Genomic DNA, 72,089 nt, shown 5'->3' with positions numbered 1-72,089 from the left:
CTTGATTTGATGATAATCAAACTGTAATACATAAACCCGACTTGTCACACGAAAGAAAGGATGCTAACATTGGCCCTGGCGAAGACAACTAGATTTTTTTTCAGAATTTCTTTCTACTTTTGCAATTAGACCCTAGTAAAGAACTGGTCGTAGTTAGTAAAACTTGATTAGCAGAAGACGGTTCAAAGGTCAATCTAAACAACAGTTTAGTGGTCTCTTGACCACGACTGTGAATATGTCTTTCCCTGAACACAATTGAAGACACTTATTGTTTGTCTACAAATACTGTGGATATATGTCAATCTCAAAAGGAATAGTTCTACATCCTAGAGGTCAATTGGAGTGTTGGTATCGGGTTCTCTCTACAATAGAAAGCTCGAACATGAATAGGTATCAGAATCAAAATAGAAATAAAGGATGTGGTGTCCACATGAAAGATGATATATTAAATGAGAAATTTTATATCGCAATTAAAGTATATCTCTAATCAGTTTTTTTTATAAACCGAATATTTACCCGATGCACATTTAGGCATGTTCACATTATTCCTGAGGAATTTGAATTTAACACATCTTCCTATTAAATCGTCAGTGCCTGCTTCAATATACAATGTGATATAAGTTATGCCACACGATTTAGGTGTTTGTTATAAGTTTGCTGGAGTTGATCTCATAGGGACTTGAAACGAAACCATGGTCAATATCAATGCAGTTTATATATATATATGGACCATGGGCTAGGAATGGGTATACACATGTATATAATATAAAAACGAAATAATAACATGGCAACTGAAATTTCTGTAATGTAGAGAATTTCAGTTGCCATATAAATATTTCGTTTCTTTTATTTGAACTACACATACATATATATTTATATGGACCATGGGTTAGGAAGTCCTATATACATATGAATATGGACTGTAGGTTGGGAATTCTTGCTAAGTCCTCGTGGTTGTTCTGGACTCGGTTTCATTGAAGTTCTTACTTTCGGGAACTGCCTTCGCTAAAACTCATCCTTACAGAATATCAGGAAAGTTCTTACTAAGATTCCACCCTTTTAATCCAAAATTACTTTGCTCTGAAGTTTTTAAGTGCAGGGATTTGCTTAAGTTAAGGAACGTTGATGAAATCGAGACCAGAGTACTCTAAAAGAGGACACGAATGGCCTTACCCCATTACTGCAGTGCCACTAGGAAGGCAGTAAAACACCAACTCATACAAGAGTCTCCTTACAGACGTCACCCTTAACCAGGAGGATACAGATTATAATGACTTTCAACCTCTCTCTACTTGGTGACAATGTACTGCCTCACTAATGCATGGCTAGATCGACACTTAATAGCGCGTGATTATCTTGATGTAGGTTTATAAGATTTTACGTTACGTAATTGATAATTCTGAAGTTGAAAACCAGTTGATGACAATTTTGGCAGTGATTAGAAAATGAGATTGCATCTTATATCAAAATCCTGATTCTACGTTTTGCATGGATTAGAAAACAAGATTACCGCTTACATCAACAGTCAGTTGATGAGGTTTGAGTGGATTAGAAAACACCATATCAATTATCCCTGTGTATGATAACAACTATGTGTAGAAGGCAATTAACTATCGCCAGAAACAAAAGAGACATTGCCAAAGGAAACGCGTCGTCACTACAAACCAAGAGTCATGTCCAGATGATGTGGACATTTTATCTCTCTGTTGGCAAGCGTACAGGAAATAGTGATATGAGGAAAAAGTCCAGCCACATAACCTAATACTATATTCCCGTACCAGTAATAACTCATTCATGTTAATAATCTTGGGACGTTGACCTTGAAAGTTTAAGGGGTCATCACTCCAAGGATACAATGGCAATATTTAGGTTATATTACAGAAAGTTTAAACATTACCGAAACATAATAATGTTATGTTTATAAAACATCCATTTGGTTTATACATTTGTACTGTGGTATAATGACCATCAGGCGGTTACATTACAGAAGCATTGTAGCTAACAAAACATAATATTCTGTTTGTATAACGTCGCTTGGTTCATAACAGCGTCACACTCGTGTGGAGAGATGGGTACAATGCACTCTCGTGGAGCCATGGATGAAAAATAAATGAGTTATAATTGTATTTGTATATGAAACAGTGGTAACATAGCACTGACTCAATAGTATAGGGAAATAGGTTGATTATCTTAATTGTGTGTTGTCATTCGTCATATCACGGTCGGTTGATCGCTCGCTATTGTTAAAGAAATTGCCACAGCAAGGAAGTACTCCGAGTTACACAGGTAAACATTGAGCTGTTATCTTTCCAATGTTGAATTCTTCCAAAGCTACCTATTGAGGAAATAAAGATATAGATAATAAAGATATATATGGGATAACGTTAAGCCAACGCTATTCATACCGTGTCTTTGACACCTGAATGTAAATCAATTATTTCAAAAATTACACAGGATTCACTCCGTTAACCAAGCACTGAAAACAAAAATCACAATTAAATATTTCAATTAACTTTTAGGAGTAATTAAATTAGAACAGGTGTAGCACTGCGGAAACCGACCCAATGATAATACTTTCCCATAGTCGTTGAACATCTCTCTCTCTCTCTCTCTCTCTCTCTCTCTCTCTCTCTCTCTCTCTCTCTCTCTCTCTCTCTCTCTCTCTCTCTCTCTCTCTCATGTGGACTCTTAGTGGAGTATAAGCTTTATCGTCAGCTATACATATATAGTGTTTGACATGCGATCGAAGACGACTTCTTGCAGACAACCTAGCCCGTCTTCGATGCCGCACCCATGTTCGTTCCAGGGAGGTGCTTGGCCCTCAATCACAGCGTGCCGAATGGACAGGGTACCAGACTCACCAGGGGGATACAGGCTCCGTTGGCCTCGTCTACTGACCTCCTCATGTAGCCTTAACACGGTAACCGCCGTACTGACAGGAGACGGAAAACCTGTAATAAAGAATTACAAATTACCTTATATCGTTTTGTTCTCACTCTCGAAATCGTACTTTATGATATATTGACGAGTGTTTTACGCCAACTCATCATTATCTTACCGACCAATTTTCAGCTTTCAAAAATCTCAGATCACTTTCAAGTTAAAAAGAAACTTTCATATGATTTTTTCATGATAGAGTTTTTCAATGTTTCGATAAGAAGAAAATCTTTAACGATGTGTTTGCCTTTAAAATTGAAGAAAGCGACAGATGAGAAAGAGTCCAATGTCCTTGAGGTTATCTCTGTGGCGTTTGGCATACCTCCATCTTAGACTTGATGTTTATAACCTACTGTTTATCTTAACACTTTAGATATGTAACAATGTATGTAAAATGTATACATGTGTATGTACATTGATATCCTTACGTCGTTTAATAAAACGGCCATATTTCAATTCAATTTTAGTGTTTGTTAATTCTTTATGTTTGACAAGTCTAACAAGCTTGCCATGGGAATAGAGGAATCATCTATAAATAGTACATAAGTACGACATGTTGAGCACCAAAGAAGCAAAATTTACTATAACTACTGTCCAGGTCACGGTAATCTAATTTTCCACGTCAAACAATCTAATATTGCGAAAGCTGGCCAAGCGGGTAATGGTAATTCACCGATAATTCTATATGTTGGCTACCTCGTCAAAATTGACACATTTAAAGTAAAAAGTAAATCTGATATTGTGATTACGATCAATGCGTAACCTTGTTTATCCCAGGATACAACCAATATAGATTGGTGTTTAATATTAGCTCGCCGTGGCAACACAATCAACGGAGGATTTATGTAATATGATGTAAATTGTATTCCATCAATTACTGCCATCAATTCAGTGTATCGGATGTAGCATGTTTCAGTAGAACTTGATTGATCCCATTACTGGTCGATCCGTCACAAACTGTGCTCTCCATCGACAAAGTACTGAAACAGTACGTAATTGACACCCGGTCGTGTATATGTACATGATAATACACGTGTTTCCTGTCTGAAATCCATGTAAACTTAGTGACATGCGATCATCAATCATTAATTATGTATTACATTAACATTGTACCGCGCATCTCCCTGAACACTATTGATACGGCAGTCATGCGTGAAGGAAGGTTTTACAAGGAAATCCTAAAGGACTATCTCGTGTGGCGCAGTAATGATCACAAATGGAACTTACCCGGTACAAAAATCTAAGCCAGTGGACGCCAAACAATCAACAGATCTAGCGTTATTTCCCAACAAGATATGATATTTATTAATGCTATTATATATGTGGTACAAATTGATAATATTTTAAATAACTAACGCACAGTAAACACCGATCATACAGGATACAACCTAGTTAGGCTGAATAGCAATAGACGTGACACAAAAATTAAAGGGAAACATCAAGATATTGTCGGTCACTTCTAACACATAGGACCACGTAATGACGTCACTATACACTGCGTGATAAAAAAACGTATGAAACTTTTAGTTTGAATGTAAACACGAGAAATACGATTTTTGTATCTGTAATAATTATCTGTGTGATAATTATAAGTTGGCGGAAAACAGTCGTCAATATGCCCTTAAGTACGGTTATGAGAGTGAAAACAAACCAATCTCAGTTAATTCAATTTCATTTATCCACCTCGGGAGTCGTTTTGCAGGCAGCAATGGCAATACTTGTTGCATAATAGAATCATGATAATTAAATAAAAAATTGCACAAATTTGTTAGGACATGAGATAAACATTGTAATTCAAATTAATTCAGATGGGAAATTGAGATGTAAATCCGTTATATAGTAAATTAATTCGACGGCAGTAACAAGATTGTATCGATAATTTACAATTAAGTAGACTTTGGCTGACGAAACAGTGAATCAATCACTGAATTAGGTTGATAACAAAACTAGACTTCTTAATTTTGTTACATGTTATGTAAAATTATTTTTGAATGTGTCAACGGCAGCACAGTTTCATTCTAATATCTTAACGACAAAGACGTGTTAATCTTAATTACGAAAGGAAACAGCTGAAGTATTTCAGATCTCGTGGAGGATGGAATTGATTGGACAGAGATTAACGTGTACCTTGTAAACAGGGAAGTTTAACACGCTGTATATCATAATGTATAATGATACTTCGTCTAGAGAAAGATATTAAGTAGACTTTGAACCTTTCCAATTGAATAAACACTTCAATTTAGCTGTTCAGAAACATCAATGGAATACAATCCGTCTTAATAATTCCGTCTTAAAATTGATCAAGATAAGAACAAAATATTAAATAACACTATGGCAATAGAAAAAGTATCGGATATTTTCTAGATTATCGATGATTCAAGTCAAAATCTATTTGATGATATATTATAAAAATGGAAGCTAGGATGGTGGTGACAATGGAACCATAAGGCATATCAAAAGAACAAAACATATTTGATTTCATGTCGCACAAAGAAGCACAATAATTACCGACGAGATCACGTTGTCGATTACATGGTGTCCTCATCAACCTGTATCTCCCGAATCCCGCTAATGTTACTTTTTAACAAGCAGTCAATGACATTTTCATATTCAGAACGCCCATTGAATAGCGAATCAATTATGATTTAAAAACATTATCGATTACGGAAGCAGAAATGTTACTATCCGTAGAAATGGGAAAAAAAAAAAAAAAAAAAAAGCACATGGATATTGATAACTGGTACAGCACAGCTTGTACAGTAGAGCTATATACATATATCGACGATAACACAAAACATGCTTACAGATATGTATGGGTATCGTCAGTACAGTACAGAAGTAGTATACATAGTATCGTCAACGTGCAGTTCTTTTTGAGGAGGTGTAAGGATATTACCCAAAGTGAAATGTCGCTCATTAGTATGCAAAACAATATTAGGAAATGTGTGAAAAGATCACAATGTATTGCTTATCCTCGAGAATAACTAGCAAATTTACTAGTTTTCAAAGCCAAAACTGGATAGAAATCTATATAAAACTTATCTATATAAAAAACTACTTTTTGTGTGTCATCATTTCCGCGACTCAGTGAAGCGACCCTCAAGTGTTAGCCAATCAAAACGCATTCAGACTTTATTCCCTATTGTTATGATAATGTCATGCCTTGGGGATTGAATAACCTCCAGCTATTGTGGTAGAAAGGACTATAAATACATTTGGTCGCCAGAACAAAGTAGAACTATCGCCAATATGTTAGTTACATATGCGTGTATCGCCGGTACATAATTATATACTGTACATGTATCGGCAGTATGGTTAAGAAGTACATACGTGTATCGCCACTATAGTTCAAAGTATGTACATTTTATACGTGTAGGTGCATTACTGTTAGCCTTTCTTAGAATCGAATAGTTCAAACTGTTAAAAACGTTGACATTTATTCTGCAAAAGGACATTATTACGTGACGCATAAAACATTATATGGATCAAGTTTCAAAACACATGTTACAAAGTCGTATAAAATCATTGAAGTACACGTACATTTCTATTAATCAGATTCCTTTATCAAATACTATTGATCGTCAGAACTTTCATTTTAAATGGAGTAAGGTCGGTAACTCTAGTTGATGTTTGGAATCACGACCACTGTAAGATTATATTTTGAGATAGGAGTTATTTATAGTGTTAAATACATCCATACTTTTTAGCACCAGGGTTCTTGTTCATGAATCCATCCCCATGCTTATGCATGGACTTTGTGCTCAACCAAACATCCTTAAATTCACTTAAATCACGAGAAAACCATTTAAAAGCAAGTTCAACACCGAAAATAAATCCTTCCAAATTGCCTTCAAATCATTAAATAATAATAAAAAAAATTGCTATCAGTTAGTACGGTTTCATCTATACGGGGTCTAAATTGAAGGAAAAGACACGTGTTGATTTTAATTACTGACAAAATCAATTTTGACAAACCTCATTGGTTGTTTGGCTAATTCCTGATTTGGTGTTTTATGTTACATGAGTATACAAAATATTGTTTTGGATTAGTAATCCGAAAAAAATATCGCAAAAACTTTTAATACAGACTTTTCTTAGTAGAAATGATGTCACTTCTGTTAAAGTGCAATAAAAATCAATATTTATTTGATAACATGACAAAAGTCGTAAAAGAGAGAGGAGGCACGATCGACTTACGTATTTATGTATGTGTAATTGTTTTCTTGATTTCTCATCACAACCGGGTAGGTTTTCTAGGTGGTTACGTGACATCATCAAGATATATTAAATAGTTGTAATTTTTTTGTACAATACGTCTTTAACTTATCAAAATAAAGATTTTTTAAAGTCGATCCCGGTTTTCGAAAATGCTCTGAAACATTAATATGTGGGTTCAGTGTTATTTCACAGCTGAACATGAGCAAAGCGGGATAACTCTATCGGTATCTATTACCCCGGAAGTAAACATTTGATAGGAAACTGTGGCATGAGCCGCTTGTATGACAACAAACCCCTGGCTAATTTGCCCGTGGGTAACGTCCGTGTGGCAAAGGTGTGGTCGGAGGCAGATCTAGCGAGGTAAGTCTAGATTGGCACTGATGTGTGACGTTGTATCTCCGCTACATCACATTGTATCTGATATCGACTCACCAGCTCACAGATAAGGTACCAATATTATCATCATGACCACCATATATCTTTGTCATTATAGCGGAGATGGTGTGATAATTGAAGGCGTAATCAAGGGACGTGGCAGGGTAGCTGTCACAGACTGCCAGGACTCCAAGGTATTTACTTCCCTTTGTACTGTCTTGGTTGCTGAAGATAATTTCTGATTTTGGGAAACATACATGGTACAGGCATAGAGCAATCTCAACAAGTACCGGAATAACATTGAAATCAAATTCAGTCTGTCTTGCTGCTAGCATTAAGACCGAAATAAATGTATGAAATTAATAGAGTGCATAGTCCTGTCAGAGGGACACACACATGTAGTTTATATGTTAAAAAGCAGGTTTGAAAATCAGTTTTTTTTCAATTAGATCAAGTAGAATGAAAATCGACAATTAAATAACACCAATGTCATGTGCAACCACAACGGAAGTGAGGAATTTTCCAAATAAGGAATGCTCAATGGAAAATGTGAAGTTTATAGATATTTAGACAAGTGGCCAAGACGCAAATAATATGCTCATTAGAAGACCGACTACAGCTATTACTATTCACGGCTATGTAACAATGTTTGGTTCATATGTGTTTTGTGCACTCTTCTAAAATGTGGTTTATTTACATATATATAGGTTTAGGGCATTGTGAGGTAGCTCAGTGAGATAGATATTACTATGATCAGGTTCTGTAAGTAGAGATTATGCTTTATCCTCCAGCACAGATACTACCTGTTGTACGTTAGCCCCGACAGGGTACACAGACGGAAGTTTGATAGCAGTGGGAAAGAGGTGGAGCCGAACTTTAGTGAAACCCAGAAAGTGAGAACGGGCTATCTCAATTCCTCCTACAGTAAGTAAATTAAATTCCGTATTAAAAGTAAATCATAGATTAGTGAGAACTGTCTCCGCTAAATCTTCATGTAGAACTTAAACATTTTTAACACCAGGTAGATAATTTTCATAATTATAATGTTAAAGTTCGATAATATATTCGTGTTCTAGTGTGAAACTTCTGTTAAGATAAAAATACATGTTTATGTTCAGAGGTGGAGGCTAAGGGACAGACTGATCGTCTGACCAATCAGCAAACTGCAGAGCTGCTAGCCAATCAGGAGTTGTTGGCACTGACCACTAAACAACAACCTTCCGGATGTGACAAATGTCTGTCACTATGGTTACCAGAGGGTGAAGCTGAAAAACTGGAACTGGCAGAAGGAGAGGCCATAAGATTGAAAACAAGAGGAAATGGGCCATTAATATGTAAATATAACATTGACTTATCATTTTAACACAACATATATCATTTCCAGATAGGAAAGTGAAGTCTTGGAATCAGAGCAATAAGGAACAGACAAGAATGGTGATTCGAAACAATTTGCCTTCTTATTGAAATAAAACAATAATAATAAAACAAACAAAAAACAAAAACAAAAACAAAAAACGATAGATGAAAAAAACAAATCACACTTTGGATATATCATCATGTTTTTGTCCGTTTTTCAGTTAGCATTGCCAAGATGGATGTTCAGTCAGCCAGCGTGTCTAATTTTGCGGGCGGAGAACAGGTGGGCGGGTCGTGGACCGACAAAATCATTGGGCTTAAGTCAGATGCTCCTGAGGAGGAGGAGGATGATGATCAGGATTGGGTATGTAAAACATTCCTCATCAGTTGGCACTTACCTTGTAAAATGTTCCAATGCTGTTAATACATCATCATTATATCTCTGTGGTGGTATAGTATCATGTTGACACGCACCATCTGAAAGTGACAACATCAGGAATGTATGTAATTGATAGATACAATGGCTTGTGTTTGTGACATGATCAGGTTAGTTCTACTGTATTGATACACTTTTTATATATATATTCCCAGGATTAACGACGGCAAGCACTTCTGACTTATACACCTTATCTAGCCCCCATGGGACAGTCACTGGAGGAAAGGCCAGATCGTAGATGGAAGTAAAGATCTGTTTGGTTTATCTAGGAAGATCTGACAGAAGAAATGATGTGCACGATTTGTTCTAAAACTTTCTACTGTACACAATGTGTTCCTTAATGATATTTCATTTTATATTATACATCATAATTATAGATGTAGTGAACCTTACACAATGTCAAAGCTATATATGTTTTATTAAAGAGATAAATAACTCGATAGACCTTGGCGTTACACTTTTGATACCCAGATATTCGCTTGACAAAGGATATCTAACCTGACTTGACAGAAGTTATCTAATACGCGACTTTTGATACATGGTATAAATCATGTCACGTGACATAGCATAACTGACACGTGACTATTGATAGAGGATATCCAACACATGACCTAATATAATTTACTTGCATAACTATTCAAGGCAGAAACATGTATATAATTCTGATTGAAGATATATATCACATGCGTACTTGCAGGAATGGAAATCTAACAAGTAAGAATTACAATTTTTAATCCGTCAGTTACTTGGATTTAAGCTAGGCCTGTTCTTGAGTACTTCAGGTTTTCCAATACCGATCTGCGATTTATCCCTACAATCATATACACATGCATATTTGTAAGAGGAAGTAACAAACATTATACTTGCACTTATCAAATCACACAAATCTTTGGTGTACTAAGTGAAATAAGAATGAATTATCTTTATTATACTTTTGTGATAGGGCTCAAAGAAGTAACATGAACGGTAATTCTAACAGTGAGGATAATGGAAATCGCCCCTTTAACGGGACACAAAGAACACCAACACAATCACATGATATATAAACAGCATCAGAAATACAATATGATAAAACAAGTAATGTAATATTTCAAGTAATAGTTTTGGTAGCTGAAAAAAACATTTATGAACCCTTCGGGTGGCGTTGGCAGGGCTGTAGTGAACAACGATGTCTACGGACGATAGGCCAGTTTGTACCATGGATGATGTTGCAACTCTGAAAGATGCATTGAACATTGTGTAACAATGAGGCAGAAGAAATAGAGGATATCTAACAGTGTCTTCAGTAATACCAAGTATATTTCACGAGTGGGGCTAATATTTTGATATTTTTCACGAGTGCGGAACATTTTTTATCAACGAAAAACCTACCCCGTATGCTAACTAGGCCTACAGCGATAATTTGTAAACAAAAAAAGTAGTTTCCCCTGTCCAGGTGCTGACATATATGTCGGGCTTTCTGATTGGTCAATTATTTTGGTATTTTCTAATCATTAATTTGATTGGTCAAATCAGAAAAAGTGATATTTTTCACTAGTGAAAAATATCACTTTTATAGAATGAATAATTTTTGATATTTCACTGGTAAAAATGTAATAAATAAATGATATATGTTAAAGGCATCTATGATACATCCATGTGTCCCTAGTGTACGGTTTCCTATAAAGCAGATACACAATGGCACATAGGCCTCTTCCGTCCTAACGACAAATGTAAGTTGTAGACACTGTTGGTGGACTTAGTATCCAACATTGAAAATTAGGAAATCAATTGAATTTTGGGTCTGTTGCACCTCCCAACCTTGATTTTAGCTTTTTTCTATTACAGTCGCCTGCTAGGTGCCAAACACTTTAGGTCCGTGGCATCACTGACTAGTTCTAGAAGGACGAAATAGCTGCATTGTGCAAACATTTTGTTTTGGTTCAACCTTATCTACCTCTCAATTTGTATTGAATGGTGTGTTCTTTCACAATCCTTGAAGCAGTTTGACAACCGTAAATATTTCAATTTCTGTACTGTAATGTTCCATTTTTAGATAGTAACATACCTGCTTTCTCAGTCCATTTCTTAGTCAAAGGCTGGCTCCAGATATCCCGTTTATTGTGATAGAGGCTGTTTGTTGACAGGGTTTCGAGAGATGCAGATTCATGAACATCATAGGGAAGTTTTATTGACGACGTCATAATCAAATTGATTTCCAATCGGATGATTGCTCTGTTCTGTAACGGATACAGCGGTAATTATTTATTCGGGCACTACCCTGGCTATCTTTTTGAGAACGTAATATCACATGCGTTTGACCTCAATTTCTATGGTGGGTGTCAATAATGAATCGGGTGATGTTTATCCTTACGTTATACCAGATCTTCTACCTGCTGATATGTCTTCATGTCAATCTATATTCATTTTTTGACATTTCACGTTTGTTTTTGCGACTTTGAGTAAAAATAACGATTTTGTATGTACCCGGTCATGTCTTTGGGGTTGAGGATTGGGTATGATTGACAGGGTAAGTAGCTTTCTTGTTATGTCAGGGGAATGTACAAAATACACAGAAGATTATATTACCTTACGAATCAAATTGGGACTTAGATGCAGTGGGACAAAAGAGAATTAAACTGCATAATACAGCTGTTCCGCCTTTCTAGGCCTAGTCAGTGATGTTAAGGTCCTTAATTATTGATCAAAGGAGGCACAAAAATACTACTCGAAATAGATCAAAATTTGGATGTCGATATTTCTGAAGGTAAAATTTAATGACTTATTTTTTTTATTAAGCTGCCCCTGTGTGTATCTGGGCCACTTTGTGGTAGATAATGCCACTGCTAATCCCGATGATAGGCCAACTGGATAACACTGTCATCTAATTGACAAAGAAAACAAGACTATCGCATGAAAAGCGATCAAACGAGTAAAATAACACGAAGAAAGATATTGATTTGCCAGGAGACCATGGCGGGGGTACAGGGAAAATAAAAACACGTGTAAGCGTCGTGTGAACCATTGTCGACACCTACCTTTCCTATCTATATCAAATCTGGCACAAATGATACTTAGGTGGGTGACAAATGAAGCACTGGGCATCGCATTCTAGGATCGCACAGACAGGATATTGCCAACTGAGATTACGATGTCGACCATGTTTCACATGTTCGTCATCAACCTGAATATCGATGAATGGAAAATATACAATTGAGATTTTTTTAGTGATTATCTTGAATATTATATTTTTCATGTTATATAATGTACTCTCTAATAAACCATTTCGCGATTTATTTACAGTACAGTTGGTGTTTTGTGTCATATCTCCATAACATAAAATATATTCAAAGTAGTCTTTAAATATATAAACAATTTTTTTGACTTCTCACAATATCTCAACTATTTAAGTATTCAGTCTTGGAAAATGTTCTGTACTATGTAATATATAGCATATGTTGTTCATTCGTTCATCACATTAAACCTGTACTGTGGGTAGGGCTTAAGCATTTTAATCGCTCTCCCCATTGCCTATTCGAAGGAGGCACGGACATTTGAGATATATTTTCTATTCTTAATGAAAAAAAAACAACAAAAAAACTTTCGTTTTCCCAATGTCTTGCTTGATATTGCCTCATTTTCGGTCTTTTATTTGAGTGCTAGGCCCTGTGACGAAGACTTTGGGTTCTTTCCCTGGCTGAGACATAGCCCACACATCCAAAATGGTAGTTGGTACTCTGGTTCGCCAGTTGTCAGTACAATGTGACTGTAGCCTCCCTAACATACACACATTCACCACACGCATGCACCTCGCACACAAGGGAGGCTGTCCTTACATGACTTTAACTGCCGATTGAACGTTAAACGATATACAGCCAAACCGAATCTCGTTTAACGAAAAATAAAGCTTCCATGATAAAAAAAACACGAAGCTATTATCGTGTTTATTTATAGTCACAAAACATGTTCTGATAGGAGAAACTGTGTTAGGAAAGTATATTGAAGGATCAAGAGAATCTATTGTTTTCCAAAATCCCATTGAAGTCTCGGAATCAAATACAACTGATAATTGTATTCTCATCATGAAATGTATGATGTCTTGTTAAAGTCTGATGAAAAAGAGGGTTTCATATCAAGCAAGTCATCCGAGTTCATTTTGTATGCAGAGAACTGAATATCGACAAGAAGTTATTAATTTTAGCCTTGACAGTTGTCACGGAAGTTTTTTTTTCTGTTATGCTGAAAATTTGATTCAGTTTTTCGATCTGAATTTACTTTACTCATGGTATATTAATATATTACAACCTGTTACAGGTGGAGTCTGTAGTTGTGTATCGGGGATTGTTATCCTAACTGGTAGATATAGTTATATATCAAGTTATAGCAACATCATTAGCGAATCTGTTAAAAAATGGTTTCCTTAATCGGTTTAAAACAAGATTTAACCTTAAACCGGCTTTTTCTGTTTGTTACTGATAAACTAAAAAAGAAAAAAAAAAAAAAAAACTAATCAAACTATACCATTGTTTTGGATGGTTTCTATTCACAAAATGGCGGATGTTACACTACTGCGAGATGTTCTCCGTCGGCGTGATGGATATTCTCATTAAATACAATTACTCCATGCTATGTATTATCCAGTGGACTGCTGTTTTGATATAAGTATTTATTTATTTGGTATTGCACCTTTGGTTTCCTCTTTGTGTTTTTATAATATGCTCATCAGAGCATCAAACGTGTCCTAACTCATCCAGAATATTGTCCGTAAATCTCCCTCTCTATACTAAACTGTGCTAAATATACCAAGTAACATTGAAAGCAATGGGTTTCCTTATGCTGAGGGGACAACAGGGCGTCTATATCTAAATGTGCTCTTTAATCTCATTGTCTCTTCAATGAGGCCCATTTCTTAAAATATCCATTTGTTCCTGAAGAAGAAACCAATTTTAGTTTAAGAACCAGTTCGCACTAGTCCGAAACTGTAACCATAATCCTAATTCAAAACCAATTTTATATTTGCAGTTTTTTCGCCCTTTACATGTTTATTTATCATAACCCGTTCATGTAACAAGTAAAATAGTATATTAATAAAAAAAAGTTATCAAGTTTAATCTATTGCCTTATAAAGTCAATTATAGATTTTACCTAACGAATAGCCGCTTACGTTATAACACATGTAATACAACCGTACACCACACCTTTAGATCATAATTAGGCAATAATCATGACGTCATCAAATTAGCGGTAAATTTGTATCACTGACTAATGAGGTAAATTGTGGCAATGGTGATGTTCTAGTTATTTTGATATTATATTACCTTGAACATGACAGAGAATCGCTTAAGGGAAAACATTTGTAAACTCGTACATGTATTTCCGAGGTTACATCTAGTTCAGTGTCGTTGACGCAATAATCATCTTTCTCACAATTACAGTTAGAGGTATGGTTTTTCTCGCCTGTTTTGTTAATGAGATCGATTTGCGCTACCCAAAGGAGCACTTATTGTGAGTTGTGTATAGCGTGGTACTGACTCCTAACTGACCTGGCCACCACCTCATATACTGGATATTATTGATTCTTATGTACCATCCCTTGTCCTCGGAAAAAATTTGTAAATCAAATTTATAGATATTTTGAAATAATGCGATTTCCTATCTTTATCGAACTCTGTCTGTCCCGGACGTCTTCGTGTTGTCCTCCCTGTCGTAAACCATCTTCCCTCAGTGGAAGTTCCACTAGCTACGCTCGGTATCAAGCTTATAACTATGCATTGCAGTATACGGGCAGATAAAATGACGTGAAAAGTGTCACATGGGACTAAATGATGCGTTAATATATTAGAAATATTCATACTTTATCCAATTCAGACCAAACAGAAAACAAACTCTTTCGAAAATTACATTAAAACCAGATTGTTATCTCATTGTTTTGCAATGATCGCTGTTAGTACAGCGATTTTATTTGTTTATTGGCACATTAAAATGCTCATTCCAATGTAAACTTCCAAAGATATGACCCTTCCTTCCCACCAGAAACACAAGTTTAATGGACTTACTGAACTTAACTAGAGTAGTAGATGCCCCGTTATTCATTATTGTCTAACATTCATACCTGTTTACTGCACCCGTATTTTGAAAATAATATTTGTATTCAACCAGGTAGCTTTTGTGGATAGGTGTAAAAAGGGCTACAGGTAGATGAACTTAAGATTAGAGAAACCGAACACTTCCGTTTGTAATCCTAGTCTTCACTGCTGTTAGGAGTGTGGTTACCTTACCATCGGGTCGACACAAACCGGGCAGGGCGACGTGTACTGCCCTGACATGTAGAACATACAACCTTAGCCTTCCATTGTCTTCCCCTGTATTGATATTGTAGATAACGAAAACAATTGAAAATAAAACGTGTTTCTTATAAAAGTGTACTTTATAGAATGAGGTTAGTGAAATGTATATAATATTTATTGTAACTTGTCAGAGAGTCAGTTCAACATATACAAGATGAACCCGTTTGCACCGTCTTTTGAGAAGGGATCACATTTAAAACGTTCTTAGAGATAAACACCTTGATAAAAACATTATTTTTTTAACAACATTTGACAACGGGAACAGCTTGGCGGTCGAAATCAGTAAGATAACCAACCGAGATTCCCTTGTTAAGAGAATAAGTATTCCGGGTTTCGGGTACACGTCATACCAATCTCCATGGTAATGCTAATTCCGCCTTTGATGTCTCCGGCCATCCTGCACGGGTTAGCATGTAAACGGATGACAGTAAAAATTAAACGCGCTAGATTTAGCTCGGTCTGGCATAATTACATTGGGAGCTGTCACCTGTTAGTTTATTACGGGGCGCTAGCTAGGAAGCTGGTCCTGTAGGTTACCACATTTTATTGCGGACTAACGAGTGTAGATATGCTCTCGGATCCGATGTGGTCATCACTAATTTCGCTTTTATTGGAAGTTAATTGATTTTTAGATTTTGGGAACAAATGGCAGAAATGCGCAGGATTATTTAACATTGTATGGATATATAAGGACTTCCGCTAAGGTTCATTAGCGTGGTAGAAGTATGTTATGACGTCACATCGATTGTTACCATCGAACCAATGAGGTAACTCTGTACTAAAGAAGACTGTACAGAGCCTGACAAAGACAACTTATATAAACAGGGACAGCTACAGCCGTGGATCAAATCACACACACTAAAGAATGAAAAACTCGGTAAGTAGATTTTTTTTCTCATTGTCACCATTTTATGGAGTGTCAAAGAAATAATACAAATAACTTTTGTAAGATTCAAGATAATTTTGCCATTTATTTTACCAGTTATTGTTACGTTATATTTTTGCCTTGTAAAATATGGAACTTTGATCAGCTTGATTAAAACAATAATGTTATTGTGCTTTTTAAGTGATATCTGAGCATGTACTTATTTTCATACTTAATCTTTAGTACTAATCTTTATAGACAACTAATTGTTGGGCGGATGTTTGATCATTTTTTGCCTTTTGTCATTATGTTGATAAGATTGTCCCCCTTAAGTGATACTGAACATCCGTATACGGCTCGTAATTAACTATATGTAATGATTAGTATCGCACACATTCGTTTGGTCTGTGATTGTATATCACGTGGTACACATATTTTACTTTGACGTGTTTAGTTTAAACATATGTTATTGGCATGCAAAATGACAAAATGATTTCACGTATAATAGTCAATAACGGGGTAATGTCATAGATTTATGAATGGCACATGGTATTGTTACTGCATGAGCATTGACTTTGGATCACGTAATATTGTAATTGACCTGGATTTAGGATCACGTAATATTGTAATTGACCTGTGATTTAGGATCACGTGATATTGTAATTAACCTGTGATTTAGGATCACGTAGTATTGTAATTGACCTGTGATTTAGGATCACGTGATATTGTAATTGACCTGTGATTTAGGATCACGTGGTATTGTAATTGACCTGTGATTTAGGATCACGTGATATTGTAATTGACCTTTGATTTGAGTTCCCTTTTATATGACATTAAATAATTAATATTCCGGAACACGATGGTATGCCTGGATGTTTCGGACATGTTGATATGTCTGGATGCACAAGTCAAGCTCATGCTAGAATTAACAATGCTACATTGCCCTTTAAACTAAGATTTACATAACGAGAGGGTCGAAGGAGCAGAAAACGCTTCCTCATGTGGGACACATGGTTATTTCATTCTTTTACTCTTGCCACCTTTGTATCGATTTTGAATCGGTTTGGTTTCAAAAATTCTCCTCAGTGAATATTTGTTATGACAGATGAGGTATTACTGAAATTCGTTCTGCATTTGTACACGTTTGACCTGTAGCACCACAGCAAAATCTGAGAAGCTGTATGTGTAGTATTTATTGCTAAATGCATATTCAAAATGTGCTCTTAACATGTTTTCATGATATTCTCTATCTGAATTCTATGAATACATCATACTCGTATTCTCACAACTGTTGCTATTTCTTAATATCTATCTCTATGGAAGTGGTTGTGATATGTTAATATTTAAATAATATAGAAGTTGCATCGATATGCAGATTAACATTGACAATGATCACATTTGTTACTATTCCACAATTCCTTGATTGATATTAAGTCAGCCGTGTTAAATACATTGTATATGTCTAGTGGTTCATTGCGAACATACTTGGACTATTTAGAGAATGTGACGACCCAAATTCGACCTAGATATGTATGGCGGGTGTCGTCGATAAACCAAAAGAAACTAGCCTTCCGGACCACATTTTATTATAGTAATCTGTTGTCATATATTCGAAGTAAGCTCGTGTAACAACACTTTATACTAAAAACGGAACATTTAATTTGTTGTCTATTATTATCATGTCAGAATTATATTAATGAGTTTCTCATTATAAGGGATATGTTAGTGATATCGTATTTTAACTTGTTTGATCCTGTGTGCCACTTCATGGTCAGTCAATAATTTGTAGCTGGACCTTATTTGTCCTAGTCTAAGAAAGCCCAATGTAGGAATATACGTTGTAAAATGAACGCTAAAATTAGAAATCTATGTTTTACAATCGCTATAATGAATTGCGATAAGCTCTGTCTCTAGAATTTTGACGTGAGCAATTGGTATTAAGTTACGTTACAACAGATGCCAATAATCTGAATGGTTCTTCTCAATATTAACTTATTGATCAAACTAATGGCGCCATTCACTGGTATTTTACATCTGATTATGATTGTTACCCTTGCTTATAAACATTACTTATGTCGATGTAAGTATCATAATGTAGCAAAAATAGAATAGTGTTGTCCTAAAAAACCTCAAAGTCAAATCAACGAGGTCACAATGTGAAGATTGTGTAAAATTTATATGAGAGTAAGACCATCCGCCCCAGAAAGGTTAATCCTTTTTAAAAACGTTTAATGTTTTATACGTAAGGCCAATATCTACAGGTTAAGTGACATTTTTGGTATCTTAAGGTCCACCATTTACTTTAATCTGATGGTGAGACACTGATTTATTCCATGGGGGTTTAAAAGGTTGTGGAGTAAAACTGGAAACCAATACACAAAATTTGGACTAAACCGTTTTGGTAAAAAGAGCAGGTTGAAATTTTCTGAAGATTTCTGACGGTTCACTATTAACTTTATGATAAAGCTACGACTCAATGGTTTTAGAATTTGTCGTGGTTTTTACAATTTATTGTTATTAAAGGTATACATTTTAACAATTTTTCAGCCGATTTTATTCGAACAAAGCCAATAGGGTCATACCTTGGGTCTCTAAAACCGTTCAAATTTCGATACTGGCTACAATTAATGTATCTGTTTAAAATCCCCCGAAACCCTAGACAGGGGTAAGATTTTCCTTTGCGAGTCAAGTCTGGTCAGGCCAGGACGTGTCTTAAAAAGGGTTAGGCTAGGGGCCAAAGATTTTATTGACTAAAAAGTATATAAATTTGCTCAGAATCTTTATTATGAACATTGCCCCTTGTTATCATCTGATTGCTATATATGTTTGGAGGTATTGGCAAGCGATTAATTCTGATTAAAAGAATACTCCTAGAAATAATATTTTCATATTTTCTTTAACAATTTATTTGAATATGGTGATTATTTCATTTGATACTTTAATCAGTGAAATGTTTTTATTTATTTCTATACACTTAATAATCAATTTATTTTACAAGAAAACCCAATAAGCACAAAGACCCGGTGTCCAGGAAGGATGATCGCCTTCAGCTTTATCTCTCGATACATTCAATTACACCAAATAAGAACCATGGCAGATTAAGCTGAACCACAAGATATCTCACTTGGACATATACTTATTTGAGATAATGACGACTAACACAAAGCTTGTCTATTCCTCAGACGGCACTAACTTGATTTGACCTAGAATATCTCGCTAGTACTTTCTCCAAAGATCTCCGTGTCAACCTATACTTTGCTCTAAATTCCGCTTCGTGTTATCGTTTTTTTTTTGTTTTTTTGTTTTAATTTCTTCTTCTGTGCGTGTACATAGTTTCTAAGGCCCACACTGGTGCAAAAAAAGTAAAAAAATGTATCGATGGTATTTCTTACAAATAGCAATGGTTGAAGTTTCAACCCGAGTACATTTATCTGTGACGGATCAATATATATCCTGCTATACAAACATACTCTAAATGTTACTTTTGATATGAAGCCCGATGTTGTTTATCGTGTCCTTATTACCTATCTGATGACCTTTTATTCCAGGTGAGTTGGCTATGTGTCGGGGTGTGGTGTATGACGATGATGGTGAGTGATGCGCAAGCGCGGCCTAATCTCGCGCTGTCATGTGACCACCGTGAGGTGCGCGAGTCGTGCCTATACGGCTGTCTTGGTTGTCTGGAGGTATTTGGAGTACAGCTGTATGACATGGCTGCCTGTTGCCATGATTGTAAAGTTACCAGGGCGGTACTTGTCGATGACGGTCCTGTCAGATGTTCAGACAAATACATACACGACTCCTGGATCAAACGTTTCGGGAAAAGGAGAAGTAGGGTCCGGAGTTACCGCACGGGCCCGCTTCCATGGTAACAGATACAACCCACTTGAAGAAAAGTGTATGAATCGGCGCTAGAGGGGATCAACAGCTGATTTGCATGGTATGGTTGTACAACAAGACGTGGACATCCAAAACAAACCTGTTAACTGCTGGGAAGTGAAAATGTGTCCCATAGGATTCCCGGAACATTTTGGTGTGTACAATGGGACTGATATCGGTGTTAGGAGACAACATTTGTTCCCCATATTGTGAGCAGAATTATTTGAACTTTTCAGTTTTTAGAGAGCTGCACCGTCCAGAACTGATTTATAACTGTCAAAAGATAGTTCGCAAGGGTAAACTTATTTGTATATAACTTATTGATTTTATTCTACGTCGTTTTTTAGCTGTAACGTCCAATAAAATATATTTTATCGATTATTAATTTTAGTTATATGATCACTTACAAAGATTATATGCTTTACTTATACGATATGTATGATGACTAGGGTTTTCAGTTAAATACAAGTGTTCATAATGACAATGAAAATCTGTCTGGTGTTCTAGTGTTCAGTGTGCGCATGGCTGCCGTGCACATGCTGTGTGGACATGCATGAACTTTTATTCCATTTTCGCAGAGAAAGATGAGGTGAACATATAAGTGACCGATGATTGACAACCACAGGTATGTCCTACGCCTCGCGTATTGTCCCCAAATTGTGACACCTATGTAGCCGATTATATCATTACGCGCACCCTTTTAAATGATTGCTCAATGGTAGAAATTCAATTTATCAAACTTGAAATATTTCAATTCAATTATTGCAGCGTTACACGTGTTAAATTTAGTAATTCAATGTTAATTATCTCCGAAGCTTCCCCGTATGAGGAACTTATTATTCAACGGAATTAAAATGAGAGGACAAACATATAGACAATTGCCAAATGATGGAGTTTAATATAGTGTCGATATTTGGAATGGACCGCAATTTTTATAAACATATGTCACACAGGCGTTACAGAACACTGTATGCCATACAGGTGTTACAGAACACTTCCATGTCATACAGGTGTGTGTTACATAACACTTGTATGTCATACAGGTGTTACAGAACACTTGTATGTCATACAGGTGTGTGTTACATAACACTTGTATGTCATACAGGTGTTACATAACACTTGTATGTCACACAGGTGTGTGTTACATAACACTTGTATCTCATACAGGTGTTACAGAACACTTGTGTGTCACACAGACGTTACAGAACACGTGTATGTTATACAGGTGTTGCATAACACTTGTATGTCATACAGGTGTTACATAACACTTATATGTCATACAGGTGTTACAAAACACTTGTGTGTCACACAAACGTTACAGAACACGTGTACATGTATGTCAGACAGGCGTTAGAAAACACTTGTATGTCACACAGGTGTTACATAACACTTGTTTGTCACACAGGCGTTAGACAATATTTGTATGTCACACAGGTGTTTCGGAACACTTGTATGTCACACAGGCGTTACAAAAGTCAAATTAAGACTTTATAATAGTGTCATATATACATATGGTAATGTAGCAAAGTGTAAACAAATTACAGGATATACACTGGAGCCAGAAATTGAAAACAGAGAGATAATGTATATTGTAAAAATTGGTGATCTTTATAAATAATGGAGCTCAAGTCTAAAATAAGACAGATAGCACTGACTGTATAGTACCGAAGCATATCCGAAAAGAAAATGGCAAATTGTTTTGCAAAAAGAAGGAAAGAAAGTAAGTTGCAAAACCCTGGTTTTGTAGAAGTAAATGTTGATTCCAAAGGGGGACAACTGTTTGGTGTGTGTTGATGGCACATTGAACAGACCTTTGATGGTTCAGGTGTGAAGCAGCCCACGAAACGTTCTGTAGTTTTCAGCAGACCGAAGTTAATTTGGTACGTTCTCTTACCATATGTGATGGGATCTCCTTAGGAATCTCTTCTAGGTTGTCTTGTCTATACTTGTAAAAACAATTTCTTTCCTCACAACAAATTCTGCAAAACTGATGATGAAATGACATTCAGAATTTCAAAAACCTCAGATGCCATAGTTTTTATATGTTAAAAACAAGCAAAAAATTCATGACTTCTAAAAATTCCAATGTAGAACCTCAATAGAACTGAGTGTTCGCTCTTATGCTTCTTATATTATCACCGAAACATTAATGTTCATACTATCTTCACAAATAACATCATGGCTATCAAAAGATATGATGGAACTACTTATCTTAATTGCTATGGATTGGCCCTCCCACAATGCAAGTTAACCCATTCTATAAGAACGTTGCTTTGTTTTTTAAAAATAAAATAAAAACAACTATCAAAAATCTTAGAGAGTGAACAAAATACATCATATAAAGGTAGACATACCATCTATAAAGATATTAAAAACTTGAGTTCCTGTTTTAGAACTCCTTTGCATGATTCACTGTACAGATAAAGTATTAATGTTTACACTCTAATCGTCCCAAAATTAGACACGCCCTCTTGATATCACTATCGTCAACAACTGTACAGAAAAAAAAACCATTTAAAACATAACACACTTTATTCTGTTTGGACAATCTTTTTGCTTCTAAAATTATGTTCTGGTCATCTGTCTTTTTTGTTAGATTAACTGGCGAATCGGTTTAACAGTTAGCTAAGAAAAATCAAGAGGCTTGACGTTTATCACATACATTGTTCTTGCCAGTGCAGCCTTACAGAATGTCTACGGAGTTTTTCTATATGATTTCTCTCACAATCCCTTATCACAGATTGAAAGCCGTTGTACTTATTGCATAACATAGTTTTCTTAAAAGCAGCTCTTCTAAGATTATTGTTTAACTTACAAGATATTCTTTAACAGGTAAATGTACATCGTCGCTTATTATCTATCCTGAGCCAGCAATATATCCTGATTGTCCTCAAACATTAAAAGGTTCAGTTTTCAAATCTAAGGAGCGGTGCTGTGCTCCAATAAAATTGTTACAGTCACTTAAACCATAGTTAAATTGATAGGCTTAAAACAAAAACTCGGGCAATTTGTAGGGATGACATCAACTAATGAAAGGATGCAGACTTCTAAAACGTGTAGCTTCTTCTGTTATTTTAAGTGAGGTCAAAGACACATAAAAAATCATGTAGTTCTGATTGTAGAAACACAAGATCAATAGATAAATTTACATCGATCATATAAATATATTGATTGAGTCTAAACGTGCCAATGAAAGCTAGTTCCCTCCTCTGTATGGATCTTTTTATAACAATGGATTCCACAGCTCCGATCTGTACATCATCACTCTGTGTGAAGGAAGATCAGCACGGTCGTAGGCCATGGCCCCTAACACAGAAAACCCGGGCACATCAAAATACGATTATTACTGAAGGTGTCATCTACATGTATACAGTTTAGACCCGACAAAAACTAAAACTAGAACTGATTTTGCGCGTTTCCTCTTGTTCTTTATATGATCAACAGAACTCGGCTCCGAGCAGGAAGAGCCCGGTAGAGAAGAGCGATCTGTGTGTCATCTTGTGTGCTACATGTACATCAAAGTCATCTGCACCGCTGTCGTTAAAATGTGTCTGTCAAATGGGCAACAAACACTTGGAACAGTATTTGTCTTTGAATAATTATTCGGAATAATTTATTCACGCCCTTTCATGTCTAATATGTAAAAATGACATTGCTGGTTTTTTCTCATTGCTGCAGGATTAGCAGAGAGTAAAATGGACATTATCAGGAATGTTTTTGCTCCGCGAATGATTTGTTTTGGTTGGAGTTTGACGTGGTGATGACAAAGATGTATCGTACTCAAGTTAGACTCTGAATATAGTGCCGGTCTTTCACCTCCGAGGGTGAAGGTTTCCCGCTATTACTTAACAGTACGTTCAGAGATGTTCACAGGATGTATACCCTTTATGTGATTTTGTGAATAAAAACGCATAAAAAGAACTAGAAATAGCAGAATCATCGCAGCCATTGTCTCGTGAGAACTGGTCCCGAATCTTTATGGATAAGGAAAGTATTTTTTTTCTGTCTAATTTACTGAATGTAGTAGCTCTCCCTTTTTTTCGGCTGCAGACTAAAGTCATCGGCAGCATATATCCTGTTACCCAAAAGATATTTTGATGATGCATTTGCCACAGTTTCAAATGATTCTGGTTTAACTTCACGACGTTAAGGGGAACAGTGTGTGATGCATTTTGGAAATCGAGATACATTTTTTCGGCATAGCCGTATAATATTCTTTTGGACCCGAATATGACGCGACAGATGGCGTTACTAGTCAAGATGTAGTATGTGATTGGTCAATGTAGCGGAAAATGCAAAATGCAGATATGCCGTTAAAAACGAAACAAAGTTAAGATTGAATGCAAACTGAATAAGTGGATGTACATGTATCTTTTGAAATGACACACTAATAAAATTATATTCCTGATTCAAATGCAGTCTTATTATCACCAAGCATGATTCAAACTCAGAGACTTATATACTAAATATTAGTATATAGATCTCAAACTGATATAATTTTGTTATCAATTTATTTCACCAGCAGTTTTTACATTATAAATACCACCAGCAATAAAACTATGCCGTTTATCTTTTTAAAGATATTTCTGGTTACTTTTTTTATTTATTCTGATATGATAATTTATTGTTTGTTTCTGTGTAATTCATGATTTCCTCGCTCTATTGGCAATAATTTAAGAATTCAGTTCGATATCAAAAGATACCTTCGTTATTTTGATGACTAGGCCACGTAGTGGATGTTCGTTTCCTTGGCGATAGGAAGATGTCATTGAGGCAATCCTTCTATAACGCTAGGTTAGTCTTATGAAATTATTGTTGATTCTAGTTGTCAATTAATATTTTGGTATTTAATTAAGCATTGATGTCATTTTTTTTAGTTTCATCGGCGTAGTGGATTCTTACAGTTTGCAAACAAAATTTGTTTCATACCCCGATGAAACTAAAAAAAAATTGACATCAACGCTCATAATTAATTTTTGAAAATGATTTTCTAATTTAAAACATGTTTTATGTACAATTTTACTGGTTTTAAATGGGATTCTTTTTCTCAAATCAATACGCAACGTCAATTGTCGTATTGTGACGTCACAGTTTTCGCGCCATTCTCGGAATTTCTTTCATAGAAGAATGAAAAGAATTTTTCGACCAATCACATTTGAGTATTTACCATGAAAACAAAGAAAAAATAATTATAGTTAATTATAATAAATTAGAAGATGATTTGATTTCTCTATCCCTCTGCATTGAGTGTCGGTTCCTGGAGTTCCCTCCAGACTTGATATAGATTACCGTAAGTTAGTACACACAAACTTATTGGCTTCAATTGCAGGTCCTACTTCTGTCTTTCTTTTGTTTTATATATTTTTCGGCATAGCCGTATAATTTTCTTTTGGCCCCGGATATTACGGGACAGGTGGCGTTACTGGTCAAGATGAAGTATATGATTGGTCAATGTAACGGTAAATGCAAAATGCAGATATGCAGTTAAAGATTGAATGATAGCTGAATAAGTAGATGTATCTATTCAAATGACATATTAATAAAATTATACTCCTGATTCAAATGCAGTCTTATTATCACCAAAAATGATGCAAACTGATATAATTTTGTTATCCGTGCTGAAACGCATTTATTGATTAGTTCGTTACTTTATTTCATCAGCAGTTTTACATTATAGCCACCAGCATTAAAACTCTGCCGTTTATCTTTTTTCGGCATAGCCGTCTAATTTTCTTTTGGCCCCGGATATGACGCGACAGGTGGCGTTCTGGTCAAGATGAAGTATGTGATTGGTCAATGTAGCGGTCAATGCAAAATGCAGATATACAGTTAAAAACGAAACAAAGTTAAAGGGACCTCACGGTAAACCAATATTTATTTTGTATTTTTTTATCATATTATTGGGTATATCTTTAAAAAAATAACCTTCTGAACAATGACCATTCGAATTCGATGATGTATGTACATAAAAACATCAATTATCAATTATTAAAATGTTATCACTCTGAATATGCAAATTTTGTGACATATACGATAAAAGCATGCGCACAATAAACTAAAACACATGGAAACAAAAATGGCTTCCAATGTGAATCGACTGGGGTTGAAAACGATAACAGCTTCCGCAATGAAGAGAATAATAGGAAAATTGGTCAAACACAATCCTAGAATTAAACTTGGGAAGCAGTACAATAGATTGTAACAGTTCAAACATGAAAACAACAGTAATACGGACGCCGCTCGTATTCTGCTTGATTGTTTGATAGTAGGTCATGATAATCTCGGTAATATTTACACAAACTCGGTAATTTTCACACAAACTCAGTAATATTAACACAAACTCGGTAGTAGCTCCACAAACTCTGTACTATTTATACAGTCTGTACCAGTACATCGCTACTGTCACTATACTATATATGAACAGTGTTTACACTTATTTACACATAAATATGTGTGCCGTAATATTTATTACAGAACGTGTTATTTAACATTTAAACCACTGTGTATAATATCGTTATCCAACTAACCCAGAAGGAATATAGATATCGCCTTGTAAACTATCGTGTGTTTGTGTTGCCACGATTTCAAAACAGTCACGTAATGATCTAAAAATAATTTCCGCGCTAAATTTAGAGGGGGATTCCCAACTAAATCGAGTGGTCAAGCTGGACATAGGGATTGACTGTGAACCTTGGAACAGCACAGAAACATAACTGGAAAGGAACAAAACGCGTACATTCAGTGAAAATTGCAACGTTTTTACCGTGATGTCCCTTTTAAATTGAATGCAAGCTGAATGCATTTTGTAAGTGGATGCATCTATTCAAATGACACATTTGCAGTCTTATTATCACCAAAATGATTCAAACTGATATAATTTTGTTATCCGTGCTGAAACTGCGCAATTATTAATTACATCGTAGTTCGTTAATTTATTTCACCAGTAGTTTTACATTATAACCACCAGCATTAAAACTATGCCGTTTTATCTTTTTTAAAGATATTTCTTGTTTTATCCTGCGTTGTAGAGTTTATAAAACATTAAAACCTTCCAAATCGAATACGATTGTGTCGAGGTTAAGTGTATTGTTTTAGGAAGGGCTTATTTTAATGATAAAATTGACGGGATTTCTTCTTTAATTGACGCTCATTCCATTTATTTACCGAAGTATCTGAGGTGATATAGAAGGTATTATATCTATATGGACATTTAATGCTGGTCAAACGTCCATACCCTGCAGTTCTCCTAAGAATTTCATGTTCACACAGCAGCTAAAAGTCATTTAAACCAGAACAAATGTAGTCTTACATCATGTCTATTTTACAAGAAGACGACATAGTACTTACTCATCACGGAGTCTGTGAAGCTTATAAGAGTTATTCCCCCTTAAACGTCTGGGTCACGCTCACATGACCCCCACAGCTGTAAACAATCTATTACGCTGATCGACACATATAGATTTGATTCAGATTTAAATAAAGGCAAAAACGCGAATTTTGGAATAAGAAAGAATCAGACGGTATTGCGTAATTGCTTGATATAGAGATAGTATACCTATTTATTCCGGAACCTTCTGGAATCGGCCGGTAACTGATGAAGTCATAGTCATGTGTACTTTGCTCACTAACAAAATTCCGAATGTAGTCGTTGCCCACGTTCATTCAAGATGTCTTTTCAGTAGGTGTTTTGTTTGGCAGTCAGTAAATCGGCGATCATGTTTATCTATATTCTCACCATTGAATAACGTTGTGTAATAGAATATAACTTATCTAAATAGACTACGAACGTGCCTGTAGACATATGCGCGTAAGGGTATTACCTTTTCTATAAATAGAAACGGGATTGACCGATATATAAATAGCAAGAGAAAAATTCGAACTCATTTTTGTGAATACCATTGACCAGGAACATACGTGAGTGTATCCAATATCTACTTGAATGTTTTTGGAATATTTGACACTACTCATCGATAGGCGTCCATTGTTCTAAGTGATTTAATTTAACTTAATTAATTAATACTGTTCATCAGTGAGAGGATACTATACACGGGCTAGGATGACTAAGGAATTTGAAAACGAACAGGTCTTTGTAGACGACGAGAGGCTGGTCGAAGCACAGAGAGTAGCGATGGAAACCGGAATTCTTACCCCTCTGGTTAAGGAAGAGCTCAAATATACGATATTGTCTCGGAGGGAGGCGGACGGTAAAGATCGGCTAGACGTAACGTTTGATGACCCACAGCAATACCAGGTATGTATTTAATGTTGGCTTACCCTGAAAACAAATTAATGTGTATCATACACAGTATTTATTGATTAATTCATGATTTCATTCCCACCTGATATGGACTGTTAGCCTTGATTTGCCAGAGGTATTACATATAGGCAGTCAAACATATATATAGTCCTATGTACCGAAAATTCCATGATATTAACTATAGCGAAGAAAATCTAACAAAATATTATTAAGAATGTATTTCTATGTAGCGGTTGATACTTCGATAGATAACATTTTATAACGAAATAATATAACGGAATAGTAAAAAAACAAAACAAAAAACAACCCACACGCATGCTTTGAAAAAGACATGTAAATACAAAGGAATGTGTACTGACCACTCCCTCTATTTATCGAATATCAGATTGCATATATTGGGTGGATTTTAAAGAGCAGGGTGGTAAGTGTGTTCTGGAATGCAACGCACGGGACAGAACGAAGAATATTAGTGATCTATTATTATACATCTAATAAATCTATTTTCCTTTAATGTTCGATAAGTCAGAAGTATTGATTATAACCCTAAATTAACTTAGTCTATCTTAGGTTAATATTGTAATATGTAAAAGTATTTCGTCATTAAGTATCGACATTGCGTGTCCAGATCTTTACTGTATACATATTTTATAGAAATCAGTTTTATTTCGTTATTTTATTAATTACAAACTTTGTTTATATTTATGAAACGGTGAATAAGATATCTATGATATCACAATAGTGGTGCTGTTTGTCGGTAGAAATGTCAATGATATCAGTAAAGAGTTTTGTTTATTTTGTTGTCAATAATAAAATCGTCTATAACATTAGTATTGGGTTGTTTTCGATAGAATCTCCTTTGTTTGTCCGTAGAATTGGCTATGATATCAGAAAAGAATTGTTTGTTTGCCCGTAGAATTGTCTATCAGTACACAATTATTTTTTTGACGATAAATTGTCTATATTATCAGTATACGTTTTTTTTGTCGATAAAATTGTCTATAATATCCGTATAGAGATTGTTTGATTGTCGATAAAATTGTCTATATCATCATTTAACATATTATCTATATGTATTTAATCAGTTAACTCGAGAGGAGGTGGAGAAAGTGGCGAGACGGCGACAGCAAAACAGACATGCTGCCAGGCGATTTCGTCAGAAACAGAAGCAAACGTCGCACGAATTCATTAAGGTTGGGTTATATTAAACATTGTCCAACATACATGTTATCTTTGTCTTCACAATTACACCATACAGTTTTTGTAAAATTCTTGGAAATGTAATTTAAAGATGTTAAATATCTGTCATTGATGTCCTCTTAAGCTGTCTTATTTAACACAATACAAGCCTACATGTATTATGAAAAATGTCATGAAAAATATCTTCCCGTAATATTAAAGCATTGTCATGTCCTTTTCTTTCAAATGAGCTTAGGCTACTTGAGCCTTTCAATGAAACCCAATCACCACAAGAATATCAACTGTGTCCGATCACAGCCTTATCAAGAAGGCACTATTTGGAAAAGCACGATAATTCAAATAACATTATTTTCTTCTTCAGAAAATCCAGTTCCTGGAGTCTGACAATACGACATTACGGTCTGAGCTTGACAAACTAAAGCGAGAGAAGGACGAGTTGCAGAAAGAACTTCACGCTCATCTTCTCCACTGTCCCACCCTCGGGCTAGACGACGCCCAGATCTGGCAGAGGCGTCACTGCCTCGAACAATAGTAGATCGTACACAGCTTTGTCAGACGACCACATACACATTTGTGGTGCTTTATTGTATGATATATCGCCTTCACCCTACCAAGTGGTGCTCCACTCTACCAAGTGGTGCTTCACCCCACTAAGTGGTGCTTCACCCTTCCAAGTGGTGCTTCACCCTACCGAGTGGTGCTTCACCCTACCAAGTTGTGCCCCACCCTACCAAGTGGTGCTTCACCCTACCGAGTGGTGCTTCACCCTACCGAGTGGTGCTCCACTCTACCAAGTGGTGCTTCACCCTACCAAGTGGTGCTTCACCCTACCAAGTTGTGCCCCACCCTACCAAGTGGTGCTTCACCCTACCGAGTGGTGCTTCACCCTTCCGAGTGGTGCTTCACCCTACCGAGTGGTGCTCCACTCTACCAAGTGGTGCTTCACCCTACCAAGTGGTGCTTCACCCTACCAAGTTGTGCCCCACCCTACCAAGTGGTGCTTCACCCTACCGAGTGGTGCTTCACCCTACCGAGTGGTGCTTCACCCTACCGAGTGGTGCTCCACTCTACCAAGTGGTGCTTCACCCTACCGAGTGGTGCTTCACCCTACCGAGTGGTGCTTCACCCTACCGAGTGGTGCTCCACTCTACCAAGTGGTGCTTCACTCTACCAAGTGGTGCTTCACCCTACCGAGTGGTGCTTCACCCTACCAAGTGGTGCTTCACCCTACCAAGTGGTGCTTCACCCTACCGAGTGGTGCTTCACCCTACCAAGTGGTGCTTCACCCTACCGAGTGGTGCTTCACCCTACCGAGTGGTGCTCCACTCTACCAAGTGGTGCTTCACCCTACCGAGTGGTGCTTCACCCTACCGAGTGGTGCTTCACCCTACCGAGTGGTGCTCCACCCTACCAAGTGGTGCTTCACCCTACCGAGTGGTGCTTCACCCTACCGAGTGGTGCTCCACTCTACCAAGTGGTGCTTCACCCTACCGAGTGGTGCTTCACCCTACCGAGTGGTGCTTCGCTCTACCTACTGGTGATCCACTCTACCAAGTGGTGCTCCACTCTACCAGGTGGTTCTACATCGAAACAGCTAAAGCGACAATTATATATGTAACGTGACAAAGCCTGTCTAAATCAAAAACTGTGTTCAACGTTACAAAATATGTCTACATTGTCTGGAACTATGTCTTAAGTGACAAACTATGTCTACATCGACAAAAAACTATGTCTAGCGTGTCAAAAATATGTCTACATCGCCAAAATTATGTCTTACGTGTCAAAAATATGTCTACATCGACAAAAAGCTATGTTTAGCGTGTCAAAACTATGTCTATAATGTCAGGAACTCGTCAAACGTATCAAATTATGTCTACTTCGACAAAAAACTACAAGTTAAATGTCTAGCGTGTCAAAAAGTGTGTACATTGTCAAGAACTATGTCAAACATAGCTTATTATGTCTACTGCGACAAAAATCTGTCTTGCGTGACAAACTATGTCTACATCGACAAAAACTATGTCTTGCGTGACAAACTATGTCTACATCGACAAAAACTATGTCTTACGTGACAGAACTATGTCTACATCGACAAAATCTATGTCTTACGTGACAGAAATGTATCTACATTGTCAAGAGTTATGTCTAGCGGAAAATATGTCTACACAGATATATCCTTTGTCTAAAATGACAACGTCCAAATATCGAGAGACAAAAACATTGTCTAAAGTAACAAAATCATTGGACATGGTTATTAACTATGGCTAGCTTGACAATATCTGTATTGACAAACTATAATCAATATAATAATCTAATTATCAGACTCTATCTGCAGTATCATAATTGACAAATATCTCCAAATGTGTCTACATTGAAAAAGGTCTACATGGACCACACAATGTCTACATTACTGTATGAACAACCACAGTAAATGTAGTACAATGTATAACCAACTTTGTTGATATTTTTATGTTTAAATGTTTTACATGTATATACACTCTAGCGTTTATATTTCCGATGTCTAAGATGTGTTTGTTATGGTAGTGATTCCCGGTGTGTTAATGGATTGCTGTCACATAGTGTTGTAAAATGTATGAAGTGCAAACCTGTTATATATATATATCATACGGCACGCATGTATATAGTTTATATGGAGGGTATTATATAGATATGTATACAGTTATATAGTTAGGATATTATACATAGTAATATATAGATACATGTACATTGTATTACAAAGTTGCTTATACTGTTATACTTCATACAAGTACGGTGTATTATATTGATAAAAATAGAAATGTTTTTAATCATGTTTAATCATGTTAGGACAGTTATACAGAACTTATATAAATATGTATATTATCATGTTATGATATCATAAAAATATATATAAATATGTATATCATGTTATTATAGCATTAAAAGACATATACATATTATCATTATGTTAGGATAGCATAAAATGATACTATACAGAAATTTTACAGAAATTATATAAATATTTATATCATTATTTTAGGATAGTGTTTAGAATTTTTATATTTGTATAATTGTAAATATGTGCATGTATATAATTACTATGTTAGGATAGTATACAAAATGTATATAGATATGTATATAATTATTTTAGAATAGTGTTCAGAATGTTATACTTGTATAATTGTAAATATGTATACATGCATATCATTACCATGCTTGGATATAGACAGTGGTATAAATAATTATACAGATGCATTCCATTGAAGTATTTACCCTATACAGTATTGTAATATAATACTGATTATTAAACGTTCATGCGACAGGTCTATTTTATATTTATATATGACATTACTGAATACATATCACTACATTTCCCGCGATGGATTAATGCCCAATGATTCCGTTGTCACCACCCTAGTCCGCATTTGAGATGGCGGCTTAACCCAGATATATCTATAAACATGTGTATGGTTGGTGTCGTCGTGACCTAGATTTGTATGCCGGGTGTCGTCAATGAAGTAGAAAACGCTTACTCTTCCGGAACACCTGGTCTTATTATCGTTGTTTTTACTTGAGTCTTCATAGAAATATATATATATATTTATATGCATTTTTCATCTTTTAATCGAGTTTCGATTATGACTTCATTATTTGTATTCATGTAAGTCATACTACAAGTTCATGCGATGTATTGAATTAGTATTGCAATATTAGGATTATATACATGTCATCACCTGTTAATAAATAAATGATTTAATTATCTACACGGTTACGGTATTAACATTATATCGTACATTACGGGTTAAGCTGTAGCACTTACTGAGAAGCTTTGGTGATTCTGTCGTTTTTATATATGTGTAACTATACCTAGAATCATTTTGATTTCATCTACTGTGATATTTCTGCCTTTTTACAATAAAATATATCCCTGATACTACCGTTGTTCGGTCCTTAATAACACGTGTTTATGTCATTTGATGTAATCCGAAAACAAACACCAGGGACGGCACACCACTGGTCCCCATACCAGTATTCTGACGTCATAACCAAACTCGGTTAAAGTGTTGTCGGCCAAAATATCTGCCATACAGAAAACTTCATGGGATAAAAATGGTCTTTTCTCGATAACTGTTTTAATCGTTATATAATGCATAACCTTAACGAGCGGTCCGGTGATACACGATTACAGTTATTATTTGTACCAATGGTACGAAAGAGCAACAAAAACACGAATCAAGGGTTATGTATTGATTAATTAAATTTACTCGGCGAAACCCATCTGTTTCATAACATTGGTTGTGACTGAGTAAATACTATAACATTTGTTGTGACAGAGTTAATACTTTAACATTGGTTGTGACAGAGTAAATACTATAACATTGGTTGTGACGGAGTAAATACTATAACATTGGTTGTGACTGAGTAAATACTATAACATCGGTTGTGACTGAGTAAATACTATAACATTGGTTGTGACTGAGTAAATACTATAACATTGGTTGTGACGGGGTCAATACTATAACATTGGTTGTGACTGAGTAAATACTATAACATTGGTTGTGACTGAGTAAATACTATAACATTGGTTGTGACGGAGTAAATACTGTAACATTGGTTGTGACGGAGTAAATACTTTAACATTGGTTGTGACAGAGTAAATACTTTAGCCTTGGTTATTTAGGATTGTCTACAAATATGCATTTTGCAGTTATGTCTACTTAAACTATTTGAGAATGAATCACAAATAACAATACTCGGCAATATCATACAATAGATTCACTGTGTTATTGCTTCAAACAACTAGCAAATATGGAAATTTCCATTCTTCGACTCAGGTTATAAATATTATGACTTCGACTTAGATTTCGTCATGGATATAAATAAACTCATCTACGTGTTGAATATCATACAATACTGCGTAAAATAAAAAATACCAGGAAGTTAAACAATTTATATCTTGGGAGACGTCGCATATATGTAATATGTACGTCTCTGATATTTTGTCATTCTTGTATAACAAACATATTCGCTATATCAGTGTGCATTTGTTACAGTTTGACACATAATCAGCCGTAGTTTTAAACCGTAGCGGTGTTTATTTATAGACTTTCTGTCTATAAGAAGGGGGATAACTCCCATCATAGATTTAGGTGTGTCTTTATTGATCAAACTTATTAACCGGCTTTAACCGGTTCAAACCAGCCACAACAATGCGGTAATTCTAAAAACAGATATTTATGCTTACGATAGCAAATTACCCTGTATGTAAATATTATATAAGAAAAAAAAAAAAAATGAATTACACCTTCATGCAGAGAACTAAAATTATTAAAACAGATAATTATGCTTACAAATAGCAAATGTCGCTGTATGTAAAAAAAAAAAAACCTAAAAAAACCCCAAAAAACATCGTATTACACGTTGATGCAGAAAACTAAATTTTTTAAAACATATATTTATGCTTACGATAGCAAATATCCCTGTATGTAAATATTATAAAACCCATTGTAGAACACGTTCATGTAGAGAACTAAAACTCTAAAAACAGATATTTAGGTTTATGCTTACGATAGCAAATTTGCCTGTATGTGAATATTAATATTATATAAAAAAAAATCGTAGTACACGTTCTTGCAGATAATTAATAAAAAAGAATCATCAAATAGAGCTGAGAATTAAAGCTGGAAATGAGTTGAATTGAGACTATTATTTCTATCTGAACTTAATTGGTGTACTCATTAATTGAGTAGTTTTATAAAATATGAAATTAAATTACGGCTTTTGGTAACAAAACACAATGTCATCGCCACATATTTTATTGTAGAAAACACAGAAATATTACAATTAATTAACGTTTTAAAACTACTGAAAACTTCTACGTATTAAGTGATAATTTGGATATAATTCCCTTTAGTATAGTGGTTGACAACATTCCATCATGTTAATATTTCAAACTATTTATGTAAGAACTTTATCTTGAACGATATCTAACACAGGCATGATAACTAGAAATACGCAAAAAACAGTACAGGAAGATAGTCTGTCCACAAATTAATATGTCATAAATTAATGTCGTATATGGACCAATGCTGTCGAGCGAAGATAAGAAATACCGGTTTAATACTGGGGTTATCCATACATACATGTAGGTATATACATAGACTGTGTAATGTAGGTCAATTTGTATGCTGTATAATGCTAGTAGTTAACTATTTACAGGTAGGCGGTACGTGTGCTGCAGGCCTACTGATTGACCTCTCTAATACTGGTAGGAACCGGTGTATACCGGTCACTGTAATGGAACCTGTTTAATAGGATAATTTCTAAAAATAGATATTTCTGCTGACGAAACAAAATTACCTCCCTTGATATTAATGTAGTGTTAGTCCGTGTCATGATTTCAGAAAGTGGACAGACATTCTCTTGTTCTTGGAATTGAATGAATTCTACATGTATTCTCTTGGTCTTGGAATTGGATGAATTCTGGATTTACGTCTGAGAGGGAATTATTTGATTCAATGTAAGTAAAATGTATATATATCATGCTATGAAAAATGTTTATTTTATCTTCGAGAGAATGTTATGTGTATGTACATTTGTATATCAACTATGTTTTTGATATCGATATCGTCAACATCGTCAACCAGAATAATATTATTAGCCAGCGGAAGTACTATGTTCGGTGTACAGGTAGAGAATCCTTTTGTTAAACATACCAGTTTAGGGAGTAAGAACATTCAGAGCGAAAATTTCATTGAAACAAATACATTTTACAAGTGTGGGGCCTCAAAAGAAGATTACCGCATATATATTTGTATTTAGAGATCTATTTAAAACCAAGGCAAGGTAAACATACAAGTAACAAGAGTACACCAGACAAATAATTCCCTGTGTTGTCCCTAGATGGCGCTGTTCAGGGTGAAGGACAGTTTATCACACGGAAGAAGTTAAGGAATTAGTTAAAGACGAATACCCCGTTGTCAAGGGTTACCAATTAAAATAAAGTTGCCTTTCACTTTGCGGAACAAAACCAAATTCCAAAAGACTTTCAACCAAATGAATTATCCAAATCTTCATAAAGACATTTTTATACATTCACATACCCATTCAGAACATGGTAAATGCCAAAATTGCCTTTCGCAAGCTATATATAGACCGATAATGACGTCAGCAGAATAGTTGCGGTAAATGAGGATACCCGGATGTACCCGTGTCATATAAATCCACGTAGTCTAAGCATCTCTTCTATAGTTGTTAAATCATAGGTCAAGACCGGACACTAAAGGATCCGTATCTACATTATACGTAAGTGCTTTTTTCATCATAATTTTCTCTTTGATAGTTACTAAAATTATATTCAATTTTGATTATAATTGATCATGATTTGAACGGTTGCCTTTTTGTCTATTTGTTTAACGTCATATTTGTAAAGAACAATATATAATTATATATTCTTAGGATAGGGAAACCGGCTTGCTATCAGAGGATCACCTACCGTATTTACAACGAAATGTATGATTTAATGTATTTCACTCAGAATGAAATATTTCAAATAAGGAGAAATGCTTACTTGTATTCAGTTACGAGTAGGATTCGGAAATTTGTACAAGATGATCAGCTAAAAACTTCTACAAAAGTTTACAATAACTGTAATACTTGAGGCTTGAAATATAAAGCTTTGTGTGATATTGTATTAAAGGAATATCGTTAGATAATAAACTATATACTGAGAATAAATACACCACTGAAAAATCTCACTATATAGAAAATACACCTATGAAAATTTCCTTAATGTGCTGAGTACACAATTCTCCATAAATAAACCTTACGAACTTTAGTCAAGTGCGCATGACCATAAACTTACTATATTGAGCAAACTAATACGTCGACGTGACGTAAGGAGCACGTGATAAGATTGTGCAAACCCACAAATTATATGAATGGCGAAATTCAATTGACTATCAATTAAAAGTGTCTGATTGAATTGCATAGTAAAATTAAAACCTACAACCTAAACTGCAACCGTAGTCTCTACTGACCGTCGGTAACTATGATATGCTTTATCATAAATCTACAATTAACATAAAGTTCTACCGACAACAGGTAATTACGGTATGTTTCGTCATTAATCAACAATTAACATAAAGTTCTACTGACAATAGGTAATTATGGTATGTTTCGTCATTAATCAACAATTAACATAAAGTTCTACTGACAATAGGTAATTATGGTATGTTTCGTCATTAATCAACAATTAACATAAAGTTCTACCAACAATAGGTAATTACGGTATGTTCCTTCATTAATCTCAAATTAACATAAAGTTCTACCGCCTGATGGTCGTTACGGTATGTTTCGTCATTAATCAATTATTTACATAAAGTTCTACCTACAAAAGCATTATAGTGTGTTTTGTTTGGCCTCGATATGAAAGTGGTGCATCTATATTTAAGACAAAAAAACCCAACTAAAGTATCAATCCGTCTGGTGAATCAAACACTGTTTTATTTGAGTATGTATATTATTCGTTAAGCCCATCGTGATTACATACAGTTATTGCAAATGATCTGCTAATTAATAAGATAATACATGTTTTCATAATATCACCCTTTTCCTTAATGAATAAAATAGATAGAATTATACTTCAGTCATATAAGTGAAAGCTTCAGTAATAGTAAATATGATTTGATGATAGAATAACTCCGGCTTTTCAGACCTGAAAGTTCAAGTATCGAATATGTCATATAAGACAAAATGTCAACTAGCAAACAAACTCTCATAAAGGGCTACAACTATGTCAAAACTATCACAAATGTCATAACAAGGTCACACTGACACAAAGTGAAAAACATTATCATATAAACATGGTCACAACAAAAGACCATAACAATGATACCCCGAAACTATCAAAACCTATTGAATATTGAGTTAATCTTGTGCTCTGTTATATAAAATAACACTATAGATGACGGAGATGGTTGTTATAAAAGACAATAAGACAATCTTGTTTAGGTTAGGTGGATGAGACAATCTCGTTTAGGATAGATGGATAAGACAATCTAGTTTAGGCTAGGTGGATAAGACAAACTGGTTAAGGCTAGGTGGATAAGACAAACTGGTTAAGGCTAGATGGATAAGACTAACTGGTTAAGGCTAGGTGGATAAGACAAACTGGTTAAGGCTAGATGGATAAGACAAACTAGTTTAGATGAGGTGGATAAGACAATCTGGTTTAGGCTAGATGGATAAGACAATCTCGCGCTAAGGCTAGGTGGATAAAACAATCTAGTTTAGACGAGCAGGATAAGACAAAGTGGTTAAAACTAGATGGATAAGACAAACTGGTTAAAACTAGATGGATAAGACAATCTCGTTAAGGCTAGGTGGATAAGACAAACTGGTTAAGGCTAGGTGGATAAGACAAACTGGTTAAGGCTAGATGGATAAGACTAACTGGTTAAGGCTAGATGGATAAGATAAACTGGTTAAGGCTAGGTGGATAAGACAATCTAGTTTAGGCTAGGTGGATAAGACAATCTAGTTTAGACGAGCAGGATAAGACAAAGTGGTTAAGGCTAGGTGGATAAGACAAACTGGTTAAGGCTAGGAGGATACATCTTTATTTTGTAGCTATGATCATGCCGCTTCTATTCCTATAGAGTTAACAATGAGTCGAATATGGCGACCGTTTGCTTCTAAACGACGATCCCAAACTGAGATTAACAAGGAATCACTATTGAGGTTTTGGATTGTGGACAAAACATGGCAATTGGGACTATATGACCAATTCGAAAAAGTCTGCAATACTGTGTTACGAATCCAACCAACCATGTTACCTCCTCCTGAAATGGTGTCATACGCACAGACAAATCCAATGCAAATTGATCGTTCAGAATACCCTCGTATTACCAGGAATGTTTTTGGAGACGGTAACTGTTTTTTCCGGTGTATAAGTTACCTGTTGTGTGGTTCCGAGGAGCTGCATGCGGCTGTGAGGCACTGGGTAGTGTCCAGTATGTCCGCTCCGGACGTTGGAATGTCACTAGCCCGATATGTCCATAGTACTAAAATGAATAGAAGAGGAGTATGGGCCACTGACCACGAAATTATCGCTACAGCAAAACTTCTCAAAACTGATATCTTTGTGTTTTCTAAGTATGCTCGTGACTGGAAATGGATGGAATTTAGATGCAATCGAAGACGGCGAAACATTCCCAAAAGGTCAATATATCTACATCATTATCGTCAATGTCATTTCAAAGTAGTGTTTGCTGTAAGGCGGGCCGAACAACAGGCAACTGTGATAAAATCAGATCGTTAGTAAGGACAATTTTGTTCTGTAACGTTTCATTACTGCGATATACATACTGTATGGCTGTGACGTACACTTTCACCATTGTGGGCAATGTAATTATGTTATAAACACACAGAACAAAAGAATCCTGAGCATCACAATAGTCCGTAAGCTAGAATCTTGTTTAATTAGTTTTCTGTCATGCAGGTGAAATATACATTGTATAAGCTATATGAAGGTTCAAGGATTTTGAATGCCTGGCATTTTTTGTCTTTTCCTTAATGATTTTTTAAGGAACTTTCCGTGTATTTTTCGAATTTATCCTAGATGTGTTTCATCTCTAACTAATGAGTGTAATGAAATCGAAATCTTTATTCGAAAGTTATCTTAGCGAAACCAAAATGAGATATTCTTTAATGCATCATTATGTTAGTTTTGAATGATAGAATGATATTAATAAATCAGTTTAGTTGTGTAATCCACGACTAACATACAATAATTACTATCATTCATTAAATTTTTTTTAATTATTGTACAAATATATACAATAGGATCAAATAACAGGCTTAACCTATATAAATCTTCTCCAGGTATAAAAAGATAATTCAAAATATAGATAAATATGAAAAATTGAGCAGATCAATATGATATAGTTTGGTCAATATAGGGATGTCATATTTGTACTGATAAGTTGTTACTGGTTAAAGGGAGGTAATAACCTCATTTAGATTTGTAGTATGTATATATAAAAGTTGATACCATTATATCTATTATAAAACAAATCAAAGAAATATTACATGTAGCTGTTGTTGGGGGTGTTTGAATGACATCAAATCTCGAATCTATCAGCACAAGAGTCTCTGGCTTAACTGTCCATTAACTCCTCCACTAGCCCTCCACCCAGGTGTGCTAGATTCAGACTGCTTGCCTAACACCTCGACACAGCTTTCGTGAATGTACATTAACAAAATGAAAATGTATAAATAAATATTATCAGGTACAAATAGTACAAAAGTGAATTGATTAAATGTAGAAATACATAAATCAATTAATCTACGAATTAATCTGAGAACTAATCGATGAAGTAAGTTGTTGGTACAATGTCTATACACTACAAAAATGATATTTAAAACAATAGAATATTTAAAAAACATACTATACCGTATATATTTTGATTTAATGAGTCATAGCGTCTAATGAGTAAAATTTCGTGCCTATATTAACTACAGCGTACTGATATTATTTGTTACAATGTACATTTATTTTTTTCTGAAAAGTCCAGAATGAGAACAACTATTGTAGCTTATACATACATCTATATTGACTGAAGTGTTATAGTGAAAACATATATATTGTCATGTCCGCTTTACTGTGTATTTATTCTACAGGAGTTGTGACATCACTCAGTTTAATTTTTCAATTGTATAAATATTTATATTTTTAAATGAATTGTTTAAATTTTTCGTCCACTCTTATTAAAAAACCTACCAGAGTATATTTATTCATTTATTTATTTCCCCCAATGTTCAACACCCTAACAAAATTTATGGTTTCTTCGTAAAAGAGGTGCCATGTTTATTTTTATGAGTATGAAAAAATGCTTACATTCTTTCCAATTGTAGATCCTATTTTACTGTAAAATGCGATTGGCGCCCTACGAATCTAGAGCCCGAACAATTATTTTCAAAGTAAATTAAAATATAGGAACCTAAACTTTAGCCTTTCATGCATACATCTTTAACGTAAAAAGGTAGCAGAGTTAATTGATTTTGAATTGCTTATTCCATTCTTTATGTAATAAAGTCATGCTGCATGTTTTCACATACCAATAATCATTGTAGCGCGTGATGTGGATCAACTGCAAAGTGATATGAAATAAAGTTGTTAAAAAAGTATTGAAATATTATGTTTTGTTAACGAAATAGGACATGCAATCATCTTCATATTCAACGAGTAAGCTCGTATGTGATGCGAACAAAAGCAGATATTTAGCTAAGCAATGGTTGCAATGAAGTATGTAACCGTTAAAACAAAATGTATATAAATTTGATAATGTGGTTCTTTTTGTAATCGGTAAAGGAATGATCATCGTTGTAGATAGATAAATTTCAAACTGAAATGTGTATATTATTTTAAGGCTTATGAAGATAAATTCAACCCCGATAATATGTAAACGGTTATGAAATTATTATACAGAAGAAATCATAAATATTAATTATGTACAAAGTAAGAAAATTGTTATATATAAATACATTGAATAGAAATTACATGTAAAGAGTAATTAGATCATTATGTACACAATGCTATTTAGTAATATATAAACGGCTATGGAATTATTATTGTTGTTCGAAGAAGTAACAGAAAATTAAATGTACACAGTTGTTATTAAGTAATATATAAACGGCTATGGAATTATTATTGTTGTTCGAACAAGTAACAGAAAATGATAAAATAATAAGCATCAAAACATACTCAATAATTAAGAGACCTTAACACCATGAAATATATCAAATGTTAACAAAATAAGAAAGTTCTATACACACATAAATATCTCATAAAATAATAAGGTATTGTGTCAAATCTATAATGTGGAATAAATAATGAATAACGTTTACATTGTAAACAATCTCTAGGTTGGCGAACCTGATTAATACACACATACAGATTTTTATAATGACATGCAATGCAAAATTACCTTTTTAACGCCTTATTCTGTTAACCGAGGTGCATCAGATTGCAAAGCTTACATTTGCCTACAATGTCTATGGGAAACAAAGTGTAAAACGAATTCTTAAATAGCTAGAACCACATTGCCAGACACAAAAAGAACTTACCGAATGGACGCCTGGTGATAAAAAAAGCTAAGCATAACCAAAAATACAGAAATAAATCAATTAGTATCAGATAAATGCATGGGCATTACTTTAACAGTTTGATGAATGGCTGAAATCGTCAACTCACTTTAAACCTGAAAGTAAAACTAATTGTTACGAAAAGAAAATCGCGATTACAATTAATGACGTCGGAATAGATAGATTGCACGGTATCATTAACGACGGTTGAATAGTTTGTTAACGGGATCATAAACGACGGTTGAACAGTTTGTTTACGGTATCATTAACGACGTTTGAATAGTTTGTTAACGGTATCATTAACGACGGTTGAACAGTTTGTTAACGGTATCATTGACGATGGTTGAACAGTTTGTTTACGGGATCATAAACGACGGTTGAACAGTTTGTTTACGGTATCATTAACGATGTTTGAACAGTTTGTTTACGGTATCATTAACGACGGTTGAACAGTTTGTTTACGGTATCATTAACGACATTTAAACAGTTTGTTTACGGTATTCTTAACGACGGCTAAACAGTTTGTTTATGGTATCATTCACGACGCCTTATAGTTGGACTGATCGGTTTACGTACATGTACAATGTACCGACGCCTGATATTGGAATTTGGCGGTGTCATTAACGACGACTAGATGATTAATTTTAACAGTAGAATTAGCGACTCTTTTAAAGATGGATTAAAACCTAGGTACAAATGTAATTAGATTTGATAGTGTATTGAGGGACGCCCAGGAAAACAAATTTGACCTACAGTGTAATTATATTTCAGTGTCATATTGTCTAATACCTAGAAAACATAATCACATGTAAACTTTGACACAGTGTGATTGACCACATGACTAGTAATTTCCTTCCATGTATATTGACGATGATTATTATCTTTATATTTTACAGATGAAAATGGCAGTGACAACTACAAATATATGCGAAGATTATGAGAATGCAAAAATTCTCGAGGCCGCTTGTGTTGCCATGGAAACTGGAAGTATGACACCTATAATTAAACAGGAATTACGGTTTATAATACAGTCGAGACGTTTGGCAGAAGGCAAATCTGAACTGTCTGAATTAGATGTCAAATTCGTACCCCCGGTGACAACAGAGGTAAGCGTCACTACGACGGAAACATGACATTGACAACAACGTGATATTACGATGGCGGATTTGTGCCATTTCGACTTTTTGCCCCGAAAAGACGAAAAGTATCAAACCTTAAATACTACTTTTCGTCTTTTCACGCTGAAAACATTAAATTTCGTCTTTTCAGTTAAATTAAATATCATATAGTGTTTTGAAATGTGACATCATCACAACAGGTGGATACTCTTTTACTCTTGGTTATTGTTGGAAAGGACTTAAATAGGTTTTACCTGATGTCCGATTCTTTCGTCATCAGTTTTATGTCAATGAAATTTAAATTGAAAATTGAGAAATTGAACATTAATTAAAACCTGTACTGTTATGCAACAGTGTTCAATTTCTGTATTCCCTATATCTACATTTAATCTATATATTTAAAATATACACTGTATCTACTGCCAATACTTTTTATGTACAATATTGTATATGTAGAGTATTTCATAAAACCTTGAATGTTTGATAATATATATACAGAATGTACAAAATAGTATATGTTTGATTCTTATAAACAATTTTATTTTTATATTTACTAGTATATTAATTTGCACGTACTTTTCTTATAGCTTACACCCGAGGAGCACATTAAAAAAGAAAACAGACGAGAACAAAACAGAATAGCAGCTAGAAAATTCCGGAAAAAACAGACAGCCTCCCTACATAAATTCAAGAAGGTGATGCATCCACGTTACATACATATATACGTATATACGTGTTGTAATCATGTTCAATGATTGATAGAGGAAAACCTATACCTTTATTTTTTGTGAACTTTACTATCAATATGTTAATGTAAGATAAAATAATTCTGCAACATAATCTACCAGGTAATGACGTCATTTATATTTACATCCGAGATATATAGCCTATAGCATACAATGTACATATTGCTGATCAGTGTATCAAATATGATTGTATCAGTTCTGTTTATTGGTACAGAGAATACAGAATCTGGAATCAGAAAACACACGGCTATCATCAGAGCTGACAACACTGGCTCGAGAAAAGCGCAGCTTGCAAGGGAAGCTGCAGTCACATCTAGATATGTGTGGCTGTGTTATTTCCACCGAACTGTTAGTCTGATATTACTCTACATAAAAGGTCCGAAAGCCATGGCAAACTGGACAGATGGATCAGAGTATACATGAAAGGTATAAAAGGTCCATCATGTCACGAGGAAATGGAAGACACTATATATAAAAGGTTCATGAATTCATGAGGACAGACGGTCCGTAAACCCAGCAGAATTGTAGCGGATGGACAATAAACGCATTATTCTCGTTTCGTGTCGCCCTAATCATCAATGAACAATGTAGTGTTATATAAAGTTTATCTTTGAGACCAAAATGTTAGACCGATACGATTTCAAATGTAAAATTGAGAAATGTAATGGTTTCTGGATCCAATTGTAGCTAGCTAGCTTTGACATACATTTAGAGGGAAAGTGCCGATGTAATATTCATTTGTTAGCGGCGAACAACCAGTGAACGCTGCTTATACAGATCAATCAATAAGATCACATTAACTGTATTAGTATGCTGCATCAAGGTCTTTATATACAGTCCTGTTGCAAAGTGCCCACACTTTTGTTTGTTGATTTGCGAAATCATACTCAGTGAATGTTAAAATTTCTGGTCAACGTTATAACGGTGTCATCTTCTGCACACATGAATTCAAGATGGTTTCCCTAACGTCTGGCTTTGCACACGATTGGGAATGGCTGTTGATCATCATTCGTCATATCCTCTATCCATTACTCAATCATATTCAATTCATTTCAATTTTTATTTTGAAGGTGCTATTTACTTGCGTTGTAAATGTGATGTAAACTTATTCCCTACGATGGCATTATTAAGATGGTTGTTTGTACCTTATGACAAGTGTTATATTATTGTCTTTATTAAGTTTGTCTGCACGAAGGCATTGAAAGTAAATAACTCCGGTAAATATACATGAATAGGAAATCTTTCAAGCTGATATTACATTGTTGTAGTTAAGAATAACAAGGTTACATCAGCATTTATATTAATAAAGATGGTCACGCGTTTTACTATAGAGAATGATGTGTCCTCAGCTGACTTTGTCTTCTGACTGTGAGTGCACATTTATATCTTGATGTTGTCGACTTTTCTTTATTCAAATATGTCAGGGTTTTGATAAACTAAAAACCCATTAAACACAGAAAGGATCAGATGTATTTTATAACAGTTTAGCATTTACAGAGAGATAAACTTTGCATAATTATTTTAATCTGCAAATGTTTTTTTTTTTTTTATGTGACACTATTATGTAAACAATTTTTAAGTGTAACATACACATTGTATTGACCCCCCCCCCCCCCCCCCCCCAACCCCGCCTTAATCGCTGTTTATCGGGCGAGTCATTCACGTGTTGGTATGGGACCATTATTTTATCTTTATTGTACAGGAAACCCAGTTGTTGTAACTTTACATACATCTATATCGACTGAAGTAATATAGAGAATTGTATCAATATAATAAATAACTATTTTGTTATTCATGTTTTACTTATCATTTTATTTATCATTTGTTTTTAATCAATTTAATTACAGTATTTAACGGAGTTTCCTGTGACGCATTGATCATACGAATATTATCATGTGAGAGTCTATGATGCATTAGATTATCTTCTTTTTTTTGGTGATATCATGGATCGTAATTTTATTCCAGTGCCCTGACCAGACAGACAATTTAGTACGTGTAGAAATGTATGTTTTTTATGTGATACATGGTTCAGGGAGGAAACCATTGTAGCTAAGTAGGAATTTAAGCACTTGATTAAAGGACAAACGCTATTTACTGTTTGATCTAAGATGTACCTGCTCACTTTTTTTTGTATTAGTTTGAGTAATGTATCAGACTTTTATATGTATAATATAGTGTGGTATTGGAATATAGAACTATTTTTGGCATTTATTACTCGAGGAGATATTTATTTTGATCATGTATAGCCTGGTTCTGTCATGATGATATGAATGCAATAAGTGATAACTGTTTACCTAATAACTCCTAGCATAAACTGTAAGAAATATGTATTGACATCGCGATTATTTAAATATCAAAGTGATTCTAGTGTAAAAGTTTTACAAATTTCATTAACAATGGTACAAAATGTTACATGTGTTGTAAAAAATATATATGTTAAAACATTGCGTTTGTTTTATACATCAAAGTTAAATTACAGGTATTTAGTGGTATACTAGACATTGAGAATGCTAAAATAGGACTATACCAAAATGACATTTGCAAGAGTTTGTGGAAACCCATTGTAGAAGGTTTGGAATAGCATGATATGCACGCGAGTAACACATTTGGTATGTACAAATATTTTGTGAGACTCGCACAGGAACGTACATGGGTGTATGTAGGAATGGCGTTTTTAAACATTTTCATTTTACTGCATGTAACAGTCACACGTTTCTTTTATTATGCATGTAATGCATTTTCTAAACTATTTCATCTGAATTATTATCAATTCCTTTTGAAGATATAAAAAGTTAAACTTTCATAATGTAAATATATATTTCAATTGCATAGTCACTGATAAATAAATAATATATGAAAAATACGTCCGTTCAATTTTAAGTGTTTTAAAGCCACTATAGAAGTAAGTCATATATACAATATGGTCATGAGGTCGACTATGCTATTTCGGTCCAGAAAGGAACTTTCCAGTCAACGTGTCCCAAATCACATCTAAGTGATGCAAACTATCAAGATTCCTTTAAGTATCACACAAATCGCAACTCAGGAAGTGTCATAACACGTGGTGTCAGGCCATTCTTAGTCATGTCCATAAGGCACGTGTTCGTATTTTTGATAGATGTACTTGTAACCAATTATGATAAGTTCATATATACTTTTATTTACGTATTTCTGTCTAATTTTAGACTGTATAGCAACACATATAGACGAATAATCGAGTGTTGTATCAGAGAGTCGAAGTTTCACTCTAATCATCGTCAAGATCAAAATATGAGGTCAATAGTGCGTCAGATGTATTATATTAACATACATACCTGTCCCAGGATAACAAATCAGGACAAATTACAAAATAGCTATAAAGTAGATGTTCAAATCCGAATTATCAGAAATATCTATATCTGTAACATACACATACATTTTTTGTATATATTACATTAGCATTCAGTGTTTCTGAGTTGTTATATGATGCCTCATAAATACGAAAATCATCAGTTTTGACAGCAGTGAGTGACATATCATATCCCTCTTTTCGTATGCCCACCCTTTCCCTTATGACCTGATAAACATATAAACACTGTATGCTACCTACCATATATTGTATTTATTTTAAAATGCTGACAGGACAATTTTAGAACGGTGGATCAGTTCAGAGACTCAAGTTGTATCTTATTGTTTTCTTATTTTTATCATTCACACAGAATAAAATTCCAAATTTCCTATTTTTCATAAAAACACACATTAATATATGACATCTATAGATTATGAATAAAATGCTATTTTATGTCAGTATCAACAATGCGGTTGTTTTATTTTTTAATCATGCTTCCAGCATACACAATACAGTATAACGCACTTGTGTATAAAGAATTACGCCGAGTATTGTACGGCTTGTTTTAACATATTTATAGACATTTTAGGTTATTCCAATATCCTATTTTAAGAAAACATCTCTACATTTTGTACTTTTCGTGTTGAATCATGTACTCCAATGAACGACCAAAAGATGTTCCGAATAATCACAAATCTATTTATATTGCTGACGAAACTGTCGACATCGGGAGGGGACACGCCAAGCTGATAATTCATACTTGTAACTACCTCTTTCTGAAATGTTGCAGATGCTTTAGAAGATACAGGTAATACTCAGGTACGAATGTAATAACATGCACATGTAACTGGGGACTGATTGTTTGTATTTATACACACGTGGGTTATTTAGACACAACTACCTGTGTATTTTATCAATGGACGTAACACTGTAATACGCTGACCTAGTTGGCTGAGAGAGCTCGCTGTATGTGTATAAGTAGTTTGTCAGCAGACAGCAAATTGCTGCCTACAGAGAAGGTAAACATCACTGAAGTGTCTCGTACTTCATAACCTGGAGGTGTTTATAACATCGTAAAGATTTATTTTGTTGTTGTGTGCTGAGTATAGTATGTATACTATATCGAATTATCATTTAATGTGATTTCATATTCTTCTTTATATCTGAATAAATATAAAATAAATAAGCATTTACGAAGATATGCATGAACAAAACAATAATTTACTTCACTCGATCTGCTTTCTCTCGCATATGTATCAGTTAATCTCTTAACTTGATTAAGATATTTCATACCGCTCGCTAGGTATTATACTATCAAACCTTTTTAATGACTGGCTCTGTTTCTCTTATTTTTCGTTTGCACATAGTAATGACTCTTCAAAGGTTGAGAATAATGATAAGCAGTATCAGAAATTCACCGACACTGACATCATGTTACCTTTTGGCTTTGAAATTTCTAACCCTATTTTTGGTGAATCAAACTCCGATATATTATAAACGTTTCACAACGTCTAAGTGGAAAACAATTGTTTTATAATACATTCAAAAGCAGCGGTTAAATTTCACTTTGTTAGATACAGTGATGGATGCTAACCTAACAGATCCCAGTGAGGACGAGGAATGTAGGCTGGCAGAGGCTGCAATAGCCTGTTTACAGTCCGGACGACTCACTCCACTGATCAAGGAAGAGCTAAAGTATAAAATACAGGCCAAGCGGATGGAGCAAGGCAAAAAAGAACTACAGGTCCAGTTTACAACCCCCAATACATACGAGGTACGTTTTAAACTGTGTAGCAACTAGGAAAACACAAACAGAAAATGAAACCTATGCCTATTAATCAGAGACAAAAAAAAAAACAAAACAAAACAAAACAAAAAAACCCCCCAACAAACAATACACATAAACGTAGAGATAGGCCAATGAAACCATGCAAACATACAGAAAACCTAAACGTAGGGAAACGCCAATTTGTAAACATTATTTCTATTGTCAATTCTTTTTATTTTAAAAGCGATTTTCGCCGAAGTCATTGAATAGATATTATGCAAATGACCATATTAATATACAAGATATCAATCATATATATCAAGGTCAATGTTTGGGATTCATTGTTTTCAGGTGAACACTTTATTAAAGTTAAAATATTGCGCAATAAGTAGCTTTATCACCATAACTAAAGGTGTCTTCAGTCGTCGTTAACTTTATCGTCAGTAAATAACCATTTTAATTTTAAAGCTCACAAATGAGGAAGCGATGAAATCGGACAGGAGGCGTCAACAAAACCGGCTCGCGGCTAAAAAGTTTCGAAAACGGCAGACAACAGTGGCAGTTGCTCTCGAGAAGGTTTGTTACTACGGATAAATGCAATGACTATGCTGTAACTGGATCGATATTGACGTAAAATCATGGTCGAGGGTTTTTCGATGACTTGTATTTCTTAGCTCAACAGGACTAATGGCTACTGTTTTAAATACGAGTCGTTAAAGAAACATATTATATCTTATAAAAACACGTGCATACATATTACAGTTTATTTCTGTTTCTTACAGACGTTGCAGAAATTACAGAATGAAAACGGTCATCTTAACTCTGAGGTTGAACGACTAACCATGGAAAAGTGCTTCTGGCAAGAAAAACTCAACACACTCCTACTCAGTAAAATAGATGGACAGTCAGATCCGTCAGATAACTTCTGAAGATTATTTAAAACAAGTAGAAGAGTAGACATGTTCGCCGATACTTATGTCTGTAGATCAGTTCAGTCCTGATGTAGAACATCATCAAAGTATTCTGTACATGTTGAATTTACATACCATTGTAAGCAATTTATTTTGTTAACAAAGTTTGCATCAACCTGTTTGACCGGATTGAATGAAGTGTCAGGTGATATCAATTCAGGTCTAATGCCAAACCAGTATGTTTACACGGATGTGTTTATCCTTGAATAATAAGGCGAAACCATTACATTGGTACTGTTCTAATTACACAGCTGCTACCCTGCCGACGTCAGAAGGTGTCCATCCTTTTTACAACGTTGTTTTATATGCATTTACAAAAGGTCAAACGGTGAGTGCTGTAGTGGTTTATAAACGGACAAAAGTGGTGCATGTGTGAATGGACGGTCGCTATACGATATGGAGTTTCCTGCTGTGCGTGTGTTTCGCAAGATGTTGAAGTTGTTTTTATGTCATAAATTTATTTTTTCTGTTATAACTTTTATGTATAAACTCTTGAACGAACTTTTTTCTTTGTTGAATATTTAATGCGTTCATTTTTTTAATCAAGAAAATCATAATGACCGGTATCTAAATGTTAAATATAGACCGTAGTGCTATTCATGGGATTTTAATAAAATTATCCAATACCGCGTTTAAAGCTGAGATGCATGCCAATGCAAAATAGCCAGTCAGATAATGGAAGGGGGTCGGTCACTAGAGATTTAAAGATACATACCACCGTAGATCGCAATGTACAAATACTAAAATTGTACTGGAAATGTAACGTTTAATTTAAAACTGTTGACCTACATTATCTATTATATATCTTTTTAAACTGTATATCGTCAGACGTGAATTCTCGGAAACGGTGTATATATTCTGTTAGTAAACATGTGGTAAGTATGTAACGGTTCCGGACACTTGTTATATACGTAAGTGTGTCGTCTACACCGTCAGCATATCCAGTAGTAGACAGAAACATAAGTGTATATTCTCAGAAACATTGCTTTTTTTTGTAAATAACTATAAAGGTGTTTGTTTCACACAAAGAGCACTGCCAAAACACAATTAGTAAGACGAATTCAATGTGTTTTTATCAGTAAATCGGCAGCTGATGTAAAGATAGTATTTCCTGTGGACGAGTTTTAACCGAATGCTATCAAAAATACTTATTTATTAATTAAAGTTATAACAAATTGCGCCGAGTTTCATGGTTGCAGTTTTTTTTAAGATTAAGGTAGAAACATGTACGAAGAAAGATTATATTTGCATATGGTTCCGAATGATCCGATAAAAAACACTTTGAATTCTTTTTATTGCATATTGCGTGGTAACAGAGCATCATACTGATTGCATTGCTTCTATTCCAAACGTATTATGCAATGATTCTATCAAAACTGTATCCATGCTATATACATGGATAGCTATAAACAGATAAATTATCACTCTGACAAACTTTTTTTTGTGTGTGATATTACGATAAATATAAATAGTCTGCACTTCATTTATTAATCTATTTTAGTAAATAAAGATATAATAAGATTTGATTATAGATATCACTACCACGTCTAACCGTGAGATATCCCGAATGTCTAACAGTAATCACATCCATGATATTAAAAATATTATTTATTTTTATAACAATTTTGAAGCAACGTATCAACGTATAGTAATCACTCTTGTTGGTCTGGATGGAAGCGCGCCAGTGGTCTTCATGTGGCAAGAAACCAAAGTACCCGGAGACAACCCATGTTGTTAGACAGGTGACTCCATACCTTTTCACGTCCAATCGGGAAATCGAACCCCGGCCACCTTGGTGGAAGGCAAGTGTACGACCACTGTGTCACCCGACCATCAATAGTTATATTTGTGATAAGTGTCCCAAGTTTCTAGTATAGTAGTTACACCATCAGCGAAATGTTAATGAAATATGTTACCTGTATCAGAATCGAGATTATATTTAACCAAGGGTATGTTTCGGGGGACAGGTTTAGAATATATAATAAACAAATAGGAACAAGTACCACAACAATACCTTTCATCTGCAGTGGTAGCATACTAATGCATATTGTAACACGTAATCAGTATGTTGTCCTGAGGTGTGCTTTATCTTTAGACGCTTGCAAATTTTCAAACCTGATGTAAGCTATTCGGACAATCCAGATTAACATAGAACTGACGAAACACTCTTGGATTTTTTTCCGAGACAGACTTACGTAGAGTTCCGTGTTGATATGGATTTTTATAGCAAAGGTCAGAGGCACGTGATCAGTTTATCGATCAGGTTTAAGCTGCCTTTCGTTTTCATTCGGTGATAAAAGTAAGTGTTGGTTTTCGTTTTCGTTTGCCGGAAGGTAAGTAATTCGGTTCGAGGATTATTAAAAACCTAAATGTTCAATACTATGTATTTGTCGATTGGTACTCAATTGCTACCCGATAGGCTGCCTCCTTGATGTTGCTGTATCACCAAGTCGTGGTGACTAAATACGGGTCAATTAGGAATACACAGCCGACTTCATACACACGCGAGCACCACAGTAAACGTCACACGACCCTCTATTTGCAAGTATACCACTTTCATAAACAGTTTATCACATTCAGAGTGTTTGTCTAGCCGTCGCATCGATGAACGGGACTTGAGCAAGATGATAATGGCAGGTAAGCAAGGCTATTGTTTATTCAGTTGATGATGGTTATTAATTGATAAACATATACTTACTTAATGATTTAAAACAATTAGCCAAGTTAAACTCTCTAAGCTTCAAAGTACCATCTCTATAAACCACTCGCACTTTATAAAGGATCTATAGGACGTTACGTGTTAATGAGCAATGATTAAACGTCATGTGTTTTTTAAAAATAAAACTTAGCGTTTTACTAGTCGCCAATGAAAGTACTATTACCTAACGTCACTTCCCGAGTAATTGACAAATTATTCGAACTAACAATATTGGGGAAATTTCTAAATGATTTAAGGAAGTAAGTGAATCCAACGTCGCTATATGAGTTAAAAGGAATCCAATGTGGAAGTGTTTTTGTGTCATCGCATAGAAAGAGCCTTGGAATGTTTACACGATAACTTAAAGACATTTAACACCACTCATTGTTGTAATGGGGGTAAGTCATCTGTATCTATTGATAAGCAGTGTTAACATGAATCGGACTTAATGTGAGAAATGTGTTACCTTCAAGGTGAGTTAGGACATACCATATCATTAAGGGAATAAAGACACTGATTCCTGCCCATTTGTGTAGACGCCGTTCAAAACCAGCGCTATATTGATATTAATCATAACATTTTGTAAAGTCTTATATCATATACAATATTACAAAAATAATAACAATACATGTTGTCCTCATTTCATCTTAGCATTTAAATTTTATTTCATTCAGCATTTCTCGCTTGTTTCTAGAGCTGCCGAGTGTAAAGCTGTGCTAATTTATCAAGTGAATATAAACACTCTTTCCCTTAACGGCATTTATTTTGTGCCAACCCAATAGAGGAAAGAAAATCGAAATTATTTTAATCTCTTGTCGCTCCCTCGGATTATCAGAATCATGTTCATCCACACATACCATTATACACATATGCATGCCAGTTTCAAAATAGATTCATTTTTATCCGAATTTTACAATACAATTTAATTTTTGTGTTTATGCCAGTTTCACAATATAACTCTACTTTTGTTTTCATGCCAGTTTCTCAACACAATCTTGTTTTTAGTTTTGCGTCATTTTCACAATACAACTTAGTATCATGTATGCCAGTTTAAAAATACAACTAAAGTTTTGTTTTTATGCCAGTTTCACAATATAACTTATTTTGGGTTTTGAGCCAGTTTCACGATATAACTTAATAGTTTTATGCCTGTTTCACTGTACAACTTAGTTTTTGGTTTTTACGCAACTTTCATAAATACAGCTTATTTTATTTTATACCAGTTTCACAATACAACTTGATTTTCTAGTTTTATGCCTTTTTCCCGATAAAACTTTGTTTTTGTTTTATGCCAGTTTGACAATACAATTTCATTTTTGTTTAATGCGAATTACACAATTCAATATTGATTTAGTTTTATGTCAGTTTCACAATACAATCAATCTTGTTTTTATGCCAGTTTCAAAATACAAATGTCTACACAGAACGTAGATGATTAATACGGATTTCTGCACCCATTATATCCCTTTTTGTACCATTTTAATGATTTTATTCCATAAAATAATTTATTGCACATTAATATATTATTATATACAAGTTTTATATCCTGTTTAATAATAAACCAAAAAGTATCAACTGCTTATGGATCATTATCATTGGTGTATAGTACCCTGATATTCTGATATAACCCAACCTTACAATTCATTAAAATATCACATATAGTATCCTCGTTATAGTAACTAATCGACCGAATAAGCATTTTGATATACATATAATAAAATAGCTTTTCCTTTATCTATATGGAAATATTATCATATTCATCTTAATTGACATGGGTCAAATTGGTGATAGATTGTTATTTTGTCTATTTGATGTACATAATATTTATCATCGATATAACGTACTAAATGATTATTAGTTAAACATTAATTATACTGTGCAAAACTGTTGTGCATGAATTGAATATATTGACAGAGGTCATCAATTGTTAAAAATTAGAAAATAGTAATCCGTTATCTTATTGATATCCATAATGTATACAAGAAACTAATGATATACAATAAGTTACAACAATGTGAAATTCTTCAGTATGCATTTTTCATAGGAAATTTTTGCTCTGAGTAATGTCAAATTTATTGTTGTTGTTTTTAAAAAAATTTTTTTTCTAACTGTTTCATGGTGTTAATTACAATAAGCTTTCATGCGATTCAACAGCTTTACTCTTAACTCCTCTATTTTGATAAGTTACTGGTTTATCGCCTATATGATTCCACCTGTTGCCAGGTTTCGTTTCCTAAATATATATTCGACTATAGTCTTTGATCTGTCTGCTATAGTTAGTTACACTAACTTAAATATTTCTTTATCATGTTGTGTATTCTGTGATACTTGTTTTACTCTCCATCAATATGGACGTATGGACGATTTTTTCTATTAAGTGTTTTCCTTGCGAGCATCTAGCTGCTTTAATCAATACAGACAGCAAATCATATACAACAATAGTTAACTACGGTTGCACGACAAAAATGACAAAAATGACAAAAATTCGATAAACATCACACAGTCACCTTATATGAATCCTGTTATTTATTCTCTAATTATGACAAAGGAATGTTCGCCGAGTAACCATTTCCATTGTTAACGTTAGGGTTTGCGGTCATGAAAGAAAGAAAAATATCCATGGCACTTTGTCTTGCGAGACAGGTAGCAGTAATATATTAATATTCACTTCGATGGCCATGTGTTCAAATCAAATAATTTATCAGAGTTGCTTCCCTTAGGTCATATCAACTTGCTGCTCCAAAGTATCTATCATCTGTTTGTAACAATAACTTTGATTATCATTTAAAAAACTGATATCGTCCTCTTATAGGTTATTTCAAGACTTTCATATTAAAATCTCGCTATATCAATGTTCCATGTATAGCTTAAAGTTGTTTCTGATTGGTTGTTTTAGCAGAAAAGTCATATCTATTTATATGTGACATAGAGTTTTTGTGACAAAAGTTATTTTGATAGTAGTTTCATCATTTCTAAAAATAGATAAAGTGCTTACGTTTCTTTTTATATTGTTGAAAACACCATCGATTCGAAGGTGCTTGGAAGACAGTAGAAAGTAAAACCGTTCAAACACAAGTGTTACGCACAGGTCTATTCAATACTATATAATTTACCATCTACATGTCAACAAGGTTAGTTTTGGCCAAATCCAGGGAGCTATCATCGACAATTAACATGTTTTAATTACTACCTCTAGACGTTTTGCCTGCAGGTTGGAATTCTTAAACTGAGATGTGAATTATTTTAGTGAAAACAATAAACTGTTAATATATTTATAACATATGCCCTTCACCTTTCCAGCCATAATGAATACTGCCCATAGTTGTGGTCCAGTGGACGAGGAGCTGGCTAAAGCCGTACGTGCTTGTGAGGATACAGACAGCATACTGCCTATACTTAAGGAAGAACTTAAATGTACCATACAAAAAAGACGACTAGCTGAGGGCAAGACAGAACTGACCGTACAATTCACACCCCCAACCAAACAGGAGGTGGGCCAGTTCAAATCTTAATGTCACAATTAATTTACCCCATTTTTTTTCTTTTTATGTTGTCCCACAATGTTGATGATGTAGCTTAGTTCCTACTGCCTGTTTGTGGATAAACTTTAGGACATTTATTCTGCTTTACATTTTTTTCATTGAATCATTAAATTAAATTATTTCATCGATAAAGTATCCAAAAGACTATCTGTGGATAATAACGTGTTGTGGTAATCAATTAATTGCTACTATTTTACAGCTTAGTCCCGAAGAAATTATAAAGAAAGAAAATAGAAGAGAACAGAACCGAAGGGCTGCTCGGAAATTCCGCCGGAAACAAGCGGAATTAGCACGTGGTTTTCAACAGGTACATCTACATTATAGTTAAAGAAACATCTAACGTGGCGTAATAGGAAATCTCAAACCCCATAAATATATGATTTCGAAACAATGATATCTTATTCATAGATTCCAATATTTAGTTAACCGGTTACAAGTTTACTACTTCACAATTCGTCATAAAATTATTTTTGTGATATACCATATCAAAATTATACTGCGAACTGCTAATGAAAGTAATGAATAGGTATTCAGCAAAAAATATTTTATATTGAGTTGTATTTTGCCGCTTAAATGCTGCTATAAGCAGAATGTATATGTTTCAAAGCATTCAGGCCTCCGCCCCCAAAGGAACAATTGTTGACCCCTTGGCAATATAATGTCGACCAGTTTCCACACTCATTGAATCCACTGACTTGTTCAGAGAATAGTCAAACTGGTATATAATACACTCGGTGTTAATATCCATGTTTTGTTTTATTTAGTATCAAGTAAATGTGAACAACATGTATAGTTAAGAACTACCTCTACTCATTGCGTCTGTCAGGAGAACGTGTTGTCTTCTTGTACTTGCTGATTTTTGTTAAAGAATGTTGTGTGTTTAAATCCAGTTTATATATTCTTCTGTCATTTAAATACAACTGACATTATGTTGAACATACATTTTGTATGTTAAATTTTCTCTACATTTCAAATCGTCTTTGTATCTATGTAATCGCTTTATGAAAAACTCTTTCCTGATTTCAGCTTAGTGTTGTTTTATTTTGGTTTTGCATTTGTTTAAAAATCTTCATAGTTACGATTATACACTTTATAAGTGTATGCTGCAGTAATTGTTTGTGTTTGCCCTACTGTACGGACACCATGGGATATTTTGTCATTATGTGCGAGCTAGCGCTACATATAGTTGTAATAGCAAGGAACAATTGAAATTACGCGAAATAGTTATATACGGAGAATCCCTTATTAAACATCAAATAACGCACGTTTCTTGTTTTTTACAGAGAATTAAACAATTAGAAACAGAAAATGTAAGACTGAGAGAACAATTACGGCGGCTTACCCAGGAAAAGGGCTATATACAAGGAAAAGTACATGCCCATCACGCCATGTGTGAAAACAGTGGTGTCCCTGATGTGTCGATGTTACTACCGTCACAATGATCTCCATGTGGTGGTCTCCTGTCTGACATCTGATTACAACCAAACTACTGACATTATTTATCTCGATACGCAGTCATCAGCTTTTATCTCGTGTGAATATGTCTTATGCAGAGAGGACTGTATCTCTAATGTGCCAATTTAATCTTGCCTTGATCAGAAACTGTCGATATGAGCTCATTTCCCCCCGAGAAATATGACAAATTTGAATATAACCATTCCAGATGATATCAATAACACATCCATATCTAGGTTGCACAACGTTAATGATTATAATATAGTATTGCTGCTATTGTTTACCATTAACTTTTGACATACATATTTCTCTCTACAAAAATACTATTTATGTTATGGACGTCAATGACGTCATAATGTTTTTTTACATATAATTTGTAATATTACGCATTCGAAGAATTCTTGTCTAACTCTTAAAGTCGTGTATGTGATTAGTAAATTATGAACGGAAACTGTTGATGCCGTATTGGTACTGAGATGCTTATCATTTGTTTTATAACCGCATTTATTTTGACATTTTATCGTTAACATTCTAGTCAATAATTATAATGTTATAATTTCATAATCATTCCGATATCATTACTTACGTATCCGTCATGAAGCTGCTTAATTTATAAACCTCAATTACCTCATATTTAAGACATCAACATATTACCTCATTAGACGGGTAGGTGGATGCCTGATGTTCTCTTCATAAGTGAGAGTGCTAATATTATATCTTATGTAGGTGGGCAGGTGCTGGCGTTATATCTCATAAAGGCATGATATCCTCTAGATCTAGTGAGGGAGTTGGAGTTGGGAGATGGGTTGGTGGGTGGGTAGTGGTGGGATACCTTATATAGGCGCTTGTCTGTGTGTGTGGGTGTGCGTGTGAGTGAGGGTGTGTGTGTGTGAGTGTGTGTATGTATGTATATTACCAAACGGTAGATCGTGCGTTCGAGGCCCGGTCATACGATTCTTCGTCATTTTGTTACTTTATATATGTTATATATCTAGTGACGTTGCAATAACACAATGTATCATGTGAACTATGTTTTGTTGATTCGATTAAAGATTTGAATTTTCTGTCGCAGTTGGTATGAGTTTAAATGCTGTAATATTTATATGCATTTCGCATCCATCTATTTATATATATACATTGCGATCATATGGGACCCCAAAGCTGCCTTATATGATAAATGCCTTTATATGATTTGATTTTACTATTATATGATATCATTTCATCATTATATGATGTGATATTGCCATTATATGATATCATTTTGCTATAGTATTGTACGAGTTTTATATTATATGATTTTTTTTTATCATATGATCGGATGTTTTCATTATATGATGTTATTTTATCAGTATATGACGTGGTTTCACCATTGTTATAAATCAAGACTATATGATGACAATACACAATAACATGTATATGACAACACGTTGCCATTATATGACAGCGCTTCCACATTATATGCTATCATTTCATCATTATATGATATCATTTCACTATTATATGATAGCAAGATATGCTAATGAGAAAGCGCTCACGTGGCCAGGCACGGTACAAATATTTTGGACAAAATCACCTGTACACCGGCGCGCGGGCTCGCATCTGCTCAGCATCCAGTAGGCCTAGGAGTCTCCATGCCCTCCGACAACAGTGGTTGGTCTAGTCCTATAAAAATCGCCAGAAATACCTTTATATAAAAACAAGGGAACCTAGTTTTCAGCTCGTCTCTTCGAAGAAGAGAGACAGCTTATGATGTCACCCCGGCGTCGATGTTGGCTTTCCGACTTTCCAATTGGACACACCCTTCCCTGTTTTGAATTTCGCGGCGGCACATCGTGATTGTACATGTACTCTCGGTAATGGTGTTACACAAACGACAAGTTGACAATTCTGCTTTGTTTTGGGAGTGCAACCTCCTTACCACAACCGAGTTATATGCGGACTGGTGTTTCCTTTAATATTTCATGTTAAAATTTAATTTTCAATAAAAAAAAGTTATATGTATATAAAATTATAATTATCGTTTCTCCTTGAAATAGAAGTTCTCCAAACTTTCAAGTAGAGTACTAGACTGACTCGCTCAACGAGTACCAGTTGGCTAACTCAATGAGTACGGAGTTGCGCACTAATATATTTGAGGAGTACTGGACTGGTACACTTGAGGAGTACCAGGCATGTTCACCGACGGAGAATGGGCTGGCTCACTTAAGGAGTACGGGGATGGTTCACTTACGGAGTACGTGCTAGGTCACTTAACGAATACGGGCTGGCTAACTCACGGAGCACAAGCTGGCACTCTTAAAAAGTACGGGCGGGCTTACTTAAGGAGTAAAGTTTGGGTCTCACCAATGGTAACGGGACTGGCACACCAAAGGAGTACGTGGCTAGTTTACTCAAGGAGTACGGGGCTGGTTCATTTAATTTTAACGAGGCTGGTTCACTTAAGGAGTACAGACTAGATCACTCAAGGAGTACCGTGCTGACTCATTCCAAGAGTACGGGGCTGGTTCACTTAAGTTTAACGAGGCTGGTTCACTTAAGGAGTACAGACTAGATCACTCAAGGAGTACGGGGCTGGCTTATTCCAAGAGTACGGGGCTGGTTCACTTAAGTTTAACGAGGCTGGTTCACTTAAGGAGTACAGACTAGATCACTCAAGGAGTACGGGGCTGGCTTATTCCAAGAGTACGGGGCTGGCTCACTTAAGTTTAACGAGGCTGGTATGGGGCTGGCTTATTCCAAGAGTACGGGGCTGGTTCACTTAAGTTTAACGAGGCTGGTTCACTTACGGAGTACAGACTAGATCACTCAAGGAGTATGGGGCTGGCTCATTCCAAGAGTACGGGGCTGGTTCACTTAAGTTTAACGAGGCTGGTTCACTTAAGGAGTACAGACTAGATCACTCAAGGAGTACCGTGCTGGCTCATTCCAAGAGTACGGGGCTGGTTCACTTAAGTTTAACGAGGCTGGTTCACTTAAGGAGTACAGACTAGATCACTCAAGGAGTATGGGACTGGCTTATTCCAAGAGTAAGGGGCTGGTTCACTTAAGTTTATCAAGGCTGGTTCACTTAAGTTTATCAAGGCTGGTTCACTTAAGGAGTACAGACTAGATCACTCAAGGAGTATGGGACTGGCTCATTCCAAGACTACGGGGCTGGTTCACTTAAGTTTAACGAGTGTGGTTCATTTAAGGAGTACAGACTAGATCACTCAAGGAGTATGGGGCTGGCTCATTCCGAGGCTGGTTCACTTAAGGAGTACAGACTAGATCACTCAAGGAGTACGGGGCTGGCTTATTCCAAGAGTACGGGGCTGGTTCACTTAAGTTTAACGAGGTTGGTTCACTTAAGGAGTACAGACTAGATCACTCAAGGAGTACGGGGCTGGTTTATTCCAAGAGTACGGGGCTGGTTAATTTAAGAAGAACGGGATGACTCACTTAAGGTTAACGAGGCTGGTTCACTTAAGGAGTGAGTACAGACTAGATCACTCAATGAGTACGGGACTGGCTTACTTAAGGAATACGAGGCTAGCTGGCTCAAGGAGAACAGGTCTGACTCATTTAAAGGAGTACGGGGCTAGCTCGCTCAAGGAGAACAGGTCAGACTCATTTAAAGGAGCACGGGGCTGGCTCGCTCAAGGATCACGGGACTTGCTCTTTGAAGGAATAATGGATTTGGTATCAAGATGATTAATCACCTTACCCTCTGAAGAATTGCTGGATTGACCCTGTAGAGGTCTATTGGACGTAAATAAACGTTAAAAATATATCGTGGAACTGTTTGAAATCATGACATTCAATAATAAATTAATGGTTGACGGCAAAAGGTTTATCATAGGCATGACAAAAGGGAGGATGCTACTTTTAAAATGTATGTGTTAATTATGAGTGGCCAACGTCCCCTTGACGATTAGCTCTTTTTTTTTTATCACATTTGCTTACCTTGTAAGACCACTGGTCATGTCAGCTCGGTTTTTATCAAATTCGATATCAATGATTTATAATCGGAGGAATATATCTGTTTAATATGGTTTTACTGCGCATGCTACACGTTGAGTGCTTCCTTCGCATATTTATCAACTACTTTACTTTCTTATTTGCAGTAATGAACGAGAATCCAACACAATGTAAGAAGACATGTCATTTGAAGCCAAACATTCACTTACAACATATCGCTTCAGCTTAAATCCCAACAAAATCAGCAGGATCAAATAGCTATAATCGGAAGCTCTTTTGATAACCACCTTTTCCACCAAAGTATTGGGGCAACGTTGGTAAAAATTATCAACTAAGTGACTAAATTTGGTATAATGATCTTTGCATGGAGGTTAACCTTCGCTTAGATTGGATTTCCTAAGTTCGCATAAATCCATTATGAACAACGTTTATCAATCGCTTGAGTAGTTGCTTAACAAAACATTTATCCAAAAGTTTCACTACAAGCATCTTTCATAGTACAATGATGCCCTAGTAGTAGTCCTATTGGGGCCCTGCCTGTTACAGAGGTGGAATATGGACTTTGAACGAAAAATCTTCAACATCTTCTCCTAAAACGTTTCTTTTTTCAAACATATTTATTTTCACACTCTTTGCATTAGCGATTCATGGTAAATATGTCCAGAAAGCCAATGTTGTTATGACCTCACGACTGTTGAAAAAATAAAATTCTTTTTCTTTATATTTACCTTATGATTGTTTTTCATTTCATCTGTTAAAGCACCAAATAATTGAAAAAATGCATTTGGTCATACTTTAACCTTGGAGTGACATCGGAGAGAGAACAGCCGTTTTCTTGGGAAAGTGTCAGACAGTTCTTGGCACGGCCTTAGCCACCTTCATAACAATACACAAACAAAATGTAGTAGGAATACATTTTAGCCGGACTGGTTTACATATGTGCAATAAGTGTGAATGCGCAATGACCATTTTCGTTTCTGTTTTGACTTTTTCCCAATAAAATATTAATGGAATATGGTAGAATTAACTCAAATAAAACGATGAAATTAATAAAATGTTATAAAATCGATCAAAAACGATGCTACTGAGGACCTACATTTTGTATTTCCCTGTAGTTGGCAATGTTTAGCGATTCCATTAATTGTCCCGGCTGTTACGTCTATTAGTATAACGCCGAAAAAAATGAATGCCGCTATTATTTTTGGATCAAATTAGATAAAAACACAGGTTAAAATAAAAATAAAAGGAATTATTCTTGTTTTTTATAGTGTGCTGATTGCGTATTTGTATTCTAACAAACCTGAACAAAAACTCAATAGCATATACAGTATATACACTGTACTGTATATACAACTCAAACAAGTAGTGACCCAAAATCAAATTGTCTAATACAACATGCTTAATTGGCATTTTCGAAGGACTGTTCAACTGGAAATTTCCCTTCGGATTGCGATTGAAGAAACTTTGTGGTCGGGTACTACCTGACCGTCGGGTAGAACTGTAATAGCCTGGTTGAGAGGCAATCTGTTCAATAGACATGTGACACTGACATTTGCAAAAGCATTGCTATTGTTATTTAGAACAATTACGAGAAAGGAATTAAAGTTAACAACCATAAAATATTATATGTCAAAACAAATAGAAACAACAAGACGGCCACGCCACAGGCAAACATGACAGCAGAAACATTCATATTAATTAAAAACACAAAAGACAATGCCAGATTCCCCCTTCAACAAAACTTCCACGACAAAGCTAGCTGCCAATAGAGGATGTTTACATCACATTAGACAGAATCGGTATGCTTTGCCTTTGTCTCAAATGGTTGCATCTGATTTTTTTACTGTCATATCTCAGACACAAAAGATTTCCGGATTATCTCCGAAAACGACTAACGAGTAAACGAGGAGAGATAATTCGGAGTAAAAATTTCGCAGATGTCTTCAGAATTAAGAATTGATTAATCCCTATTAATACATAATAAAAGAAAAGAAAAAATAGGCAATGACCCTTTATGCCAAACTTTATCGCTTGTTTTACCGAATATCAATCTTAATTCCTTGTTTTCATCTGGACTTCCTATTACTGTTTGACATAAAATAATTATTATTTAAACTAGCAAAACTACATGTAGTTAGCTAATGTTAGTCAAGTGGTTAATAAGCTACTTAAGCATTCCTTTAGCCGATCCTGGCGAAAGCCGTGCGATATATTGATTACGTCCAGATAACTAAGGTAAACTAATACAAAATAGCACTACAGCTGAGATTCATGTTATATTTCAATTATGGATGATACATAATTTAGTTTATAGGTAATACAAGATTAGACAATTTGATATGGACTGTTATGTTATTCATTTTTTTTATCTTCCTGGTAGATGCTGGGGTTGTGAAAACCTGAGTCTCTGTATGAAGTAAACAAACCATCTCGGCCCGAGGAAAAAAATATTCGTGCATTTAAGACACCACAGGTACAAACTTTTTCGCAACTCTGATTAAGGTCATTGCAATTAGTGCATGTACAATTTGAAACTGTAGTATCCACTATCGGTTTTTGATAAATATTGAAGACGATATGTGAAAAACACATTACTATTGAATTGTCATTATGGTCTTTATGTCGCAATCTGATATACCACAAACGTCTATGATAACTGTGATGATACAAACATTTCTCATTCACATTGTATCACTTCGTGTATATTTATTTATATAATGTATATATCTAAATGTGACCATTCAGGAATATCACGTAGATCAAAGTATTATCGAATTATGCTTAAAGGGAGACAACTCTTAAGTTGGTTTATTTATCAATTCTATGTTACATGATAATAGTATTAGTATAGTAATTATTCTATGAACAATAAATAAGAATAAAAAAAACTTAAATGGATTATTACTCATGCTTAATTACCCATATAGCGGTTTCCTTTCTTCACAAATATTCGCAAGAGAAGAAAGGGGTCAGCATCCAGGCAGTATAGGAAATGAAGTGAATTATGCACACGCATCACGGATTTCTGCCTGTCCATAACGACACATTTCCAGTTTTCTATTACTTAACAGCTTATAGTAAACGTATATAAAAATAGCGTTAACCGTCCCAAGTAAACTCACGTGTCCTCATCAATCTGATTAAACTACTCAGGATAATAAATATAACTAGACAAGGAATAATGTTCTCGTCAATGACCTGGTGACATAATACAGGTAGGTGAGGATGAATATTGGTAATTTGAAGTTTATATGGACATGCATAAAGGTTAAATATATTGCATCACGAACAAAACATTAAATACAAAAAAAAAAAAAAAAGAAAAAAAAAAAAAAAAAAAAGAAGCAATGTCTTACATGAACCAATAATTTTGTCTTTAATATATATACTATTAACTATATTTTCTGAATATAATAGTGGTCCAATCTCTTTTTACCATTCCATTTATTTTTGGAGTTTAACCCCACGACTTTGGGAGCTTCACGTCATGTAGCTTACATCAGTATCTATATCCGTATACAAAACACCTACCATTTCGGAAATGATTAGCCATTTCATTACTTTAATGCATCTGTTACCTTTGACCTCTTCACCTCTGAAATTTGAAACTTAAATCTATACCTACATTATTCTAATATACAAATGACCAACCGTTTCCGAGAAAATCAATATTCCGCACACGTGTCATCAAAGGCCGTAACATGTCATTGATCATAGGGTCACCAATGTGGTCTTGATAGAATGGAAACAATATAATATATTTCCATTACATAGCATTGTGGTTACATAGATTGATTACATGTTTGTACGTGCCGGGCTGACGAAACGCCATGTCGCCCGCTCGCTATTGAGTGGATTTAGACAGTCTGACCACACATGATTGCTTCGTGATTTTAATTGTATAATTAATTATTATTTGTCATGCAGGATTGAACTTTAATTTTATAGTATATTTTAAATGTTGACCTCTTTAGAAAGTGCGGTAACTCATTTTAATAATAACCCAGCATACATATGTATGTATTATTTTTCATTTTGTCAATATTCAAATTAAGCTCTGGACAACAATCTCTCTGTCATGTTAATCTGTTCATGGCCATGGCACTAATTTCAGTTCTACTTGATAATTGAATCAATTCTGTACAATAATGTCTAAATAATAAACTACAATGTGAGGTAAAATTGTTCAATTTAACAATATGAACCCGTAACAATACTTGAATAGTGGTACATGTTTGTTTTGTTGACGTGTATATTGATAGGAGAGGTCGAGGAGCAGGTCGAGCAGTAAGAAGCCGAGTCGGAGGTTCACGAGGCAGTTACTGGGGAGGTTGAAAAGCAGAAAAAACTACATAATTTCTTACTTCAATCGAATTACGAATTACATGCACTACTTGTTTAGGCATAGCTTTCACGTTCAAAGTGCCCCCCGCTTTCCATACCAATTCAACAAGCACAGAATATCCTTCAAAGACACAAGGCGGGGACGTTGAGGTGGACAAAGATTTATGGGTCCTGGCGACCAGGCTCAAATTGAGTATCAGTTTCTGAGAACCCTGCTACTAAAAAAGAAGATATGAAGGGAAATGAGATAAAGGCCCATTTAAAGAACACATTTCAACACTTAATACGCCCAAATGATATTGCTCTAGAACTGGATATTGCCTAGAGGCTAATCACGGTAAGCCTAAAGACTTCTAAAAATATATCCTGGTAATTTTAACCTGTTGGAGCTCAAGTTTTAGAAAAACTGCTGTATTTACAAATTTTACTCTAAAGGCTATTCAGTTTTATATAGTATTAAATGTTATATGTATCTAAAAGATAAATCATATTATGTTTCAGAACCTCAGACCTTGGTTGTATTGAAGGAGAACATAACAAGAGCATTTTTTTTTTGTAATTTTGTCTCTTCAGGCATCAGTAGTATTTGGACCTTTCAGATGTGATTTGAAGATTCAGGAAATTGATTTAAAATATGAACATTAATGTTGAATTGGTTTACCGAACCCATCAGACAGTTCCTTCCAAACACTCATTTGAAATCAAAGGCACTTCCGCCTCACAGAACAGACGATTTCTGCTTCAGTAATATACGGAATAAACCTATGTCTTTTTCTAGCAAACCACACGTGGCTTATGTTTAGGACGTTACCTAAAGGTTAGTTGAGGATGTTAAAGTGATAAAAGTAACTGCAACATACGACAATATGTGGAAAAGTATCGAATGTTTCTGTTATTTGGTTCTTGCGTACTTTCCAGATGTATTTTATAAATGAAAATGTTAAGTGCCTTTGATTGACAGCACTGAACTTAGATGTTTCGTAAATTAACTGCCATGTAGGTCTCAGTGATGACTTGTAGAATACATAATCAGTATATAAATAGTAACAACTGATATCGAAATGTAGCTAAAGAATGAATCGCTAGGTAAAGACCGGAACCACGAGTCTGAAATGGGCATATGAATCGAAATGGGCGCCCAAGGGTAAATTTTGAAATTTATAATTAGATTTGGTCGAATCAATCCTGTCATACCCCGATGAAACTAAAAAAAAAATGACATCAATGCTTAAATGAAAAAAAATCCGAGAATCGTGCGAAAAATGTGACGTCGCAATACGACAATTGACGTTGCGTATTGATTTGAGAAAAATAATTCCATATAAAACCAGTAAAATTGCACATAAAACATGTTGTAAATTAGAAAATTTTGTTCAAAAATTAATTATCAGCGTTGATGTCAATTATTTTTTAGTTTCATAGGGGTATGAAAACATTTTGTTGGCAAACTTCTGTAAGAATCCGCTACGTGGATTCATACAGTTTGCAAACATTTTTTTTCATACCCCGATGAAACTAAAAAAAATTGACATCAATGCTTATGTGAAGTCTTTATATAGGTATTTCTGGCAATAAAAAGTAAAAGCACAGTGTAATCATTATTATTCCTTTTATTATTTTACAAAGTGCCATATAAAAATGCACATGTTGACGGGTAAATTCAGAATAATAAAGACGGATTCATCCAGTAAATAATAACAAATTATTTGATGACAAATCAGACAAAGGATCCTGGAGTGCCCTCTTTGCATGATAATAAATGACCGCTATGATTTGATATCAGGCATAATATAGGCAATGTTGCAATTTTTGTTGGTTTGTTTAATTGGAAATTACATTAATTGTAAAAAAACGTCTTTTATTGCTACAGATATCACAGGATATACAACAAAAATATTCCCGGTGGACAGCAGTTCCTTACACGATGGGAAAGACATACACACTATCCAAGGACACATCAATCTGATAGAGAACAACAGAATTACGGATAAGGGTTTGGATGTCTAAACCAAAACTCTTAGATCCAAATGATCCCAGAAGGATATCAACTGTCCTAATCCCTGTTCCTCCACCACCCACTGCCCAGCGTGTAGAGGAGAATAAATCCTGGTTAAAATGAATGGGGATAATTGAAATTTTGAGACTAATACAGTTTCGGAGAATATTAGTTTTGATTATTTGCCCTTACATACATTCCTTGGTGTAATGGTACTAATGACCTAGCTGTTATCCATTCCAAAAATGACATATATTAATCAGTTTAGCCTTAATTTCAAAATTTATATAATCTCAAGAGGCAAACAACATCATCAGGTCTGAAAATTAAATCATGATTATTCATGGCTGTCTGCACCATTGAACTATTGATATCAACAATCAAAATTCTTTGATGTCAACACTCACTTGTCGTTGGTGTCAAACACTCACTTTTCACTGATGTCAACACTCACTTGTCGTTGGTGTCAAACACTCACTTTTCACTGATGTCAACACTCACTTGTCGTTGGTTGGTGTCAAACACTCACTTTTCACTGATGTCAACACTCACTTGTCGTTGGTGTCAAACACTCACTTTTCACTGATGTCAACACTCACTTGTCGTTGGTGTCAAACACTCACTTTTCACTGATGTCAACACTCACTTGTCGTTAGTGTCAAACACTCACTTTTCACTGATGTCAACACTCACTTGTCGTTAGTGTCAAACACTCACTTTTCACTGATGTCAACACTCACTTGTCGTTGGTGTCAAACACTCACTTTTCACTGATGTCAACACTCACTTGTCGTTGGTGTCAAACACTCACTTTTCACTGATGTCAACACTCACTGGTCGTTAGTGTCAAACACTCACTTTTCACTGATGTCAACACTCACTTGTCGTTGGTGTCAAACACTCACTTTTCACTGATGTCAACACTCACTTGTTACTGATGCCAATATTTCTTAGTTATTGATGTCAACACTGACACTAGTCATTGATGTCAACACTTGACCAAGACAATAAATGTGATATAAATGTGTTCTATAGTTGCATGTTTTACTTCTTTTGTTCTCTTTGTATTGTCAGTATCAAAACAAATTGTGAGACAAATTGTACTGTGTATTTACTGTTTTGAGTATGATCAACAGCATTCATGATCATAACCGCTGTTTTGTTTGATTGAAAACTGATGCATATGAACTATGTTAAATAAAACAAAAGATTTCCATAAATTCAATAACGTAATTTATTTGGGTTTTACATACAAAAATTCACTGCACAGGTGTCAAAACAACTTCCTTTAAACTAAAGCTTTGATTAACCAACATAGAAATAAAACAAAATATTCACCGTGAAAATAATTCATTGACAGGGATAAGTTATAAGGTTGACATCTTTTAAATTTCAACCAATGATGTATTCATAACAACATTTCTGTCAATTAAAAAGATGCAAAAATGAATGCAATGACATTGACCTTTCACGTTGTATCTTAATGTGTATATTTTGAGATTATTTTTTTTCAATGATTTAAAAATTCAAAATCAAAATTTTTGGATGGACAAACAGACAAGGTGATTATTAATACAATACTATTTTTATGTTTTCTATATTTTTCTCCACCCCGGCCACCTTGACCTCTCTCTATAGTTATACGTTTACTGCTCTCCTGACTTGCCAATGCGAATGCTGGTGAAGATGCTATTGATGTTGACTGAAATATAAGAACATGTATTAACACATATGTGTAAAATTGTACATGTAAGTGAACATGACTGACATCAATCGACCAATTCATCAATCTATGACGTACATAGTGTTGATCAAAATGTACAGGGCTTTTTACAATGTTTTGACTAATCAGTAAGACAGAATACTACTAACTCAATGAAGGTTCCCATTTTCATTTCAATGTAAATTAGTCACATGGATGATTTGTCTTAATATCTAGACCTACAGTTTTTTATAATGCAATCAATTTACGATGTCGATTCACATTTCGGTATGCCTAACATGTTAGGGATCAGCATTTATTTTATCTGTTGCGTTGTCACACCACTTAGGACCGCAAAAATAACAATTCCAATTTGAAATTTACTTCGATTTTTCATTGGGACGAAACTAAGTCCCCGTCGGAGGCCCCATCACGGAATGTCAACAGTTCACATATTACTCATATGGTTCATACAATAATATTACATTATGTATGTACTTTTATCTGTTTAAGTTACCAAATTAACAATAATGAATAACGATTGATGTTCCAAGAGACCATATAAGTCATAAACTTGCAAAATAAACCCGTTCTATTTCCACGTGACATATGTTTACACTTACATGTACCCAGGATTCCATTTTCGTCGGGTGAAAGCGCGGTTACTGAAATCACGTGACGCACTTCACTCTCTCTGATAAAAAACAGCAATTGGCGACAAATACAACTTCCAGTGTTGTTCAGCGATATTTTGAAGTGCTATAATTTTTTGCAAACAGTTTAATTTCAAGTATCACAACGTTTTCCGGAAATCATATGTATGAAGAGATTGAATGAAATCTAACTATTTAGTCCTTTTAACGTCTCGTGACAATCGGATATCAAATGAAGTTTGCTGAGCGATGCCGTCCTTTGGATTTATATATCCATTCCTAATCCATCTTGAATTAAATTATGAATCAATGTCTAAGAATTCATTACAAAACGACAGAAAATACCAAATCTAATCCCCTCTTCCAAGTTAAATAATGTGGGTAGCAGGTACAATTCCTAGTCCTACTTACATAACAAAGGTGAAATATGTGTCGCCGCCGTTACGTAACTGTCGTGTTATTTTCTAGATGTAAATTATTGTTTTCTATTGGTAAGACATGCCACACGGCTGTAAAGTCGCTTTTATATAGGTAATATCACCAATGACTGGTTATTATATGAAGAGTTCACATGGAACATACTTTCCACAAAAAAAGTATAAGGACATCTTTGAGAATGTTGAGAGATAGCGATAAATAGTATGCATGCATGCAATAATAAACAACCACAGTGTAAACTTAATGATTTAAACAGGAAATAACTATATACATAAAGTTGACACGGCGAATATATAAAAAGCACTTATGAATATGAATCCTTAAGGTCTCTCGTGAGTATGTGATTATGCATGAGTTAAGCTCATTAGATAGATGCCACAAGGTTCAGATCATACAAACATA

The 72,089-nt window shown here is 34.8% G+C and overlaps 6 protein-coding genes and 1 long non-coding RNA gene across 10 annotated transcripts in view; 6 read left to right on the top strand and 1 right to left on the bottom strand.

Moving 5' to 3' along the window:
- Nucleotides 1-2,906, bottom strand: part of LOC117322705 (putative proline-rich protein 21) — a 6,101-nt gene extending 3,195 nt beyond the window's left edge. Inside the window, exon 1 of the mRNA XM_033877645.1 lies at nt 2,862-2,906. Coding sequence (XP_033733536.1) covers nt 2,862-2,906 — 45 coding nt within the window. The remainder of the gene's footprint in view (nt 1-2,861) is intronic.
- A 4,464-nt stretch (nt 2,907-7,370) lies between these two features.
- On the top strand, nt 7,371-9,760 carry LOC117323867 (arpin-like). Its single transcript, XM_033879369.1, has 6 exons — nt 7,371-7,515; nt 7,649-7,724; nt 8,322-8,454; nt 8,649-8,864; nt 9,108-9,250; nt 9,478-9,760. Exons 1-6 carry the CDS (start codon nt 7,424-7,426, stop codon nt 9,481-9,483), a joined length of 666 nt encoding a protein of 221 aa, XP_033735260.1. The 5' UTR covers nt 7,371-7,423; the 3' UTR covers nt 9,484-9,760.
- Nucleotides 9,761-16,256: 6,496 nt separating this feature from the next.
- On the top strand, nt 16,257-20,777 carry LOC117323866. The gene is made up of 2 exons (XR_004531841.1): nt 16,257-16,525; nt 20,062-20,777. It is a non-coding gene; the product is annotated as an uncharacterized LOC117323866 (long non-coding RNA).
- Nucleotides 20,778-28,144: 7,367 nt separating this feature from the next.
- Nucleotides 28,145-33,759, top strand: LOC117323865. Of its 2 annotated transcripts, XR_004531840.1 has the most exons (4): nt 28,145-28,643; nt 29,732-29,839; nt 30,208-33,599; nt 33,633-33,759. XR_004531840.1 is itself a non-coding variant. In XM_033879368.1 (3 exons), exons 1-3 carry the CDS (start codon nt 28,449-28,451, stop codon nt 30,376-30,378), a joined length of 474 nt encoding a protein of 157 aa, XP_033735259.1. In that variant the 5' UTR covers nt 28,145-28,448; the 3' UTR covers nt 30,379-33,759. The 2 variants fall into 2 exon arrangements, 1 of the variants encoding a protein (XP_033735259.1); XM_033879368.1 differs by having other exon boundaries at nt 30,208-33,759.
- A 2,341-nt stretch (nt 33,760-36,100) lies between these two features.
- On the top strand, nt 36,101-45,891 carry LOC117323862 (basic leucine zipper transcriptional factor ATF-like 3). Of its 2 annotated transcripts, XM_033879364.1 has the most exons (5): nt 36,101-36,252; nt 36,290-36,345; nt 43,868-44,077; nt 44,677-44,784; nt 45,050-45,891. In XM_033879364.1, the coding sequence occupies exons 3-5, from the start codon at nt 43,868-43,870 to the stop codon at nt 45,191-45,193; spliced, it is 462 nt and encodes a 153-aa protein (XP_033735255.1). In that variant the 5' UTR covers nt 36,101-36,252; nt 36,290-36,345; the 3' UTR covers nt 45,194-45,891. The 2 variants fall into 2 exon arrangements, with proteins under 2 accessions (XP_033735255.1, XP_033735256.1); XM_033879365.1 differs by lacking the exons at nt 36,101-36,252; nt 36,290-36,345 and adding an exon at nt 37,023-37,130.
- A 562-nt stretch (nt 45,892-46,453) lies between these two features.
- Nucleotides 46,454-51,404, top strand: LOC117323863. 2 transcript variants are annotated; one of them, XM_033879367.1, is made up of 4 exons: nt 46,454-48,971; nt 49,738-49,937; nt 50,400-50,507; nt 50,714-51,404. In XM_033879367.1, the coding sequence occupies exons 2-4, from the start codon at nt 49,746-49,748 to the stop codon at nt 50,858-50,860; spliced, it is 447 nt and encodes a 148-aa protein (XP_033735258.1). In that variant the 5' UTR covers nt 46,454-48,971; nt 49,738-49,745; the 3' UTR covers nt 50,861-51,404. The 2 variants fall into 2 exon arrangements, with proteins under 2 accessions (XP_033735258.1, XP_033735257.1); XM_033879366.1 differs by having other exon boundaries at nt 46,454-48,982.
- A 5,294-nt stretch (nt 51,405-56,698) lies between these two features.
- Nucleotides 56,699-59,392, top strand: LOC117323861 (cyclic AMP-dependent transcription factor ATF-3-like). The gene is made up of 3 exons (XM_033879363.1): nt 56,699-57,091; nt 57,342-57,449; nt 58,426-59,392. The coding sequence occupies exons 1-3, from the start codon at nt 56,882-56,884 to the stop codon at nt 58,582-58,584; spliced, it is 477 nt and encodes a 158-aa protein (XP_033735254.1). The 5' UTR covers nt 56,699-56,881; the 3' UTR covers nt 58,585-59,392.
- Nucleotides 59,393-72,089: the final 12,697 nt, after the last annotated feature.

Source organism: Pecten maximus, chromosome 3 (assembly GCF_902652985.1).
Source record: "Pecten maximus chromosome 3, xPecMax1.1, whole genome shotgun sequence".
NCBI classification, from domain to species: domain Eukaryota; kingdom Metazoa; phylum Mollusca; class Bivalvia; order Pectinida; family Pectinidae; genus Pecten; species Pecten maximus.
Note: the sequence above shows the minus strand (reverse complement) of the source record. Positions and strands in the feature narration are given on the sequence as shown.

What these genes read in the sequence shown, in the direction of transcription:
- LOC117323867 (XM_033879369.1), top strand. Translation starts at nt 7,424, where the DNA reads ATGAGCCGCTTGTATGACAACAAACCCCTGGCTAATTTGCCCGTGGGT. An exon ending in CAGACTGCCAGGACTCCAAG is followed by an intron (nt 7,725 to 8,321) that starts GTATTTACTTCC and finishes TTTATCCTCCAG; the next exon opens with CACAGATACTACCTGTTGTA. An exon ending in AGGAAATGGGCCATTAATAT is followed by an intron (nt 8,865 to 9,107) that starts GTAAATATAACA and finishes TCCGTTTTTCAG; the next exon opens with TTAGCATTGCCAAGATGGAT.
- LOC117323865 (XM_033879368.1), top strand. Translation starts at nt 28,449, where the DNA reads ATGACTAAGGAATTTGAAAACGAACAGGTCTTTGTAGACGACGAGAGG. An exon ending in ATGACCCACAGCAATACCAG is followed by an intron (nt 28,644 to 29,731) that starts GTATGTATTTAA and finishes GTATTTAATCAG; the next exon opens with TTAACTCGAGAGGAGGTGGA. An exon ending in CGTCGCACGAATTCATTAAG is followed by an intron (nt 29,840 to 30,207) that starts GTTGGGTTATAT and finishes TTTCTTCTTCAG; the next exon opens with AAAATCCAGTTCCTGGAGTC.
- LOC117323862 (XM_033879364.1), top strand. Translation starts at nt 43,868, where the DNA reads ATGAAAATGGCAGTGACAACTACAAATATATGCGAAGATTATGAGAAT. An exon ending in TACCCCCGGTGACAACAGAG is followed by an intron (nt 44,078 to 44,676) that starts GTAAGCGTCACT and finishes CTTTTCTTATAG; the next exon opens with CTTACACCCGAGGAGCACAT. An exon ending in CCCTACATAAATTCAAGAAG is followed by an intron (nt 44,785 to 45,049) that starts GTGATGCATCCA and finishes TTATTGGTACAG; the next exon opens with AGAATACAGAATCTGGAATC.
- LOC117323863 (XM_033879367.1), top strand. Translation starts at nt 49,746, where the DNA reads ATGGATGCTAACCTAACAGATCCCAGTGAGGACGAGGAATGTAGGCTG. An exon ending in CAACCCCCAATACATACGAG is followed by an intron (nt 49,938 to 50,399) that starts GTACGTTTTAAA and finishes TTAATTTTAAAG; the next exon opens with CTCACAAATGAGGAAGCGAT. An exon ending in TGGCAGTTGCTCTCGAGAAG is followed by an intron (nt 50,508 to 50,713) that starts GTTTGTTACTAC and finishes TGTTTCTTACAG; the next exon opens with ACGTTGCAGAAATTACAGAA.
- LOC117323861 (XM_033879363.1), top strand. Translation starts at nt 56,882, where the DNA reads ATGCCCTTCACCTTTCCAGCCATAATGAATACTGCCCATAGTTGTGGT. An exon ending in CACCCCCAACCAAACAGGAG is followed by an intron (nt 57,092 to 57,341) that starts GTGGGCCAGTTC and finishes ACTATTTTACAG; the next exon opens with CTTAGTCCCGAAGAAATTAT. An exon ending in TAGCACGTGGTTTTCAACAG is followed by an intron (nt 57,450 to 58,425) that starts GTACATCTACAT and finishes TGTTTTTTACAG; the next exon opens with AGAATTAAACAATTAGAAAC.